The sequence below is a fragment of the Saccopteryx leptura genome, chromosome 1, assembly GCF_036850995.1.
Source record: "Saccopteryx leptura isolate mSacLep1 chromosome 1, mSacLep1_pri_phased_curated, whole genome shotgun sequence".
Taxonomy (NCBI): Eukaryota; Metazoa; Chordata; class Mammalia; order Chiroptera; family Emballonuridae; genus Saccopteryx; species Saccopteryx leptura.
The window spans coordinates 176,590,960-176,653,590 of record NC_089503.1 but is presented as its reverse complement, the minus strand read 5'-3'; the positions used below and the strand labels follow the sequence as shown (position 1 = coordinate 176,653,590).

Below are 62,631 nucleotides of genomic sequence, written 5' to 3'. Positions count from 1 at the left end.
CACCCTGCAAGGAGACCCAGGAGCCTGCGAGGACATTCCCTCTGGAGGGCACCTAGCAGACAGGGCTTCTTGCATTAGGAGACCAGGGCTGTGCACTATTTGAGGAATGGATAAGGGACAAGGAGAGGGACCAATTAGGACCTGGGGGTTTTCTGTGAAAAAAGGAGAAAAAAGAAAAGACAGCAAGTGTGGTGTGTGGCCAATTAAAGCGATGAGACCATCTTATTGGAAAAGCAACATGGCCCCAGGTCTCTGGGAAACCGTGAATGGCCAGCAGGAGGCGCAGGTCCCCCTCACAGGACAAGCCTGCTTAGGCTTCAGTGCTTCTCCCAGCAGTGCAGGAGGTGTTCAGCAATAATCTGTGATTTTTTTTTTAATACAGTGGCTCAGGCCCGTCTGTCCCAGAGACCTTGATCTGGGCAAAGAACGGCCCGAGATGTGTGAGGTTTTTCTTTTTTGGGGGGGCAGGAGGACCTGAGGTGGGGAAATGAAGGAAATTAATATTAATTAATATATGTAAAGTACTTAGAAGGGTTCACATAAACACTCAATAAATGTTAACTACTTTATTTATTATTATTCAAAAAATGTATATTGAGTATCTACTCTGTGCAGCCTTGGAAATATCAACACTGATAAGCCAGTACCACTGCCCTCTTGGAATTTACAACTTGTAAATGGGAGAGGTTGCAACTAGTGAATGTAAAGGGTGCTGTATCCCATCTATCATCAAGGTCTGTCTTTCCTGCCCCCGAATCCACCCACTTCTCTCCATTCTCATAGCCTGCAGCCCTGGTCCAGGTCAGCATCCCCTCTCTTCACAATGACTCCCTGGTTTTCTCTGCCTTCTTCAGTCTTGCCACAGCGTTACAGAGGGATTGTCTAAAGGCACATCTTCCTCCTCCTCTTCTGCCAGTTCCCAGATCTTTCCCAGAGCATGATGCCAGCAAAACAAGACAACCAAATAGGATGCCTTAGAGCCAGTAGTAGCTTTCTTTCATCAACATCATGCCTACTTATACATTTCCAGTGCTGCGTGAGTAGCATATGTCTGTGTATTGGACACCATCTAGTGGACAGTGGGGCAACAACTTATTTCCAGGCTTTGGAATAAACTTCCCAAGCTGTAGGCAAGCTTTCTAATAGCGAAGATTTTAGTGCAGAGCCAGATTTTAAAAGCAAAAATCATTCTTGACCCCACTATTAGGTCAATGTAGCAAAGGAGATTTACAGCCTACAGGCACCCTGCCTATCACTATACCAGGTATAGAGTTTCAAAAATGAACCAAAGTGGCTTTGTCCTCAGGATTCCCAGGTTAGATGGATAAGCCAGTCCTGTGAGCGGATGGTTATAAAACAGGATTTGGCATACGGCTAAGGAGATTCCATGAGTTTCAACCAGGCTCTGGGCAGCTTTGAGGGAAGGCTACTTTGGTCGTGATTCCAGGGCACATTCCCCGGTTCCAGGAAGGGGCCTTGCCCTCCATATCCCAGCTATGGTATAATCCAGGGGGCCAAGCCTGACTTGGGTAGACCTGGCTTCCTCAGTCTGAATTATCACAGACCTGATCACATCTTCATCTCCCAATTACAACACACTGCTTTCCAGAACACTAGCCCTGGATTCACAAAAATTAATCATGCTCACATTGGGGCCATGCAGGGAAGGACCAGATCAGCTGTGCTCTCTCCCACCCTGCAATTCAGCAGCTGGGTGATTTTGGAAAACCTCTTACTTTTGGCCTTAGCTATACATCCAGGAGACCAGACACAGCTCCAACATCCCTCCCTGGCCAAATGTCTGAATGTTTTGCAGTGTGTTATTATATTCCAAGGAATTCAATCTGACACCATTATTTCTCAATAAGTCAAATAACAAATCACACCACGATGGGATTCTACTGTCATTCACATAATCAAATATGAAAACAACTAATTGTGTGTATTTTGTTCTAATGAAATTTCCTGCCCTCTAAAATTATAAAGACGGGAGAACCACAGAATGTTGCTATTCCCCCCCCCCAAAAAAAAAAGAATTATTAAAAAAAAAATCATAACAGTTGAAAAGGGGCTCTATGGGAATATGGTTGAAAATCTGCCCTCTGATTAGAATTATGTAACAAATTCCAAAGTGGCTCTGTATCATTAACACAAAGACGCCCAGCTGGGTCATAATGTCACTGTGGTTTGGTGAAGCTATGAAGCTATTTCCCTCTCGAACTGGTGAGCTATCTATAGCTTTATTTTCTTCCTTTTCCTACTTTATGTTTTTGTTTTTTTAAAAAAAAAAGGACTAAAATAAGATCGGCCAGTCACTAAGAGAATGAAGCAAAGATCTTCAAATTAGAAGTGAGGAAATAAAAACTCTACATTTCTATGGCTTTGCTCTCACTCAAGAAATGAACCCACTACAAGCACTTAAGTTCCCACATCGGCCACAGACCTACAGGCCAAGCTGTGATTTCCTAGCAGTTCTTTCTAGAATGTCTCATTCCATCACAACAGAGCCCCATTCTTGACAGGAAAGCGGCACCCAGGACAATTGCATGGCTTGGAAGGGAACATCATTTTCTGAGGCAATTGTGAGTTTCTTTATGTCAGCCTTGTATTTTAAAGTAACTGGGCTTATTTGCTCTGTGAGAGATACACTCAAGAGAAACTGGCATATGTGGGCAGAATGGTGGTGGCAACAGTGCCTACTCAGCGCTGTGCACATGGTGGGGTCTCAACCCACTCTACCGAACTCAACTACGGGTGGTGAACCTAATGGGCTCTGCTCTTCACCATGCCCTATTGGACTTGCCCTGACTTTTTAAAAGGTAGGTAAAAAAAATTTTTTTACATATGTTTATATATATTTAATCATATACTCATTCATCCATTTAACAAATGTTTAAGAAGTGCCTGCAGTGTGCAAGGTACTAGCCTAAGGGTTAAGAATACAAAGGAATTCATGCGTTAAAACTTTCCTGTATTGTCAAGTAAGAGGACTGTTATTCACACATCCATTCATTCCTTTATTCACAGGCACTGGGGAATAAAATTAGTAAGACTCTCCAGGAGCAAGTACCAGTCCTCAAAGAATAAACAGTACAGTAGAAAATGCAATCGTTATGCTAAGGGTCATGGGAAGTGGCAGCCTTCTATTAATTAATTTATTTATTATCTATGTGGTCAAAATATAAGGGGTTCTATGGAAAGTAACCTCATAGGGTGATATGATCATAAATTCCTAACTGGACAGGTCATGTGGGTAGTCACACCCCAGGCCTATAACTACTTCTTTAACTTCTATAGTTAGAGAAGTTTTGGTTTTGTTTTCAATTTTTTCTTTGAGAGAGAGAAGTATCAACTCATTGTTCCACTAAGTTCCATTTAGTTATGTACTCATTAATTGCTTCTCATATGTGCCCTTGACCGAGGATTGAACCCATGACTTTGGTGCACAGGAACAATGCTTTATCCACTGAACCACCTGGCCAAGACTTTAGTGAAAGGTTTTAAGCCAGCTTTGTCCATTGTTCTTGTCCATCTAGGTTAACAGGCCATAGAAATACCAGAAGTAATACCCCTGGAAGGAGGTATTAACCCCCAAGAGAGTACATAATCTTGTTAATTATCCTATAACCCAATCCCTGCCTTGCTTTCTCCAATATTTTTCCAAAGTTAGAAGTGGGGAGGCAGTCAGACAGACTCCTGCATGCACCCGACTGGGATCCACCCAGCATGCCCACCAGGGGGCGATGCTCTGCCCATCTGGGGTGTTGCTCCATTGTAGCTGGAGCCATTCTAGTGCCTGAGGCAGAGGTCATGGAGCCATTCTCAGTGCCCTGGCCAATTTTGCTCCAGTGGAGCCTTGGCTGCGGGAGGGGAAGAGAGATATAGAGAGGAAGGAGAGGGGGAAGGGTGGAGAAGCAGATGGGCACTTCTCTTGTGTGCCCTCACTGGGAATCAAACCTAGGACTTCTACACGCTGGCTGACACTCTACTGCTGAGCCAACCAACCAACCAGGGCCTTAATTTCTTTTTTTTTTTTTCTTTTTCTTCTTCTAAGTGAGAGGAGGGGAGATAGAGAGACAAACTCTTGCATGCAGGATTTACCCAGCGACCCCTGTCAGGGCTGATGTTCTGCCTATCTGGGGCCATAATCTGCAACTGAGCTATTTTTAGTGCCTGAGGCAGAGGCTTCACAAAGCCATCCTCAGCACCCAGGGCCAATGTGCTTGAACCAATAGATCCATGGCTGCAGAGAGGAATAGAGAGAGGGAAAAGGAGAAGGAGGAGGGAAGGAGAAGCAGATGGTCACTTCTCCTGTGTGCCCTGACCAGGAATCCAATCCAGGACAGCCACATGTTGGACTGATGCTCTACCACTGAGCTAACTGGCCAGGGCCCCTCCTTAATTTCAAATGCATAAATGAAGCTGCAAAACTGTTATGCTCTGGAGTGTTTGAGATCATGGTCCCCAGACTATGTCATCAATTTCAAATAAACTCTTGCAAAAATTGTACAAGTTTGAATGTTTCTTACATCAACATCTAGAGAAGCTTTTTTCTTTCTTTAACTGCCTATCCCATGTGTCCCTTTGGAATAATATATGTTCTGAAATATAGAAAAGAAAGTGTTTTTTAGCAAATAGGTAATTTAAAGGCTCCTAGCAAAAGTAACTTCATTTAGCTTCTCTCTTTATCTTAAACTCTAAATGACCCTGAGGTCATTTAAACTTACTTAGGTTAAAAACTCCCTACCCTCTGCCTTGCTAAATTATTGTGGTGTCAGGGATAGGTTGTAAATCCTAGAATGTTTAGGGATGTTTTTGCTAGATATGCGAAACATTTACCACTACTGTGTTATCATTTTATGGTCTTAGTGTGCAGAAATGTTTTTTCCTTTTAATGGATCCTACAGATAAACGTTGTAACAAGACAATAAAATTTAATGAGCTTGTCAGCAAGATTAATGATTTTTGTACCAAGCTTTGCTAAGATCCCCCTCCTTCCTATACCCCAACCAGTATGTAATTTTGTCTTTAAAAGCTGGCCCCAAACTGTGTTCGGGGCCACATGATTTGGATGACTTAGGTCTCCATGCAGTCGCCGGCTTTAAAATAAAGACTCTTTAATTTGGCTACTTAATTGTGTGGCAAAATGTCTGTTTCTCGCTGTTCCCATATAATAGTTTAAATGTTGTCAATCACTCAAAAAGTATGGAGACCCCTACTACCTCTTTTGGGGGCAACCTACAAAGGCATCCTGCCCAGCACTCCTGAGCATGTAGAGCTGGTACCGGGACATGTGTGTATACGGGGTAGAGGGGTTGTCAGGGGAGGTACAAAGCTGCCAAAGTGCCAAAGAGACTCTTGGGAGAAAAAGGCAGGATCCAACCTCTTCATCCACCTACCAGAATTTCTCTGACTGATTAAAATGGCTCCATCTGAGGTCCATGGGCAACAATGGCCATGAGGCCCCTGAAGATGCCAGGGCTCAGACTGCTGGGGGAGGGGAGGGATACTAGTTCCAGCACAACTCTGGTTTGCGTTTTGAACTAAACAACTAGAAGCTCCTGGTCATTCCCTGTCTCCCACCCTAGGCCCCATGAGGGCTTCATGCTCAAGGTGCTCCTTCAGCTCAAACCACACATCTTCTTTCATGAGGCCTGGGAGGTAGTCCTCCAAGTGAGGGGGGAAGCCTGGAGCTGTACATGCAGCCAAATTTATGCCAGACACTGCTCCAGGCATCAGGGACATAGCCCTGCCCGCAGGCCACCTGCTTTCTGGGGTTGTCACCAAAATGTTAACAAAACAACATTGCAGGCATCTCACATTCTTCCCCATACTTGAAAGCAATGTGGTTTTGTTTTGTTTTTACAAGCTGCAGGTATTACTTATATAATCAGAAGAAAACCAAAGCTGATGTTTATATTGTTTTTTAAAAAGAAAAACGAAAAGGAGGGCAAGGCGACGTGTGGTGGAGACAGCCTTGGAAACTGAGACTTCTCTGCCTCTCACATTTGCACAGACCCCGGCTTCGACCACCCACCGCAGTCTGCCTAAATCAGCTCTTCCTGCATAATCCAACAGTGCTTTTTCCTCCAGCCTCACTCTGTTAATAAACCAAGCGACATAATGTATGGTAAAGAGCATTTGGAAGTTAGGAGCAAACAGGGAAATAAAGTAAGACATGTTACATCATTAAAAAAAAACAACACCCAAAAAGCTTAAGATTTTTAAATGGGCGAAAAGGTAGTACAGGAAATTCACAGAAGAAACTGAAATAGTAATGAAATATGAAAATAGATAAACCAAAAAGTACAACATTCATTCAAAAAATTTGAAGACTATGGCCAAAGCTTAACATTGGGGGAAAAAAATTAAAATAAAGGACAACTTGGGGTGAGGGGAGTGGAGGTAGATGAGGAAACAGAACGTTCATCTTTTGCTCTGTACACTATTGTCTTATCTAAATCAGCTGCTCCCAAAAGGCTTCCTTTGGTCTTTTTCTCATGTTCTGAGTATCACCCCAAAATCAAAGAAGATCCTGGCCTGTTCACTGGCACTGATAAAAAAGAAAGAAAAGAAAAACCAGGAGAACTGTGAGTGACAGCAGTACAGATGGAAAGCAGCCCAAAACAAAGGCTGCTCAGTGGAAGGAAAAGTATCAAAAGGACCTTGCTCAATCCCAAACTAATGGGAAGCTGATGTGGTAACAAAGGATGCCATCAAGGCTGATCAAAACAAGAAAAAAAAGGCCCTGATAGTTTTGCTCAGTGGGAGAGTGTCAGCCTGGTGTGTGGATGTCCTGGGTTCAATTCCTGGTCAGGGCACACAGGAGAAGTGACCATTTGCTTCTCCTCCTCTCTCTCTTTCTCCCCCACCCCAGGTGCTGCGGATGTTTTGGTGGAGCCTCTGCCTCAAGCACTAAAATAGCTGGGTTGTCTGAGCAACAGAGCAACGTCCCAGATGGGCAGAGCATGGCCCTAGGGGGCTTGCCAGGTGGATTCCGGATCTTGGTCAGTTTGCATGCGATAGTCCGTCTCTCTGCCTCCCCTGCTCTCACTTAATTAAAAAAAAAAAAAAAAGAAAGAAAAGAAAAGAAAAAATGGTAGAGGGAAATGACAAAGGAGAGAAAGAAGTCAATGAACACAACAGAGTTGAAGGTGATAATGATGAATGAGGTGGTTCTATGGCAGCTTTTTTTCTTTCTTTCCTGTCAAACATTTAACCTCTCTGGACACAATTCCTTCATTTTAAAGAAAAAAATTTGTGAAATGTAAAGTTGTATAAGATTTGTTTTAAACTTTTTTTCCTTTAGTATCGTTAACAAGAATTACCAAGTAATTCTTTAGACAGCCCTGTCTTGGTGGTAATTTCAATGGTCACCAACCTCACCTGATATAGTATATGGGTTGTTAAATTTGCATGGGAATTTAAAGTTCTTATTGGTGCACAGTACAAATTAGTTGTATATGGGTGTGGCGGTGTTTCACCTTCAGTTGTCTCTTATGCACCTTATATGAAATAATTGTTCTGTTACTGAATACCACTCTGTAATTGAGGGTGGGGGGGAGTTGCAGCTGTTTTGTGGACAGTCTGAATGCTTCTAAGTAGTTATAATCATTTATTGTTTTTTTAAAAAAACCCATTTTAGTTCTGGCTGGGTAGCTCAGTTGATTAGAGCATCATTCTAGTATACCAGGGTTGTGGGTTCAATTCTTAATCAGGGTACATATAAGATCAACCAATGAATGCATAAATATGTAAGTGGGAAAACAAATTAATGCTTTTTTTCTCTCTCTGTCTGCCTATCTCTCAAATCAATAAGTAAATAAATAAATTTTTAAAACCTATATTATAAGGCCCTGGCCGGTTGGTTCAGTGGTAGAGCGTCGGCCTGGTGTGCAGAAGTCCTGGGTACGATTCTCAGCCAGGGCACACAGGAGAAGCGCCCATCTGCTTCTCCATCCCTCCCCCTCTCCTTCCTCTCTGTCTCTCTTTTCCCCTCCAGCAGCCAAGGCTCCACTGGAGCAAAGTTTGCCTGGGTGCTGGGGATGGCTCTGTGGCCTCTGCCTCAGGTGCTAGAATGGCTCTGGTTGTGGCAAAGCGATGCCCCAAGATGGGCAGAGCATTGTCCCCTGGTGGGCATGCCGGGTGGATCCCGGTCGGGCGCATGCGGGAGTCTGTCTGACTGCCTCCCCATTTCCAGCTTCGGAAAAATACAAAAAACAAACAAACAAACCAAAAAACCAAAAAACTATATTATAGTTTTATGAGAAGCAAAAAATATTTATGAAAGCCCTTTGTAAAATATGAAAATTTATATAAGTATGAAATAACATTATTATTAAACAGTTGGCCTATGTAAAGGAAGTGTCACATGTGGGGGGATTCATTTGTTTATTCATTTATTCATTTGTTCAAAATGTGTTTCTGGCACTTGGCACTCACTATTCCAGGCCCTGAGGATATTACAATGAGCAAAATAGACAAAACCCCCAGCCTTAGTGGAGCTTACACTCTGGTGAGGAAGTCTGACAATAAATATATACATATGTATAAAATGTGCTCTTAGGAGTAATGAGTGCAAAGAGGAATATAAAGCAAGCAAGAAGATAAAGCTGGGGGCCAAGTATCTTAGTTGGCTCATGGTGATATGTGAGCAGAAGCTGGATAAAGAGAGTGAGTGAGCTGAGTGCTCACTAGGTGAAGACTTTTCCAGAAAAAAAGTGAATAGAAGGCTCTAATATGGGACTGGGCTTGGGGTGTTTGAGTGACAGGCAGGCAGCTGGCATGACTGCAGCAAGGGTAGAGGTGAAGTCAGAGGAGGGACAGGGCGAACTTCGCTGTTATTCCAAGTGTGATGAGAAGCCCTTGGAGGTTTTGAACATGCAAGTAATGCAGGCCAAGATCTAAATGCTTTCCTGGGGAGAGAAGACTTTAGGAGGACGGGTTTAGAAGAAGACCCTAGTTGATTGTCTCAGAACCACACAAAAGATGATGGTGGACCCAATAACAGTGCTGATGGGAAGGTGGTGAGAAACTATTGGAGCCAGTATGTCAGGATTCGGTGGTGGATTGAATATTGGACAAAAGAGAAAAGGAGTTGAGTTGACTCTAAGACATTTGACCTAAGCAATGCAGAGAACCTTGAACCATTTCCTGAGATGAGAAACACTGGGGGAGGCTTTGGACATTATTGGAGAAGCTTATGACATCCAAACAGAATTTTTTTTCCCCAAACAGAAATATTGAGTAGGCAGTAAGATATCGCTGGCTCTCCTTAAGGTTCTAGGGGGGAAATTCTTAACCTCTGTGTGTGGCCAGAACCCCCTTGTTGATCCAGTGAAGTCTCTGGTCCTCTAATGCAAGAGTAGTTTCCAGATACACTATCAGGAGAACTATCCTAGAAGTCACAAAACAAAGCCTCTTAGACCAAATCAAGATGCTTGGATTACAGGGTTATTGACTTGGTTAGAAACATCTGATTTAAACCTTGCGGAGCAAGGTGAACAACATGGAGTAGAAAACACATACAGGACAGGACAGAGGCAAAGATGAAAGGACCACACCATCTAAAACTCTGATTATGCAGTGGTCATATGTTCTGCCTCTCCCTCTCTCCACTATGTCAGCCAGTCTCACTGAGAGTAGGTTTAGCAAGAACAGCGCTGAAAATGCTCAAGGCTACTCAACAGAGTAGTACCTGGACCCAACTCACAGTAACCTGTCAGAGGGACATAGGAGCAAGTATGCAAGGCCACAGATGCAGCTCACCAATCAGCCTGTGGAACAGTCATGGATTTCATCTTCAATTTGGGGGCAAAGTATATGGGAGCCAGAATGCAACCGTGTTATCCTCAATGAGTGGTCATTTAGGGATGACATAGTTGTCAACCCAGAGGTCAAATTAGGCCATGAATAATCATGCCTATTTGGTTACTTTCTAAGTAAATTCTCTCATTTGTTCCATGATATAATCCACTCATGTTATTTATCTTCAACATATCTAACAGGTCACACTAATTTAGGATTCTTGTCTCTGTCTTATAAAATCTGCTTGCCTACTCAACATCCACGTCTCTTAAGGTATTAGCCTTCTTCCTCTCTATACTTTAACAAGTTTTATGCGTTTCATTCAGCCTATTTATTTTTCTTGTCTTCTAAAGCAGAGCCAAATATTCTCAAACACAGCACACTCCATTATAATAATGTTTTAAACAAATAGAATAAAATGCATAGGATTGAAAAAAACCATATGTAAAAATATAGTTCTACATTAAATAACAAGACCTAATAGCAGCAGGTCTTTTAACTACCAAAACTTCTAGAGTTGCGATAAGCTTAGCAACACTGGAGTTTTCTCCAACACCTGTAAAATCACATGAAAACATCTGTGACGACTTGCTGCTGAAGTTACAGACACTGTTCATATTCCTGGGGCTGGTTTTCCTGCATTTAATATTCATAATGAGTGCGATGCTAGATTTCAGTTCGTAGGTCCCCACAATCTGCAGACTGCAGTTAACACTCCGCCGGAGGTCAGCCCCGGTTGACCACCCTTTGGCAATTCAACCACATTTCCCTAGCCTTCCAGACCTGGCTGCCCTCAAGGAAAGAGAGGACACACTTGTTAAAAAGGAACGAGGGCAGAATTCATTGGAAGAGCATGTAAAACTTCCAGGGGACAAAATGGTTAAAAGGGTGGTGCTGGATTCTGCCAAGATCCCCTAGCGCTAAGCAAGCCCAAACTGCTTGCAGTAGCAGCTGCCCGCCACGCTCACGCAGCCGCAGGCGCTGGGGAAGCACCGCCCCCCCGCGGCCGGAAGAGGGAGCGCGCGCCGGCGGCTCCGCCCCTTGGACGAGTGCGCCGCAGGCGTTTCCGCTGCCAGGCATCAGCAATCTACTTGGGAGCGGCGGGTGGTCGACGCGACGTGCTCGGCTGCGGCTCTGGGCGCTCGGGCTCCTGAGTGGAGCGGACTCACTGACGGACGGACGCACGCACGCACACGCAGGGCGGTGAGGCGGCCGCAGCGTGTCTTCAGCTGGTGGCGTCGGGTTCCCGGAGCTGCAGCGGCACGAAGGGGAGGGATGGCGGAGTCTTCGGACAAGCTCTACCGGGTCGAGTACGCCAAGAGCGGGCGCGCCTCCTGCAAGAAATGCAGCGAGAGCATCCCCAAGGACTCGCTCCGGATGGCCATCATGGTGCAGGTGTGGGCGTGAGGCCGCTTTGTGCTCGGCGGGGCCTCCGTGCCGGGGAGGGTGGAGAGAGAGCTTGCGGGGGGGAGCGTGCGGGGCCGGCCCCCCGGAGCCTGTGGCCGCCACCGCTCCACGTCCGGCGTGGAGCCCATTGGGTGGCCCTCCAGAAGGCTTTGCTGATATTTCAGGAAAAACCCGCGAAATACAGCCCGGGGCTGGGGTGGCCTTTCGCGTTGTAAAGATGAGGAACCGTTTCTATTAGGTTCGCCCGGGCCGGGGGGAGCGGGGAATGTGTTCGCGGTCTTTTGAAGCTCATCTGACTTTTTTTTCTTTTTTTTTTTAATTAATTTTTAGAGAGGAGAGAGAGTGAGAGAGAGAGAGAAAGAAGGGGGAGGGAGGAGCAGGAAGCATCAACTCCCATCTGTGCCTTGACCAGGCGAGCCCAGGGTTTTGAACCAGCGACCTCAGCATTTCCAGGTTGACGCTTTATCCACTGCGCCACCACAGGCTAGGCTCATCTGATTTTGACCTACCTAGTTCTGGAAGATTTTTTTGTCCTACATTTATGGTGATGACTGGCACAAAGGAATTTTTTTTAAAACCTATTTTTGGTTGTCATTTCAACACCTGCCGACTCTCATTTTTTAAGGTTTTGCAAAATTATGCAAGTCGGTGTCATTTCTGTACAGTGCGTTCACCTTAGGCCTGATTCGTGGTTTAAAATACATTTCTCCAAACTTTCCAGGTTCATAGTCGCGATTCTTTTTTTTTTTTTTTTTTCTTTTTTTTTCTGAAGCTGGAAACAGGGAGAGACAGTCAGACAGACTCCCGCATGCGCCGGACCGGGATCCACCCGGCACGCCCACCAGGGGCAACGCTCTGCCCACCAGGGGGCGATGCTCTCTGTCCATCCTGGGCGTCGCCATGTTGCGACCAGAGCCACTCTAGCGCCTGAGGCAGAGGCCACAGAGCCATCCCCAGCGCCGGGGCCATCTTTGCTCCAATGGAGCCTTGGCTGCGGGAGGGGAAGAGAGAGACAGAGAGGAAAGCGCGGCGGAGGGGTGGAGAAGCAAATGGGCGCTTCTCCTGTGTGCCCTGGCCGGGAATCGAACTCCGGTCCTCCACACGCTAAGCCGACGCTCTACCGCTGAGCCAACCGGCCAGGGCAGTCGCAATTCTTTTTAAAAAATATTTTTATATTGATTTTGAGAGAGAGAGGATGGAGGCAGGGGAGAAAGAGAAAGAAATCGATTAGTTTTTACATTTACTTATGCATTCATTGGTTGTTTCTTGTGTGTGCCTTGACTGGGGATAGAACCTGCAACCTTGGCCAATGCTCTAAATAACTGAGCTACCCAGCCATGGTGGAGTTTTCATAATGTGATTTACAACTATGGTTCGGGGAAGAGTGGTTTGGGGTGGTTCCTCTTGGGTACTTCTTAACAGATTGGGGATCCCCCTCCTAGATTCCCTTAGGCTTTGGAGGTGCCCATGGGTGTTGGGAGTGTGTGAAGGGCCCTGCGGAGGGGGTTTCTACCTCCAGCTTCATGTATGCTTGTGTAATCTTGGTTCTCACCTTTCCTATCTCCCCACTTCCAACCTAAAGCTATTATCCAAGCCTAGTACCCACTGTCAACGTAACTTGAATTTCCCAATCTGTGACCAAGGCACTGATGTGCTTTAGGAGTGAGCCCTCTCTGGGGTGGAGGAGAGTGGGTATAAGGACTTAGGTTATCTCATTTCATGACTTGGGGCTGTTGTCTTGGTATTCTCAAGTCTTACCTTGCTTAGTACCTGATACACAGTACTTAATCATTCAGTAAACACTTCCTGAGCACCTGGTAGGTTCCAGGCATTGTGTTTGGTTCTAGGGGCACAAAGAGAGACTAAGCCCTTGGAAGGTTCAGTTTGGTTGAAAGTAACATTGCTGTGCAGAGGTGGATGCCACCTGATGGAGCTGTACCTTAGGGCACAAACACACACTAATTACTAAGGTCAGTCCCCCTGACTAAATACAACCATTTTCATCTCATGGCACAAATAAATTAGTTACTAAAGAAGAAGAGGTCAGGGCCCCCTTTTTTTTTAGTAATTAGTTTATGAGTGTGTGAGAAACAAAGGTTGAAAATCACTGCCTTAGGCATTATGTACCCAGGGTGGAAGCTTTGTTCAGGAGTCCTTGTTCACAGAAGTGGCAGGAAGTTGATGGATTAGCAGACCTGGCATCTGAAGAGCCACATCTCCCACTAAGCGCCTTTGAGCTTTACTCTGAATGTATGGGCAACTGATTTTAATGAAGTTCTTTCCTGGTGCAAGGGCTCTTAACCTGGGGTCTGAGATGGGGGTAGGAGGTCTGTGGGTTTAGATGAGAACAAATTTACATTTCCATCTCCACTAATCTCTAGATAAAAGTCAGTTTCATTAGTTATGAGCATAAGCCACAGAGACATATATGCAGTACTTGTGATTTTTGTCACCATTGTCACTTTGCATTTGTTGGGGATTTCTGTAAACATCATTTACGCTCATCACTGCTTCAGGATTACATTAGTAATTCCAGTGGGTGCTCCATCTTGTCATTTAATGCTTTAAAGCTTACAGGTTACTGTCTTTGATCCAGTAAACTTTTTAAATATTTCAGTAACTATTTCAATATCATCAGTTCTCTTTGTGAGCCTGTGTCTTTTGTCCTGCATTTTTACATGTTATTCTGAGAAAGAGACGTCATCCATAGGCTTCACTGGACAGCTAAAAGAGGACCCTGTTTTATTGAGGACAGGAAACCTAAGTACAGGCGGTGTGATGAGCAAGGACACTGAGGAGCGAAGAGGAGGGGTAGCTCTCTCTATCTGGGGGTGTCTGGGATGGCTCCTTTGAGTAATCAACTCCTGAACCAAATAAACTCTAACATTTTGATTCTTCTTTTGGCATACTTGATAGTGAAGATTATTATTAAAAGTAAGTGTGGTTGTCCGTAATTGTAATTAGGGAATGGAATTTTAATACAGAATGTAAAGTTGGCCTAGGCTGAGCTGGTTGGGGGTCAGAAAGAAAGAAGCCATTCTTCTCCACTTGGATTTAAAAACCTTATTGTACATTTGTATGGGAGGATTGTTCTGGGAGTATCAAATACCTGATACTTTAGCTGGCCTGCCCTGAGGCAGCCTTGAAGGGATGAACTGGGAGGAGATGTGGTGTGCCCTGTTCTTCTGTCTTAGAGGGTTCGGGCACACATAGGGTATGGTAATGGTCCTTCCATCCATCTTTCCTCTGGGGTGGGCAGGCAGTGCAGTGGCCGAGTGAGGACGCTTATATGGGGTAAGTGTTCTGCACATAAAGATCCTACCACTTGCAGGAGCCATGCAGCTGCCAAGTAATAGCCATAGTTTTGGTCTAGTTCCCTTCCTGTCATATTCTCAGTCCTAAGGCCTAGTTAAAGCCTTGACTCAGTCAAAGTTTCTTTCCCTTGAGGGAAATGGGGGCCCCATGCATGGGGCATAGCACTCTGACCAAGGTTTAAGGGGCAGGTATGAGACCCTGGCAGAGCCAAGAAAATATGGCAGTTACAAGTTCCAGTATAAGGGCAAAGCCACTGAGCTATGTGCCCTCCTTTGCATGAATGTAACTGGAGCATTGCAGAGGAGAGGTAGACAAGTGGTAATAAGGCAGGAAGAGCCCAATGGAGGTCATTGCAGATATTGCACAAGGTGGCCTATGGCATAAGTAAATTCTACTGCCTTGGTGAATTTTGATTTTAGCAATAGAGACAGAGACAGATAGGAAGGGAGAGAGATGAAAAGCATCAATTTGTAGTTGCAGCACTTTAGTTATTCATTGATTGCTTCTTATACCTGCCTTGACTGGGGGGCTCCAGCCAAGCCAGTGACCCTTTGCTCAAGCCAGTTACCATGGGGTCATGTCTATGATCCCACATTGAAACTGACAACCTTGGGATTTCAAACTTAGGTCCTCAGCATCCCAGGTTGATGCTCTGTCCACTGCACCACCATCCAGTCAGGAGCCTTCGTGAAAGTTTGGAGCCAGTGCATGAGTCTACTTTGGAATAATATTTGTTGTCTGGTTTAGAGAACCTCTTTTCCACAGCAGGAATCACCCCTCCTTCCTTTCTGCTTTCTTTCCTCCAGACTTGGGGCATTGTATACACCCTGAGTGCCCACTATGAGCAGGTTTTCCCAGATGCCAAGAAGACGGACGTTGTGCCTTTCAGGGAGCTTCTAACCCAGTGCAGGACAGGCATTGATCAAACAATCACCCAAATGGATCATTGGGAACTCTGGGAACGGTGGGAGGGGCTTTACGGGGACCCTAGGAAGTGCTGTTTGATCTGAATAGAACTGGGAGAGTTCTGTTTTGAGGGGACAGTTGGTGCTGCTGTCATCCAGGCTTTCTGATGCTGAGGGGTCTTCGAAATACCTGGCCTTGACTTTCCATTTTAATTTATTAAATATAAAAAGAGTTCCCTCAGGTATTGGGCAAGGAGAAGTTGGGAGACCTTTTCACTGCATTTTCACAGTATTTCCTCTGTCCTCTCAACTCTGTCCTAAAAATTTTATATGTTGTTTACATATAGTGCTGTTGTTTTCTTAAATTTATTGTTTTTTTAATTATTAATGCTATTTTAATATTTTTATTTCATCTGCATGATACTTGGTTTTATGTTATATAAAAGCAGATATTTGAGGCCTCCCTTGCTTCTTTCAGAACTGTATATGTTGTTTTTTATTTTATTTATTTTTTTGAGAGAGGAGAAGCAGCAGCTTGTAATTGTGGCACTTTAGTTGTGCATTGATTGCTTCTCACCATTTGTGTATTTTTAAGTAGCTCTTCCTACCTAGCACTGTCCAAGTTGCTTTTGTGGACACCACCTCCCCCAGGCGTCTATTAGGGATACTGGTTCCCACCCAGAAGCAATTGGGGGTGCCAGGAACCAAGTAAATGCCAGTGTTTATCCCACCCTGCCAGTCATTGCATTCTCTAAAGCCTGGGAGTGCCTGGCACTGTGACAGTGAAAGGCCGGATACTGTCACGTCAGTACCAACCTGAGTGTGAAGCTTCAAAGGAAAAACAAACCCACCATGAGAGGTGAACCCCCTTTCCCACGTGGCTGACTTCCCAGTTCCTGTAGTGGGAAATGGTGCTTCCTGAAGGCTCGGGAGCAAGTTGATCGTCTAGCTACTGGCCCAGAAGTTCTGCCGCCTGTCCTTGCTGTCCTGCCTCCCTGGTGCATTCTTCCTCCATAGAAGTTAATTCATTCCACTCACATCTGTGTGGCTGCTGCGAGCCTGCCACTTTTCTGACACATTTTCTCTACCTTGCTCAATATCTGGGGCTAGCTCCTCATTTTTCTAACCGCAGAGGTACTTCTAGAGCCCTGTGTGGGCCACATAGGCCCTCTGAATCCAGGCCTGGCACAGTGGATTTGGAGCATAGGACGGGCATCCTGTGTGTATTTTACTATGCTCAGAGGTAATGCATGTCACTAAAATATAGTGGCATGTGGTTAAAAAGATACACAGACAGAAATCTGTTCAAAAATGCCACCGTTCCCATGGGTGTCCCATGTCCTGGGAGTGTGGGATCTCAGCAGACAGCAGCTTTCTTAGTTGCTGTTTCTCATCCATTTGCAACTTTTTCCAGGCCATGTAGGAAAGTGGGCAAGGCTGCCTTCAGATAAGAAAACAAGGGCTTGATATGTTTCACTGCTGAGGGCTGGGCTTGAGGCTGTGTTGAAAGTTAATTAACTGTTCACTTGCCTCCCTCTGATTCTCGTCCTTCTAGTCACCCATGTTCGATGGCAAAGTCCCACACTGGTACCACTTCTCCTGCTTCTGGAAGGTTGGCCACTCCATCTGGCAGCCTGACATGGAGGTGGATGGGTTCTCTGAGCTCCGATGGGACGACCAGCAGAAAGTTAAGAAGACTGCGGAGGCTGGAGGAGTGACAGGTGCTTACACACCAGGGAGGCAAAGCGGGTGTGACCTCCAACCCCAGAGCTTCCAGGGATCCTTTTCCAAGAGAGCAAGGAAAAAGTTTTTCATAGCTCTCTCTGTTTCATACATGTGCATACAGAGAACAAAGTGTCCCTGTAACTTCAGCCCCACCCACCTCACTGACCTGGCTTTGTCCTATCATGGGATGTTTTATTTTTCCAGATGCTTGAAATGTGGCCTTTAACATTATTATTTTAATAAATTTTAATTTTTTAGAGCAGTTTTAGGTTCACCGCAAAATTAGGAAGTGTAAACAATTCCCATACAGCCTGACCAGGCGGTGGCACAGTGGATAGAGCGTCGGACTGGGATGCAGAGGACCCAGGTTCGAGAACCCAAGATTGCCAGCTTGAGCGTGGGCTCGTCTGGTTTGAGCGAAGCTCACCAGCTTGGACCCAAGGTTGCTGGTTTGAGCAAGGGTTACTCGGTCTGCTGTAGCACCACGGTCAAGGCACATATGAGAAAGCCATCAGTGAACAACTAAGGTGTCGCAAAGAAAAACTAATGATTGATGCTTGTCATCTCTCTCTGTTCCTGTCTATCTTTCCCTATCTATCCCTCTCTCTGACTCTCTGTCTCTGTAAAAAAAAAAATTAAAAAATTAAAAAATAATTCCCATACACCTACTGCTCCCAGGGAAGCATGGGCTTCCCCACTGTGGCATCCTCCACCAGAGTGGTACATTTGTTCCAGTCGATGAACCTGCACTAGCACATCACCCAAAGTCCATTGTTTACATTAGCATTCACTGTGGGGGTGTACATCCTGTGGCTTTGGACAAATGTGTAATGACATGTATCCATCATTATGATATCATAGGGTATTTTTCACTGCCCTAAAATTTCTGTGCTCCATCTATTCATCTTTCCTTCTCTCTTCACCTCTGGGCAACACTGATCTTTGTACAGTCTCCATAGTTTGCCTTTCCCAGAATGTCATGCAGTTGGAATCACATATTAGATAGCCTTTCCAGATTGGCCTATTTCATATTAACATGCATTTAAAGTTCCTGCATGTCTTTTTGTGGTTTGATACCTGATTTCTTTTTAGTGTTGAATAATCCATTGTCTGTATGTACCTACTGAAGGACACCTTGGTTGCTCCCAAGTCTGAGAAATTACTAATAAAGTTAGTATAAACTTCATGTGTAGGTTTTTTGTTTGTTTGATTTTCATTTTTATGAGTTTATTTGAGCCCCCTTGCATAGGTTTTTATGTGGACCTAACTTTTTAACTCATTTGGGTAAATACCAAGGAGCATGATTGCTAGATTGTATATTTATTTTTGTAAGAAGCTGCCAAACTGTCTTCCAAAATGGCTGTAGCATTTTGTGTTCCCACCAGCAATGAATGAGAGTTCCTGTTGCTAAATATCCCTGCCAGCATTTGTTGTTATCAGTGTTTGGATTTTGGCCACTCTATGTAGTGGTATCTTATTTTAGTTTGTAGTAAGGAGGCTGTTCAGATATTTTCCCCATATTTAATTGGGTTGTTTGTTTTATTGTTGAGTTTTAAGTGTTCTTTGTATATTTCAGATAACAGTCCTTGATCGTGTATCTTTTTTTTTTTTTTTTTTAAACAATTTCTCCTTTTTTTTTTTTTTAATTTTATTTATTCATTTTGGAGAGAAAGAGACAGAGAGAGAAGGGAGGGAGGAGCAGAAAGCATCAACTCCCATATGTGCCTTGACCAGGGAAGCCTAGGGCTTTGAACCGGCAACCTCAGTGTTCCAGGTCGATGCTTTTACCCACTGCGCCACCACAGGTCAGGCCATCGTGTATCTTTTTAAAAATACATTTTCCCAATCTGTAGCTTGTCTTTCTTATTCTCTTGACAGTGTCTTTCACAGAGCAGATGTTTTCAATGTTAATGAAGTTTAACTCATCAATTATTTCTTTCATGGATTGTGTCTGTTATCGTATCTAAGAAGTTATCACCATACCCAACAAGCTCATCTAGATTTTCTCATGTGTTATCATCTAGGAGTTTTACAGTTTTGTGTTTTATGTTTTAAGGCTGTAATCCATTTTGAGTTAATTTTGTGATGGATATCAAGTCTGTGTCTAGATTCTTTTTTTTTTTTTTTTTTTGCATGTGGATGTCCAAATATTCCAGTACCATTGATTGAAAAAGGGCCTGACCAGGCAGTGGCGCAGTGGATAGAGCGTCGGACTGGGATGCAGAGGACCCAGGTTCAAGACCCCGAGGTCGCCAGCTTGAGCGCAGGCTCATCTGGTTTGAGCAAAAAGCCCACCAGCTTGAATCCAAGCTGGCTCCAGCAAGGGGTTACTCAGTCTGCTGAAGGCCCACGGACAAGGCACATATGAGAGAGCAATCAGTGAACAACTAAGGTGTTGCACCCACAATGAAAAACTAATAATTGATGCTTCTCATCTCTCTCCATTCCTGTCTGTCTGTCCCTGTCTATCCCTCTCTCTGACTCACTCTCTGTCTCTGTAAAATGAAAAAAATAATTAAAAAAAAATTTTTTTTTTAAAAAGAAAGAAAAAAGAAAAGGTGTCGCTTCTCCACTGTGTTGCCTTTGCTCCTCGTGAAACATCAGTTAACTGTGTAGTGTGAGTGTATTTCTGGGCTCTTACTAGTCTCAATTTGTGTATTTTGCCAATACCACTGTCTTGATTACTGTAGCTTTTATACTAAGTCTTAAAGTCAAGTAGTGTCAGTCCTTTGACTATTCTTCCATATTTTGGCTAGCCTGTGTCTTTTTTTTGGACAGATTCAGAGGGACAGCTAGGGACAAACAGACAGGAAGGGAGAGAGATGAGAAGCATCAGTTCTTCATTGGGACGCCATAGTTGTTCAATGATTGCTTTCTCATATGTGCCTTGACCGGGGGGCTACAGCAGACCGAGTGACCCCTTGTTCAAGCCAGCAACCTTGGGCTTCAAACCAGTGACCTTTGCCAGTGACCATGGGATCTGTCTATGATCCCACGCTCAAGCCAGCAACCTCGGGGTTTCGAGCCTGTGTCCTCCGCATCCCAGTCTGACTGACGCTGTATCCACTGCACCACCACCTGGCCAGGCAGCTAGCCTGTGTCTTTTAACTCTCCATGTAAACTTAAAGGCTGAGGTGCCTTTAAATTTTGAAAAATCAATTTTTTTTACCACATTTTGAAGGAATTCTTCCAGGACCACACTCTCCTTTCCCTACTTTCCTAAACTGACCCGTTTAACCTGTTCTTATGACTCTAGGCTGTTGATGGTAACAAAGCTATGTGTGCCTGTGCTAAATTCTTTTTTCTGTCTTCCTGCCTTTTTACAACTGTCAGTGTGTTTGACCCCAGATACTTCTGATCTGCTGGATACTAAGATCAGAAACACAGCTCAGAATTGTGGGTAAAAGTAACGCTAAATTTGCCAACAGCGGATCTGGGTCTGGAGAGTGACTATCGGTTATAGCGGAAGATAGGTATAATAAAATATTTTCTTGTCCTATGGTAATTTTCCCTTTTGTGTTCAGGATACTGATGGTTATCTATCTAGAGACCTAGATATGTTATACTACATATAATTTATATATGTCAAATTATAATAATTTTATAATAAGAGTAGTTTTGCTATAACTATGTCTTTTGTAAAACTATCCTAATCATAAAGTTAAAATACTACCTACTAATTGTCCAGGAATTTTTTTATCCAAGAGCCTAACTTAATATATTTAGACATACAAAAAGTTTAAATCATCCCAGATCCTGTAATTCAAAGATAACTATCATGAAAATTTTCAGGTATCTCCTCAGAAAAAATTATTTATTCAAATACTGATTTGTGTGAGTTTTCTTTTCTGTAGAAATAGGATTCTGCCCTGTCATTTATTTATTTTTTTTATAATACCCATATAAATGGTTTCAAGTGGTATTTCATTATGGTTTCCCCCACGATTAGTGATGTTGACCTACATTTTATGTTTTACAACATTTTACAGATGAGGAACTGGGATACTGAGAGGTCAGGTAGCTGGGCCAAGATTATACTAGTAGGCACTGCCTGGACCAGGATTCAAACCCAGACTATCTTGCTTTTGAGATTAGACTTTTAACCATTTAGCTTATTACAAATGGAACTGTTGCTAATTTCCTCTACATCCTGGGCACCTATCCAGTTATTCCTTTAATTTGAAGAAGTGAATTTACTGTTTAAACTAATGAACTGTTTTAAGGCCTTGGGTGTGTGTTCCTAGTCATCCTTCAGAAAGGTTATTATGTCAGTTATATTTGTGCCAACAACATGCAACATTAGCTCATTCCTTCACTTCCACACCATCCCTAAGTATTTCATTTTGTTCCTAGTGAGATGGAATATTTTTGGTCATGTGTTTATTTGTATTACTTGTTTGTATCCTTGCCTAATTTTTCTTTTGGGTATTTGTCTTTTTCTTAATGAAATATAAAATATCTAAAATACGAATTCTTTGTCGTATGTTTTGCAAATATTTTTCCTAGTTTGACATTTTTCTTTTAGATTCATTTATTTAATGTTTTGTCACATTGAAGCTTCATCTTTGGCTAAATGTTCTTTTATGTTTTGGTATTTTAAGATCTGGAATTTAAAAAATAATATACATACAGTTATATGCACAAACTTTATACAGTTTAGTGAGTTTTGACAAATGCATACACACATCTGACATACACCCTGTCAAATTATAGAACTTTTCTGTGTGTCCCTTGTCCCCCACCACTGGGGTAACCACTTTCCTGATCTCTGGTTCATAGGTTAATATGGTATGATTTAGAATTTCAGGAAAAAAAGACAATAGTTTATAGTTCTTTCATGAGTTGCTTTCAGTCATCCTATCTGAGACTTATCCAAGTCATCTCAGATGTCACTAGTTTTTTGTTTTTAGTTTATTTATTGATTTTAAAGAGAGAGGCGACAAAAAGAAAGAAGAGGGGGGAGAAGTAGGAATCATGAACTCATACTAGTTGCTTGTTGTATATGCCTTGACCAGGGAAGGCCAGGGTTTCAAACCAGTGACTTCAGCATTCCACGTCGACATTCTATCCACTACATCACCACAGGTCAGGCAGTTAAGTTCTTTTTATATGGAGTAGTCGTCCTTTGAGTATATCACAATTTGTTTATCCATTCTCCTATTGCTGACCTTAAGTTGTTGCCAATTTGTGGCTATTACAGATACAACTACTATTAACAGTTGTGTGCAAGTCACTACATGTGCTTTCGTTTCTCTGGAGCAAAAGCTAGGAATGGAGTGGTAAATCATATGGTTGATGTATGTTGATCTTTTTTTTTTTTAATTCACTTTAGAGACGGGAGAGTGAGAGAGAGAAAGGAGGGAGGAGCAGGAAGCATCAACTCCCATAGGTGCCTTGACCAGACAAGTGCAGGGTTTTGAACTGGCAACCTCAGTGTTCCCAGGTTGACTCTTTATCCACTGCGCCACCACAGGTCAGGCTATGTTGATCATTTTTTAAAGAAACTGTCAGGCTGTTTTCAAAACAGGTCACACAATTTTACTTTCCCATCAGGAGTATATGAGACTTTTGGTTCCTTCACATCTTTTCCCTCACTTGCTCTGATCTTTTTAATTTTAGTCATACTAATAGTTGTATAGTAATAACTTGCTGTGGTTTTAAATTGCATTTGTCTTTTCATTATTGAGTTGTATGAGTTCTTAGAATATTCTAAATGCAAGTTCTAATTAGATATAAATGTGACCATCTTCTCCAAGTCAGAGGCCTGCTTTTTAGTTTATTTGCTGACATTTTCCGAAGAGCAGTAGTTTTTTATTTAATGAAATCAAACTTGTTGCCCTTTTTTTTCCCGTTTTTGGTTAGTGCTTTCCGTCTCCTAAAATCATCCCTACTCTTAGATCATGAAAATATACTCCTTTGTTTCCTCTAGAAGTTTTATAATGTTAGCTTTTATATTAGGTTTGTGATTTATCTTTTTTTCCCCATTGATTTGTGAGGAGGGAAGAGAACTCTGCATCAACTTGTTGTTCCATTTAGTTGCGCACTCATTGGTTGCTTCTCATATGTGCCCTGACTGGGGATTGAACCTGTGACCTCAGAGCACAAGGACAATGCTCTATCCATTGAGCCACCCAGCCAGGGCCTGTGATTTATCTTAAATTTGTGTTAAGTGTGAGGAAAGAGTTATCATGATTTGTTTTTGGGTTTTTTTCCTCCAATATGAATATCCTTTCATTCCTGTACCATTTGTTGAAAAGACTGGCTTCCATGTCAGAGCCAGTTGATTGCATTACTGTAGGTCTATGTCTAGTCTCTGTTTGGTTCCATTGATTTGTCTACCAATATCCCACTGTCAATTCCTATAACTCTATAGTAAATTATGAAATCATGTAGTGTAATTCCTCCAACTTTCTTCTTTTTCAACATTATTTTGGCCTTTCTAGGTCCTTTGTAATTTCTATAAATTTTGTAGTAAATTTGTCAATTTCTCCCCCAAAAACACTTGCTAGTGTTTTAATTGGCATTGTATTGCATCTATAGATCAAGTTGGGAATTGCCATTTAATAAATTGAATATTCCGGCCCATAAATGTGATCTCTTTCCATTTATTTAGTTCTTTAACTTCAGCAGTCTTATAGATTCTTGCATGTTTTATTCAATTTATCTCAAATTCTTCTGTGTATTTTAATGGTATTTAATAATAATGTGCTTTAATTTCTTTTTCTACTATGTTTATTGCTGGTATATAGAAATGTCTTTTATATTGACCTTGTACCCTGCAGACTTGCAAAATTCACTTAATCAAACTAGTAGCTTTTTTGGCCATCCTGTATATACAATCATGTCATTTACAAACAGAGATGGCTTTACTTGTTCTTTTTTAAACTTATACCTTTTATTTTTTGCCATAATGCACTTACTTGAACCTCAAATACAATGTCAGATATAAGTGGTAAGAGAAGACAGCTTTATCTTAAATCCTGATTATAGGAGAAGCACTCAGCCTTGGAACTTATCTTTCTATCAGAAAAAAGTTCAGTTTTTGTCCCAAAACCTTGGCTGTTTATCCTTTTGCTTGAACAAGTTTGATTCAGCCTTTCCCACTAGTTGAAAATGCCACCCATACCGTATACTATCTTAAATATAGATGTGTCCATATCAGGATACTTCCTTTAATTCACTGTTTAACTTTGATAAAAAATAAGTACTTTCCATAGTGAGGGAGGGGGCTCCAGAGGAAGTAGAGAGGGGTGTAAGGTGAGACAACCAGCTAACATTGTGCTATTTCCAAGAGCCTGTCTGAGAAAGATTTTTATTTCATTGCCATAACAGAACTCTGTTAACCAACCACAATGATTATGAATGCTGTAGATGAAATGGACCAACTGTAATCATCCAGAACACAAACTGTCCCAGCAGAAGAACTCCAGGGAGGGGCGAGGGAGGACAGGAACACTAGAGCTACACTGAGCTGTTGAGATGAACATTGCTGTGTTTGATTCTTTAGGCAAAGGCCAAGACGGAGCTGGTAGCAAGATGGAGAAGACACTGGGTGACTTTGCGGCAGAGTATGCCAAATCCAACAGAAGCACGTGCAAGGGCTGCATGGAGAAGATACTTAAGGTTAGAGCTTAGGAGTTCACATGCCTGACTCTGGGTTTCTTACTTTGGATGCTGTTGACGATCTCAAAAGAAGAAAAATTGGGGCTTTAAGTGCTAGCTCAATACTAGTAGTTAAAAATGAAGTGAAGAGCCTGACCTGTTGTGGCGCAATGGATAAAGTGTCAACCTTAAATGCTGAGGTTGCCAGTTCAAAACCCTAGGCTTGCCTGGTCAAGGCACTTATGGGAGTTGATGCTTTCTGCTCCTCCCCCCTTCTCTCTCTCTCTCTCTCTCTCTCTCTCTCTCTCGTCTCTAAAATGAATAAAAATTAATAATAAAATTGAGTGAAGATTCTAATAGAGATAGGTAACAATGACTTTTCTTCCAGTCAGGTCTAGCCCTATTTATTCACAGTCCAATCCTCAAGTCTGTAACTGCATCCACTCTTAGGAGTCTGGGGGTGGAGGGAGGGAGTTTGTTTGGAAATCATTTATATGAGGGGTCTCTTCTGGGCTCAGCAGTGGGTGGAAGAAGGCTATTGGTCTGTGTGTTTTGTGGGATTAAGTTTAAGGAGTGGGTTTGTTCCCTGGTGTAAGCCTCCGGTTTCTTCTACTTCGTTGAAGGAACTTCATTAGCCATCCTTTCCTACCAGTTGTCGTCCCTGAAGACAGACAGCCAGTTGGGTGGAATGGACACTAAGTAGTAGGAGGACAAGTGGAAGGACAGGCCTGTGCCCTCCAGCCTCATCTCCACTTCTCTGATGTAACGTAAATATTCTATTTGATTACTTTAAAGTTCCTGCCTCCTCTGAGTATAGTATCAGAAATTGGAGGTGGGCCTGGGGAATTAGGAAAATCATGACATTGCTAGATCTTCAGCGACCTTCAACCACTACAAATTTGAGAAAAAGTTTAGGTTCCTGGGGGAATAGCAGAAGCTGTGTGCTGTAGAGTGTTGCTTGGTCTGAAATAGAGCTTTAAGTAGTATCTGCACCCCTTGTGCTGAGTTGTCCAGGTCTGGGGCTCACAGGTATGGGTCGCTCCTGGGAATGTCCGGCCTGGAACTGTGAACCTGGGCAGGATGGCAGGACTAGGTTTGACATAAAAGAGGGGGCAGGGCACAGAAACTCCCTCTGGGACTGAGGCCCTGCCCCGGCCTACTGTATTAGGTGTTCCTATCCCTGTTCTGTTCTGTTCTGCAGAACATCCCCAGGAAAATGTATGTCAGCTGGGATCATTGGAGATTTTACTCCCAGCCATGTGTCTTCAGTTTAATTCTAGTAAATTCATAAAAATTAAAAATAAATAAATTAAAATTTGTGTCAACCCTTGGTCACTGATGCCAATTCCATGCCAACAGGAATTCCCAATTTGGGGTGTGGTGAAGAAGGAAACTTTGTTCAGTGCAAACAGCTCAGTGGGATACAGCACAGCTGGGAACACAGCAGTAAAGCCAGGGAAGTGCAGTCCATCTTCAGTGGTCTCTGGGCTGGAGGGGAGCCTGGCTCACATGGCCAGAAATCCCTGCCTCTGGTTTAAGGACTCCTCAATTTTCAGTTTGATTAGTCCAAAAGTCACTGTCTTAATAGAGCTGCTCTGATTGGTCAGAGCTGTGCAGCTCTGATTGGATGGGGAGAGCCTTAGTCCTATTGATTAAAACAGGATCCCAGGAACACCTTTGTAAGGGCTGACTCAGGTGGCGGACACTGTAGACTGGCAGTTAGTTTGGTGCAGGCTTCTCACTGAAGTGCAGTTTGCATGAGAGGCCTCTCTGTAGCAAAAACTGGTAGGCTGTTCGTAGGGGGGTCGGTTTGGTTTGGTGGAGTTTTTTTTTTAGTTGAACAAAAGTTTAAATGATTAATAGATACCTAATTGTATGTTTTTAAATGAAATCCTGTATATAGTTATATTCATAAAAACAAGTACACTAATCAAAAGCTGTACAATATTAACAGTGAATCCAAATACAAATATATTCCTCTGTAGTTCATGTTTCATTGAGCATCAAAAACCACCAAACTTTTATTAGTCATTTGTCTATACATTATTTTATATCCACATTCTCTGCATCTGATTGGATCCCTGGATTTTATTTCATTTTCTCCACAGATATGTATAACTGGTTACTTCTTTGGGGGTTGAACATCCTTCTAGGTGTCCATTGTGTATTCCCTTGTAGCACCAAGAAACTCTTTGCTCGTACTTCCTTCCAAACCTGGGTTTTTTTTGTTTTGTTTTGTTTTTGAGCCCCGTTAGCTATAGTAAGTATCTTTATTTTTAGAAATTAAATTTAATAGGGTGATATTGATCAATAAGAGTACATAGGTTTCAGATAAACATTTCTTATAGCATTTGAACTGTTGGTTGTGTTGTGTACCCATCACCCAAAGTGGGTGTCTGCTTTGTCAGGGTTCACAGTTGTCACTTCCTTGACTTGCCCAGGCAGGTAGGTAGGTAGCTAGTTGAAGTTGAGCCCATTTAAAATGGGGATGCTGGGGCTTGAGGGTAATAACACAATCCCTGATGGCATAAAAGAGCCCAGACCTTCCAGCAGTCCTTGTGTCACCCTTGGGGTGGACCTGAGGCCCCTTGCTGGCTGGAGCACAGGCTGGTTCGGATGCCCTGGGCCCTAATGTGTCACTGTCACCATCCTTTCTTATCTGTCAGTATCACGTATGGTATCTCCTCTAGGGTGAGGTGCGCCTGTCCAAGAAGATGCTGGACCCGGAGAAGCCCCAGCTGGGCATGATTGACCGCTGGTACCACCCACACTGCTTCGTTCAGAACAGGGAGGAGCTGGGCTTCCGCCCTGAGTACAGTGCAAGCCAGCTCAAGGGTTTCAGCCTGCTTACTCCCGAGGACAAGGAAGACCTGAAGAGACAGCTCCCGGGCGTCAAAAGCAAAGGGTGGGTGGAGGCCCAGAGACCCCACAGATACCGTGCCACTCCTGTGCTTCCCCTTTGCTGACTTGAGAAAGCCAGGGAGGCAGACAGAGGGACAGGGACAGCTGAGCTCTGCCCTTTCCCCCAGCTGTGATAGTGGAGGACTGCAGGGTGCTTCTGGTAGTCTGACCTTGTGGCCCTGCATGACCCACTCACTTTCCATCTGCATGGCCTTCTCCTGGGTAGACATGTACCTTTGTGTCTGGTGTCTCTGAGAAATAGTGCTAGGAGAATTCTGACGTTTTTTAAATGGGGTGGAAGGAGGCAGTTGGTAAGATATTCCCTGGCTTAGAGTTTAGAATGGTATGGATTTTATATGGTGCTAACATTTAGAATGAGAAGACCTACCAGTGACTTATGTTAAGTCCATGGGAACTTCTTATTCTTTCTGTGTTTTTTTCTGCTATTCCTTCACCCCATGTCTAGGGTTGCTTGGTAACAAACACACCAGGGCCATGGTGTGCATAGTGCTCCTGGAACAGTGACTGTGCACCATATTAGGATCAGGGTGACTCTTAACATCATCAAGCAGATGTTTTAGTCCATAGCGCACAAGTTTATCGCACAGCATGTATGGCTCAGGAATCAGTGAAAACCAGGAAATCAGGCCCATGGATTAAATCCTCAGGGCACTGCAGCATGCAATGTAGGTGTGGTATGCCTAAGCTCACGTGTATGCCACAACCACCACCAGAATGGTAGAACACTTTCGGCATGCCAGGTACTATGGGATATTTCATTTAATCATCACCACAGTCCTATAGGCTAGATGATATTTTTTTCCCTCTAGACAAGGATGACACTGCTGAACCTGGTCAGCAATATTTGCAGACCCCCTGAGGCAGGCTGATGAGCACTTGCTTGGGCTTGTAATAGCAGTGCAGCCTCACCTCAAGACAGCCTCTGGGCCTTTGGAGCAGCCCTGTGTTCTAGATTGCAAGCTCAGCCACGGGTTTACTTTTAGCACTGTCCCTACCCAGGAACCGTCTAGGCTGTCTTGTTAGTGTCAAGAGGTACATGGTGTTTTTGATATCAGTTGTAACTGAACCCTGGATCCTGTCCTGGGTGGTTCTGAGGCTCTGGAACAACCCTGAGCGCCCTCGTGGCAGCAGAGTGTTCTGATGTGAATGGAGCCAGTGCAGACACTGCCTGAGCCAACAGTGGGCATGGCCTGCAGGGAAGACCTGAGATAAGGGGACACTGCAGCACCCATGTCACTGGGTTCCTAAGATTTTGTGGCTCTGGTTCTTTTTCTCATATCCTGCATCTCTTTCAGAAAGAGAAAAGGCGATGAGGTAGATGGAATGGACCAAGTGCCCAAGAAGAAATCTAAAAAAGATAAAGACAAGGATAGTAAACTCGAAAAGGCCCTCAAGGTGAGTTCTGAGCTGTGTGTATCCCTTCACCCTTCTGTCTCAGTTCTGTTTCCTCATTCTGAGAAGAAAGTTCAGGGAGGTGTGTCCCACTTACCAAACCTTTAGGAATTCCCAGATTGATGGCTGTTATTAAAAAGCATGGCTCTTGCCTGACTAGGCAGTGGCGCAGTGGATAGAGCGTAGGACTGGGATGCGTAGGACCCAGGTTCGAGACCCCAAGGTCGCCAGCTTAAGTGCGGGTTCATCTGGTTTGAGCAAAGCTCACCAGCTTGGACCCAAGGTCGCTGGCTCCAGCAAGGGGTTACTCGGTCTGCTGTAGCCCCATGGTCAAGGCACATATGAGAAAGCAATCAGTGAACAAGTAAGGTGTTGCAATGAAAAACTGATGATTGATGCTTGTCATCTCTCTCTGTTCCTGTCTGTCTGTCCCTATCTATCCCTCTCTCTGACTCTCTCTCTCTCTGTCTCTGTATGTATAAATAAATAAATAAATAAATAAATAAATAAATAAAAGCATGACTCTTTCCCGAGGTCATTTTTTCTTTCCTCCCAAAGAAATTGTTATTTGAAGGATAACCCACACTAGGCTCCAGGTGCCAGACCAGCAGCCAGGCTCCAATAGGAGCTGAGAGGCCAGTCCCCAGTCACGGGCCTCACACTGATGTGCTAACTCCCTGCTTCAGCCACACAGTTCATCCCTGTGCTCCCTGGACCTGTAGGGCCGCTTGCAAATATTGGAAACCAAATACTGAATTTAAGGGTACCAAAGGTTCTTAGCATGGATGAATGCCTTGAAGGGACAAAATTGGTTTTTTGGGGGGTTTTTTAATGAAGATCTCTTGTATAAAACAACAAAAAAGGGACTATAATATAATGAAAGAAAACTACCTGTTAGACCGTTATTGACCAGAGATTTATCACTGTGTTGGTTACACGTGCATTGAAGCAAAGTACAAATGACTAATCAGGAAATACTAAGTGTTTGGGGGAACTATGGGAGAACATTTCGTCTCTTTTGGGAACTTGATTTCCATGAGCCAACTGCTTGGCTCTCTTAGGTACGTGTTCAGTTTTTGTCAGTGGTATAAAAATTAGAAGCAGTTTTTGTTTTTGTTCCAGTTGTTTGATAGGGATGACAAAGTTGGTGATGGCCCTTTGTAAAAATGTGTCTGTTTCAGTCTAATCTGAAACAGTAGAGCTGTAGAGCTGTGGTGCTGTTTTGTTCTGAGGCAGTAGGTGTTTTCACATCCCCCTACACACTCAGATTCATGGAGAACAGCCACGCCCACCTCTCTTAGGAACCAGCTATTGGGCCCATAAACCTGGGGGCTTCTGGGCTCTTTCTGGTCTCACTTGGGTTTGTTTCTGAGGGGGTGATTCAGGGGCTCCTGGTTCCTGACCTGCAGCACTCCCCATGTCGCTCAGTGGTCTCCCGACCTACCACAGTGTTCTCTGTGAGACGCCCTCTGGGGTGACTGGCATCCACAGGAGCAGGGTTGGGAGCACACTGCCCTGTTGACAAGACCCGATTTTGAAGGGCAGTTCAGCTAAGCATGTGGTTGGAGACAAGCAAGACTGGTGGGATCTCCTCCAGTTGTTGGGTTTTTTCTTTGCCAAGAGCTGGTCTCTTAGCGGCTGGGTCTTGTTTATAGGCCCAGAACGAGCTGATCTGGAACATCAAGGACGAGCTCAAGAAAGTGTGTTCGATGAATGACCTGAAAGAGCTGCTCATCTTCAACAAGCAGCAAGTGCCCTCCGGGGAGTCCGCGGTGAGCTGCCTTTGTGTTAAGTGAGACGTGTGTGAGGCAGCCAGGTCACTGTGGAGTGACTGTCCTCTTGGACTATGAGAGGCCTTCCGATTGAACACCTGCTGGTATTAATTGGGAGGAGTGACAGTTCCATAGTTGTGTTGCATGGTCATTACCATCGTGGTCACCATTTCCCAGGGGCAGGAAGGGGCGGCTCCCCCAGGTCATTCCTGACATCTTTTACAAGGTAGCCCTTAGTTTAGAATTTTGGTTAGGACTGAGGTGGGCCTTACATGTGCCTTGTGTATTCATGCCACACTGCCTGAGGAGCTCTCTCTACTGCCTTCTGCGGCTCTGCCCACAGGCTGTGAGGTCTACAGAGGGGTAGAGACTGCCTCGTGAGACCAGTGTCCCCCACAGGCCCTGCCCAGCCCTCTCTCTGGAGGAAGAGTTGGCCCTATTCCTTGTGCAGAAGCTGTAGGTGTTCTGCCTCTCCCTTTATTTCTAAATCACTAAGGGAAGCAGGAATATGCCTCAAATTGAAATACCATAATCTAAGCTACACCTGTAAACCAGCTGGCCAGAGGGGTGTTTAGCAAACCTCAGGGCGAGCCCTCTCTTTTGTGTCAGTGAAATCTGCAGATTCTTCATCTCACATTGGTAACGTTATTTTTGGTCGCCATTCCTTTTCTCTCATATGTTTCTTTACTGGCTCCAGATCTTGGACCGTGTAGCTGATGGCTTAGTGTTTGGTTCCCTCCTTCCCTGCGAGGATTGTTCAGGCCAGCTGGTCTTCAAGAGTGATGCATATTACTGTACTGGGGACATCACTGCCTGGACCAAGTGTATGGTTAAGACACAGACACCCAAGCGGAAGGAGTGGGTGACCCCAAAGGTAAGAGGCATGGATGCTGGGATCTGTTGCCAGAAAACCATGATCCCCTCACTCTAGGTCACCATGACTGCAGGGCAGTGTTCCTTCGACGTCTTCACAGCTGGGCTGTCCTCTTAATCGGAATATGGAATTAAATTATTGGTTCCATCATTTAATAACTACACAAATGTGGACCAAAGCTTTTCTAACTGGAGCACATGTTTGTTCAGTTGGTTGCAAAGACTTTGCTTCTGTTCATCAAGTGCTTACTCTGCCAGGCACTGTTCTAAGCACAAGGATCATAATGGTGAGCAAATGGATAATTCCTGCCTTTACAATAGAAGAGTTTTTCTTTTTTTTTTGTCTTCTTTTTTTTTTTTTGTCTTCTTTTTTAAGCCGGAAATGGGGAGAGACAGTCAGACAGACTCCCGCATGCGCCTGACCGGGATCCACCCGGCATGCCCACCAGGGGGCGATGCTCTGCCCCTCCGGGGCGTCACTCTGTTGCGACCAGAGCCACTCCAGCGCCTGGGGCAGAGGCCAAGGAGCCATCCCCAGCGCCCAGGCCATCCTTGCTCCAGTGGAGCCTCGGCTGCGGGAGGGGAAGAGAGAGACAGAGAGGAAGGAGAGGGGGAAGGGTGGAGAAGCAGATGGGCGCCTCTCCTGTGTGCCCTGGCCGGGAACCGAACCCGGGACTCCCGCACGCCAGGCCGACACTCTACCACTGAGCCAACAGGCCAGGGCCTAGAAGAGTTTTTCTTAAGGATACTTCCTTGCCTTAGTATTAGAGGGGGAGCTGGGTCCATGCTCAGATATCTCCTGTTGTTTATCTCTTTTATAATGGAACTATATATTGAATTTTTAGGTGCAAAGCCTCAATTTAGGAACCTCATTTGGAACTGTTTTGGTAGGGGGCTGACACTGTCTCTGGGGACGAGTCTGTTGGAAGGACTGCACCTGTGTCCTGAAACTCAGCCTGATGTGGCACCCAGCTGCCTGGGCAGAGTTGCAGCTGCCACTAGCTAGGATTTGGGGTTTGATCTCCATCAAGTTATCTCCCCCTGTACTTACTTCTGGGGACGAGCATTTCAAACAGTGGCATATAGTAACATTCAGTAATTGTTACTTGAATGCCCCATTGGCACCACTCGGCTCAGCACCTAGAACAGAACTTCATTGATCCACTGGTCCTCCTGCCCTGGCTCATTCATTTTCTAACTCCTCTGTTCACTGCCATAAATACACTCTAGTCTTTTCTCTATACTTTTTTTTTTTTCAAATTTTAAGAGAAAGTTTCAAAGGTACTAGAAGTGAGCCAGCTGGGTGTAGGCTCAGGAAACAAGTCACAGAAGCAGAATGGCCGTTGGAGCTCAGGAGAAGGGAAAGGCAGAGGTAACACATCCGGGTGGAAGAAGAGAGGGAAGGGAAAGGTAAAGGCGTACTTGCAAGAGGGAGAGTATGCTGTAGTTTTTATTGAGTCATCACTCTAAACAAATTTGGCCTTACCACTTCCTCCCTTTTAATATCTTACAGTGATTTTCTAGTTCCTGTAGAAATATTTCCCCAGTTTTTCTGCATATGCCAATGTTACAAACCCTTTTGTGGAATTTTTGTCCCTTCTATCTTTGAGAAAATAATAAGATAGTAAATAATATGAGCTACTTTTTACTTTGGAACTTAGCTCCTGTATTAAAAGCATATATGTGAAGGCATATATCTGGTTTTTATTCAAGGTTGAACTTCTTTCTCAAGGGCAGAAACTATCTTTCTAACTTCACTGTGGTATGGGGCACATGTTAGGAGTTCAGCCTGTGTTGGAAATGAGTCGGTTACCTTTTCATACAGCAGGCATTTAACGAACATGGATACAGCAAGGGGGCTTGTTTCTTGATTGGATGAAGACTTAGGTGCATAGGAGTGGTGGCATTTCCTGAACTGCATGGACAGTAGCCCCCTTTGTTCATGGGGTATAGCCCCGGCGAATGCCTTAAACCGCAGACAGTACCAAACCCTATAATGTTAAGTAAAGTAGGACTTAAACTCGGCAGTATTGTGACATTCGATTGATAATTGAAATGGCTGTTAAGTGACCAGTGGGCAGGTAGCATATAGAGTGTAGAGACACTGGACAAAGGGATGATTCACGTCCCTGGGAGGATGGCATGAGATTTCACCACACTGCTCAGTGGCATGCACCGTAAAACTTAGCAATTGTTTATTTCTGGAATTTTTTATTTCATCTTTCTGGTCCCAGTTTGACTACAAGTAAATGAAACCTCAGAAATATGTGCCATATCTGTAATAATACTGCACTAATACTAGAAACCTTGTGTTTTCTTATGTTACTCTTTATTACAAAAAGAAAGATTCCTTAGTGTGAACAAGAGAAATTGTCTTTGCTCTATCAGGTAGTTATTTCAAGGAAGAACTGGTTTCTTAACTGGAACTTAAATTCTTTAGGAATTCCGAGAAATCTCTTACTTCAAGAAATTGAAGATCAAAAAGCAGGATCGTATATTCCCTCCTGAGACCAGTGCCCCAGTGGCAGCAGCAGCACCGCCCACCACAGCCTCAGAGCCCGCCACTGTGAACTCCTGTGCCCCGTCAGGTAGAGCCCCGGTGCTGGCCAGGGCAGGGTGGGGCACAAGGTGGGCTGGGGCTGTCCTTTGGGGAACAAGATACCTTCTGAGTTTGCTGTTGCTGATCCTGTGAGGACATCCTGTCTCACTTCCTGCAGCAGAGAGAGGGTGGGGAGGGACACTCCTGGAAGGCCAGGTAGATGGCCTTGCCTGGCATGGCATTCACTGTACTACCTAACTGTGCCACAGACCATCTCCCCTGCCTCTGGCCAGCCTGCACCCATCAGGCACCCTGAACCTGATGCCATACTGGGGCTCTGGCATACAGAGACCTTCTGTATGTAATAGCATCGGCAGAGGAAGTGACTGGTCAATATTAGTGGGAAATAGTCCACACCAGCAAAGACAGTGAGATCAGTTTGTGTTTTTGTCAGGACATGTGGAAGACCTGCAGGACTTTTCCCTGTGGACCTCTTGTTCTAGGAGTATGTCGCCTGAACTGCATTCCCACCAGCCAGAGATTAGTACACCTCTATCCGCGTTTTCTGGCCTGGATCGAGTTTTAATGCTGGATGCTTCAAAGGCTAGGGTCTTCTTTTTGCCTGGAATCAGCGGTCTCAGCTCATAGTGATCAGAGCTTTGAGTGACTATCATGAACAAGTTAATTTTTTTAATAGGGTTAATTACTAAGTATTGCATAAAATATTGCAGTCTATTATTTTATGTGAAATGAGAGAATAATAAGGAAAGTAATAGGCAGTTCACGTGACCTACCTCTCTGCTTTCCATCCACTGCCAGCCTCCTGATCCCTGGTCATCAGTCCCCAAATACAGCTTTTCTGTGCCCAGGGATGGATGCAGGTCCTCAGATGGCACTCTGCTGCCCTGTCCTCTGCTTTCTTTTCCACTAGCCTTTACTTTTGTTTTCATAGACTTCCCTTGGGAGGAGCTGATGAAAGAGGGTGCAGAGGCTGTCAGGGGTCCTGCTCCTCCCCCTTTCTTGGGGCACAGCCCTGCCTCACAATTCTGTCTCCCATCCCAGATAAGCCATTGTCCAACATGAAGATCCTGACTCTTGGGAAACTCTCTCGGAACAAGGATGAAGTGAAGGCCATGGTTGAGAGACTCGGGGGGAAGTTGACAGGGACAGTCAACAAGGCCTCCTTGTGCATCAGCACCAAAAGTGAGTCAAAGCATATTTGCAGATCTGAGGTCATGCTCTGTGTCTCTTGCGATTGTGATGAGGGCTAAATGCGACGAAGTGTTTACCATGATGTCTCAGACAGCACCAGTGCTTTGGTCCTAGAGGAAGGGTGGCCAGCATGTGTGCCAGCACTGCTGCTGCTGCTGCTGCTCTGCACTGGAGCGTGGTCACATGACTTCTGTTCCCCACTAAAGACCGTAGGCTACTATTCTCATCACCCAGCGATCTGCCACAGGGTGTTGATGGGTTTGCTGCCAAAACAAAAGTTCACAACTTAAACACATTTGGGAAGTGCAGTTAAACAAAGGTAAATAGGTTTCTTTTAAATTTTTCTAATGATTTGAAAGGGGAGGAAAGCAGAGAGAAGCTTCAACTAGTTCCACTTAGTTCCATTTAGTGTGTGCTCTTTGGTTGCTTCTCGTATCTGCCCCAACGGGAATCTAACCCACAGCCTTGGCATGCTGGGACAATGCTCTATCTATTGAGCCACCCAGCCAGGGCCATAGGTGTCTTTGCAGCTGTATTACACTGATGACTATTGCAATAAGTCTCCAAGACCAGAGAGGTAGAATACAGCATTTTACAAACTTACTTGACTTCAGCTCCTTTCTCTATGGAATGTCTGTTAACAGCTCATTCTGTAAAATGGTCTTGAGAAGGTGGCATTAGCTCATCCTGCCTTAGCAAAAGGGGAGTGTTGCTGGTAAGAGACAGTTGTGGAAGTATCCTAAGAACACGAGATTTAAAAGGAAGGAGAGCAGCAGGTTTGGAAGTAATCAGTAAATATGACTAGTAATTTGAAATTTAAGATTAGTTTTAAACTTATTATTTAGCTTTTCTTTTTCCCCCCTCCTGATTTGAACAGAGGAGGTGGAAAAGATGAATAAAAAGATGGAAGAGGTGAAAGAGGGCAACGTTCGAGTTGTGTCTGAGGATTTCCTGCAGGACATCACTGCCTCAACCAAGAGCCTTCAGGAGGTGGTTTCAGCCCACATCCTGTCCCCCTGGGGTGCTGAGGTGAAGGCAGAGCCTGTTGAAGTTGTGGCCCCTAAAGGAAAGTCGGGGTCTGCAGTCTCTAAAAAGAGCAAGGGCCCTGTCAAGGAGGAAGGTGAGGCCTTGAGCTACCATCCCTGGGGACCAGAGCTAGCAGTGCCAGCGGCTCCATTCTGCCGTGGGTCCCAGCCTGTGCCATGTCTGCCTGTGCAGAGCCTCTCCCTTTGTGCCCCTGAAATGGCCGCGGCGGGGGAGGGCACACAGGCGCCATGTTGGCATCTGATGCAAGTGAAAAGGACTCCTTTCCCTTGCCTTCCAGCTTCCCCTTTTTAATTTAACATTCATATTGCTCTGTCCCCCTTCAAGGAGTCAACAAATCTGAAAAGAGAATGAAATTAACTCTTAAAGGAGGAGCTGCTGTTGATCCTGACTCTGGTAAGCAGATGGGAATGATGTGAGCAGCATGGGCCCACCTGTGCCCTTGTGCCTCCTCACAGGCCCCACCCCCCTATTTTGTCCTGAGAACACATGCATCTTGTGGGGGACCTTCCAGAGTGGTGTTGGGGTGCCCAAGCAGGCGCAGACCCTGCGCCAGCAGACCCCCTCCATGAGTGTGCCTCCCCTCTGTGGATGAGGAAACTGTAGGAGCCTTGCCTCCATGACAGGTCTGGAACATTCTGCGCACGTCCTGGAGACAGGCGGGAAGGTCTTCAGCGCCACCCTCGGCCTGGTGGACATTGTTAAAGGGACCAATTCCTATTACAAGCTACAGCTCCTGGAGGATGACAAAGGAAGCAGGTGTGTTCTGGGAACGGAGAGTGTTCAGGGGAGCTGTGCTCCATGAGAGGCCCGGGCCCATGTGCTGTGCTGCCAGCCTCCTGAAACCCAGGCTTCCTCAGTACCTGGGGAGTTCGGTCTCCTCATGAAGAACATGGCATAGTATGAGCCTTCTGTGGGAAAGGGAAGGTGGCGTTCCCACCAGACAGCCTTGCTCTCCTCTGTCTAGTTGGGCCGTCCTCACAGAGGGTGCTTTCATAATCTTCCAGCTTTTTTCTTGTAGCCAACTGAAGATTCTGGATTTTCTGATACTCTGCACATGTTTTTAAATTTCTGAAGCAAGTAAGGTTTGGCAAAAACTGAACTTACTCTTTATTTTTCTGTTCTTTTTTTCTTTTTTTTAATTATTATTATTTTTTTACAGAGACAGAGAGAGTTAGAGAGAGAAGAATACATAGGAACAGACAGACAGAAACAGGGAGAGATGAGAAGCATCAATCATCAGTTTTTCACTGTGACACCTTAGTTGTTCATTGATTGCTTTCTCATATGTGCCTTGACCGTGGGCCTTCAGCAGACCGAGTAACCCCTTGCTCGAGCCAGCGACCTTGAGTCCAACCTGGTGAGCTTTTGCTCAAACCAGATGAGCCTGCGCTTAAGCTGGCGAACTCGGGGTCTCGAACCTGGATCCTCCGCATCCCAGTTCGACGCTCTATCCACTGTGCCACCGCCTGGTCAGGCCTGACCTTACTCTTTAGTATTACTTTAAACTCCAGTTACAAAAGATGCTCGAGTTCGCTTTATTTGTTAGTTTTTTTAACCTGATGGAGCGAGGCAAGGGCCAGTTCTGGGGTGCTGCGGGGCTGGACTGGCTTTTCCCATGCGCACCTGTACTGATTGATCGTCCCTGTTACAGCCAACGTGGAGTGGGAGCTCTATGTAGGTAGGAAGGTGTGTGGAAGGAACTCATTGAATTCAAATGGTGAAAAGACACTTTTAAAAAACTACTTGACCTTTTCTTTTTAGCACATGAAAACCATTTACCCAGTGGAACTCCAGGAAACAAAAAGGTTCACTAGTATAAGGCAAACCGCTGTGGTAGTGGAAGCCCTAGGGCATTAAAGCCCGCCCCTGGGAGCCCTTGCTAGCCTCAGTCTGGAAGCAGTCACGGCTTAAGTTGGCTTAAGTTCATCTCTTCATCTTTTCACCATACCTTTCGTATCAGAGGTGATCATAAAGAGTACGACGTGTTTGATTGGCTGCTAAAAGTTTCTGAAGAAATAAACCTTATCTGTCATTTAGTTTATTGCCGACTCTTATCAGAGATTTGAAAGTCAAAAATGGTTTCTTGTTTGTAAAATAATGCCTTCCAAAAGCTGGATGTACATTGTACTGCAGAAGGAATAGGGTTTTTGTCGAAGTACACAGTGTCATAGTCTAGTAAATGACAGGCAATGAAATTAAAATTTTCCACCAACACCAAGAAATTCTGATGGTGTTTGTGGGTGTGTGCATTTTCCTGGTGGCCTGGATTTGTTGGTTTTTATAGAGTGAAAGAGTACTGTGGACTCTTGGGTCAGAAAATGTTTTTCAGGATAAGGTAGTGTAGTGTCTTCCAAAACATTTCCAGAGAAAAAAAAGCCAACAGAGTAAATGTATATGTCTGGTAAGCAAGAGCCCAAGAAAATAGTAGGAGGTCCATTATTTTCTTTGAACTTTTAGTTTTACCTTAAAAATACATACAAGTCTTGTATTTGGATTTCTAATATATTTATACTTATGGTGATATAAAATTTAACTTACCCATTACTTCCACTAAGGAAAATTAACTGCCTATGGCTGTTTGGTTCAGTGTTAGAGCATAGGCCCGGTGTGTGGGTATCCCAGGTTTTGTTGTTTTTTTTTCTGAAGCTGGAAACGGAGAGAGACAGTCAGACAGACTCCCGCATGCGCCGGACCGGGATCCACCCAGCACGCCCACCAGGGGCGACGCTCTGCCGCGACCAGAGCCACTCTAGCGCCTGGGGCAGAGGCCAAGGAGCCATCCCCAGTGCACCGGCCATCTTTGCTCCAGTGGAGCCTTGGCTGCGGGAGGGGAAGAGACAGAGAGGAAGGAGGGGGGTGGGGAAGCGAATAGGCGCTTCTCCTATGTGCCCTGGCCGGGAATCGAACCCGGGTCCCCTGCACGCCAGGCCGACGCTCTACCGCTGAGCCAACCAGCCAGGGCCAGTATCCCAGGTTTGATTCCTGGTCAGGGTACACAGGAGAGGTGCCATCTGCTTATCCACTCCCACCCCCCCACACTCCACCCCCCCACAGCCATGACTTGATTGAAACAAGTTGGCCCCAGGTGCTGAGGACGGCTCCATGGCCTCCGCCTCAGGCGCTAGAATGGCTCTGGTTGCAACAGAGCAGCGCCCCAGATGGGCAGAGCATTGCCACTGGTGGGCTTGCTGGGTGGATCCCAGTTGGGGCACATGTGGGAGTCTGTCTCTGCCTCCCCTTTTCTTACTGAATAAAAAGAAAAATTAACTTAGCCAAAAGAAAAATTAACAAAACAGGAGCTAGAGGGTACCCATGATGCATACCCTAAATTGAGGTGGAAACAGTTATGGCTGGATCTGAGGTGGCTAACCTTCCCGTTTCATCACATCTCACTGAACCAGTTCTTTTTAACCTGTAGGGTATGTTATGATTACAGTTCTTTAAACACATGACTTCCAAATGATTATTTGCTGTATTTCTGGGGGGGGGGGATAGAATTGGGTGTTTTTATGTAAAGGTCTATAGGGTCCCAGGATTTGGTCCTCAAGCTTGGCTGCCAGGTCCAGGCTTAAGCTGTTCTTGGGCACTTTTTATATTCCATTTGAAAGGATATTCTTTTATTACTGTACTTACTTATAACCAACCCTCAATTCAATCAAAGTAAAATAAAGGCCCTTTATTGTAGTATCAATTTCTTTGTTCCTCTTTGTCAATCACGATCATTTTGAAGTGTTTGCAGTTTTTTCTCACCCAGGTGGAATGTCAGGGAAGGGAAGCTCCTCCAGAAATGTGACCGGCTAACTCACAAATTTGTATCTGATGCTCCTCCTCTCCTTTTGTCCCCCTCGTAGGTACTGGATATTCAGGTCCTGGGGCCGCGTGGGCACAGTGATTGGTAGTAACAAACTAGAGCAGATGCCATCCAAGGAAGAAGCTGTTGAGCACTTTGTAAAATTATATGAAGAGAAAACCGGAAATGCCTGGCACTCTGAAAGCTTCACAAAGCATCCAAAAAAGTTCTACCCACTGGAGATTGACTATGGCCAGGTAATCACATAATGCTCTTACATCGTCTAGTTATAGTAAAAGGAAGGTGTACCTTTTTTTTTTTTTTGGTGACAGAGAAAGAGAGGGATAGATAGGGGCAGACAGGAAGGGAGAGAGATGAGAACCTTCAATTCTTCGTTGTGGCACCTTAGTTGTTCATTGATTGCTTTCTCATATGTGCCTTGACTGGGGGCTTCAGCCGAGCCAATGACTTCTTGCTCAAGCCAGCGACGTTGGGCTCAAGCTGGCAATCTTGGGGTCTCAAACCTGGGTCCTCTGCGTCCCAGTTTGACGCTCTATCCACTGCGCCACCACCTGGTCAGGCTCATTTTTTTAAACATACCATGGCCTGACCAGGCGGTGGCGCAGTGGATAGAGTGTTGGACTGGGATGTGGAAGGACCCAGGTTCGAGACCCCAAGGTCGCCAGCTTGAGCGCGGGCTCATCTGGTTTGAGCAAAGCTCGCCAGCTTGGACCCAAGGTCACTGCCTCAAGCAAGGGGTTCCTCGGTCTGCTAAAGGCCCGCGGTCAAGGCACATATGAGAAAGCAATCCATGAACAACCAAGGTGTCGCATCGAAAAACTGATGATTGATGCTTCTCATCTCTCTTCATTCCTGTCTGTCTGCCCCTATCTATCCCTCTCTCTGACTCTCTCTCTGTCTCTGTAAAAAATAAAAATAAAAAAACATACCATGAATCAGATGGCATCACTGATAAATGCTACCAAGTGGTTCAACAATTAATACACGTCCTTCACAGACTCTTCCAAAAAATAGAGGAAGAAAACACTCACAACTCATTCTATGAGGCTAGTTGAGAAAGACAAAGGCACAAAAAAGCCCAGAATTAACCACAGTTAAAGTCATAGTATATGTCTCTCTCAGTCTTTTCCTCACAGGTCTTTTTCCATAGCATAAAATTGGAGCTTTTCCTTACATACTGTGCAGTGACCACCTACTTTTTGCCTTAATGTACTAGGAGTGTTTCTCTATGTCTTCTAGAACAATGCTATCCAATTAAAAAATGCAACCACTACGCAGTTAAAAATATTTTAGTAGCTACCCTTTGCCTGGCCTGTGGTGGCACAGTGGATAGAGTGTTGACCTGGAATGCTGAGGTCGCCAGTTCGAAACCCTGGGCTTGCCTGGTCAAGGCACATATGACAAGCAACAAGCAAGCAGTGAACAACTGAAGTGAAGCAACTATTGAGTCGATACTTTTCAACTCCCCCCCTTTGTCTCCTCTCTCTGTAAAGTCAATAAATCTTAAAAGTAAATTTTTTAGTAGCTATATTTAAAAAGCAAAAGAAACAGTGAAATTAATATAAGTAATTTATTTAAACCACTATATCCAAAATGTTATTTTAGCATGTGGTTGATATCAACAAAATTAAGATATTTTACTTTTTTTTTCTTTGAAGTCTGGTATATATATTATGTTGATTTGGGGTTGGGGGGGAGAAAGGAACATAGATCTGCTCCTACATGTGCCCTTGACTGGGAATTGAACCAACAACCTCTGTACTTCGGGATCATGCTCTAATCAACTGAGCTGTCAGGCCAGGGCTAAAATCTGGTGTATTTTTAACCATTATAGTACATCTCAATTTGGATTGGTCACATTTCAAAACCAGTGGCTACTGTATTAATCTAGAGATGATTAATCTAGAGATCATAGAAATGATCTAGAGAATCATTTCTTTTTTTTCTTTTTTCAAGTGAGAGGAGTGGAGATAGACTCCCATATGCACCCCAACCAGGATCCACCCGGCAACCCCCATCAAGGGCTGAAGTTCTGCCCACCTGGGGCCATGCTCGCAACCGAGCTATTATAGCGCCTGACGCGGAGGCTCCATGGAGCCATCCTTGGTGCCCATAGGCTCAAACCAATAAGCCCTTGGCTGCAGGAGGGTAAGGGAGGCGGGCTAAGAAGCAGATGGTCGCTTCTCCTGTGTGTCCTGACCGGAAATTGAACCCGGGACTTTCACACACCATGCCGACACTCGACCACTGAGCCAACCAGACAGGGCCGAGAATCATTTCTTAGGCTATATAGAATTCCATCCCGTGGGAGGCCAGAATTCATAATTTACCAACAACATAATGTAGCTGCCTCCAATTAGAGATTTAGATTAGTTTTGGGTATTTGATATGAGTGCTGCTATATTTATATGGCTCTGATGTGGTTCAAAAGTGAGAAGAGTTAAGGCATTTCCAATAAGGCATGGTCTTAGCCTGGATTGTCCAGACATTGGGGGGTTGAGTTTATTGCTATTTGTTATTAGGTAGTGCCGTTCCAGGGAGGAGGGGGGGGTGTGGGGAATGAGGCGGGGTGGAAGGGGTAATGCTAGGATGCACTATTTTAAGAATTTTAGAGAGGAGAAGAAAGAGAAAGGAAGAGGGGGAGGAGCAGAAAGCATTAACTCGTAGTTGTTTCTTATATGTGCCTTGACTGGGCTTGGTTTTGAGCCAGTGACCTCAGCGTTCCAGGTCAACACTCTATCCACTGCACCACCACAGGGCAGGCCAGGATGCACTTTTTAACACTGTCAAGCTGTCTGGCAGGACCTGAGACTGGCTACCTCATCCCTTAGGATTCTAGAGAAGGCTGTATGAATTTAGTTGTTCGTCTAGTTGGCCCTGGCATGAGGCAGTGCAAGAGAAGTGGGGGAGAATTTGTCCAGTGTCCCCTTGATCCAAGGTTTACCCTCATTGCTGCCCAGCATTTCTGGGTTGGGCACAAGTAGGCACTGGGCAAATTCGCATGCAGGACCCCAGGAACCCCTGGGTGGCAGGCAATGAGCAGGGAGTGGTGAGGGTGTGAGGGGAGGGTAAATGCCTGCAGAAGAGCCTGTTCAGGGCCAGGTGCAGTGATGTTCACTAGAATATAAATCTGGGGTAGCCAAAAGGGCTTGGAGGTGCACCGGAAGTGTCTGCTCCCTCTACAGACACACACACATTCCTGGCAACTGCTACCCAAACCCTGTTGATTGATGCCAGTCATTCTGTACCCTCTGTCTGCAGCCCAAACCCCAAATACCACTTTGGGTTGTTTAATCAGGTCTCTTACAGATTTTCTTTTTCTTTGTAATGTATCTTTTCTCCCAAAGGATGAAGAGGCAGTGAAGAAGCTGACGGTAAACCCTGGCACCAAGTCCAAGCTCCCCAAGCCGGTGCAGAACCTCATTAAGATGATCTTTGATGTGGAAAGTATGAAGAAAGCCATGGTGGAATATGAGGTTAGTGCGCTTTATTGCTTTATTGGTGAACATTTGCTGGGGTCAATGATTGGAATGCTGAGCTGCAGATGAACTTAGTGGCTGTTGTTGGGTTCGGCATCTCTACCTGTCCTTAAGCCTGAGACAGATGCAGGTGTGCTGAGGCCTGGAGTGCTTGCAAAAGGTTGTTGGACTTGCTGTGAAATGTAGGGCATGTTGTAGACAGCTGTCCCTGGGTTTGTGGTCCTCCAGGAACTCTTCTCCTTATTGTCTTGATAGGGTCTACAGCCATGCTTCTTTATGGCCCAACCAAACAGGCCATCGGAATTGTCCTGGCAAGTCTGGGAAGTAACCCACTTTCAGTAAAGAACTGCTGTGACCACCCTTTGCATAAGTGCAGGGACCTTCTGACATTTGCTGTTTTTTAGGAAGAGGTTGGGTGCCCAGCTAGATGGGGTGGGGTCCTGGTGGTAGGGTTAGTCCCACTCTCCTGGCTGGGGCAGAATGTCCCACATATCATTTCCGGCTCCCTATACTCTGGTCTTTCTATAATTTGTAGTTTTTGGCTATTAGACCCAAGTCTCTTCCTATGAAATGACGTCCTGATGCTGTTTTCCCTTGGACCAGTAGCTTGTTTTGCAGGAGGAAGAGGGTTGGGGCCCTGCCGCTGGAACAAGCTGCAGGCAGTCTGTGGGAGTGTGTGGAGAGGAGGATTCCCGCTCCTAGCCTGATGGGCTCCACATGGGCTTGGGGTAACCAGGTAGATGGTAATCAAGGTAACCTTGGGAGCTTTGTCCCCAGCAGGGGAGCCTGGCACTCCTATAAGGAGGTGAATCCTGAGCCCAGAGCAAACTGGTGCTAAGGGGGAAGGTGTGTGCTCCATCCAGAGCCCGGGCTACAGCCCTGGAAGCCTCCCTGTACTGCAGGTGTGGCACCTGGACCCCGGGGTGTCTCCCCACTTTTCACTTCACCCCTAAACTGAGCTGCAGTAGAGCCGCTGCCCCAGCTCCAATCGCAGGGCTGTACCGGGACTTGGTTCTTCAGGAGTGAGATGGCTTGTGTTAATTTAGCCCTTGTGTTCTTGTGGCCTGTGTATGCGTTTTGAGGGTGGTGCAGGTTCAAAAGACCAGGTCTTTTTTAAATAAACACCAGAATGACAGCGCTTAGTGAAGACTGCTGCCTTCCGATTGCGTGCTCTCATTGTGGTCATGCTGCCCTTGGTCAGAATATCTTTTGGAGTTCCTCCTTTAGAATTGCTTTCAGAGCCAATTTATAATTTATACTGAAAGTCTCTGCTCTTCCATTATATCTTCTTGGTTCAAAACAGGTCACCTACCTTCTTGCCCCAGGTAGCTCCATCTATTTAACTCTTTCCAGAAACCAGATCTCCCTCAGAATGGACAGTGTTGAGACTACAGAGATGCGTGTGTGCCGTGGGGTGTGGTAACTATTGGACACCGTCATCACGGGCCTCTAGTTGGTGCCTGGTGAACTGTGAGCGCTATCACTGCTTATTTAATTAAATCAGCACCGTGGTTCCTCTGCTCGGCTTCATCTCTGTTCCAGGCACTGCAGGTGCTCAGATGCAAAGACGAGCATGGTGCAGTGTGGGCCCTGGAGCTCAGAGGGCTCTACTGGGAATAGCCCCAGAGACGATGTCTCAGTATACAGAGCGTGGGGTCTAGTGCACAGCTGTGTAAGAGGTTGAGTGAGCAGTACAGGCTGGGTCACTCACAGTGGGCGTGGGTGTCTTTTGAGGAAAGTAGCCCTGTTTTACAGATGCAGCTTAGAAGTGAATGCACCACTAGTAATTGGTGACCAGGTCTTCTGGCTGCAAACCTCATGCTTTTTACCACTCCAGCTTGTTACTTCTAATGGTACAGCTAGTGCTCGACTTACGACTACGATTGGTTCCGACACACCGGTCGTAACACGATTTGGTTGTAAGTTGAGTAGGCTATATGTACAGTACTGTGAAATGATGTTATAAAAATCTTTAAGTCATATTTTATCATAATTTTCTTTCATTATTGTTACATATCATAATTTTCTTTGTTCATTTTATGTCATTTGTATCATCTCTACACTATTTTATTTCTTATTTTTACATTCGTCAGGTTTAAGTAAAACACTGCATTACCGGTACAACTAACTGGTTTTACATTTGCAAAGACAATTTCCTCTTAGTAGACATCTTGGGATGGATTTGATGAAAAATATCCAAGACACAAAACACAAATTGCTGTACTGAGTCTGGGATAACAGTTGAAGTGGTGCACGCGGAGATGGTAGTGCTGCCAGAAGCTGGTCTGCACTGTCGTACGCCCAGCTGGGCAATGCTTGCACTGCCAGATGTGGAGCAGTCGTGGCTAGCGATTGTGGTCATAAAGTTGAATGGTTGTAAGTTGTATAGGTCGTAAGTTGATCAATATTTGTAGTTCCCAGGATGGTGTAAGCACAAGTAGTATTGTCAAAATGAATGTTTTTACCTGTTGGGATGACTGATTTGAAAAAGACACTGTCAGCTTGATATAAATATGTACATTCAAGAGCGTGCTCTTTAAAAAAAATAATTTTCACCACTTCATGGTTGTTTTCCATCTGGGGACTGCCTTGGCTCTGAGACCCCATGGCCAGCCACCTGGGCTTGCCCTGATCCTCACTTCGGCATTAGTTGGGAATTATGCTGTACTTCTGAAAGTGCTGGGCTATTTCACGGTGAACTCGGGAAGGAGAGCCCTGGTTGGCTTATTCAGACCACACATGAAGTAGCAAGAATCTTCTCATGGTCTCTCGGCCCCTGCAGTGGGGTCAGGCTGCAGCCTGTGGAGTTGGATCACTGTGTCTCCTCAGGGAGACCAGGCAGCCTCCTGACTGCTTCCCTCAGGGTCCAAGAGGCCTGAGAAGGGGGATTGGTCCACCTCTCCCATCACCATGGTGCACGGTGCCTGCCTTTCAAAGGGGAACTCCCCTATCTCCTCAGATTGACCTCCAGAAGATGCCCTTGGGGAAGCTGAGCAAAAGGCAGATCCAGGCGGCATACTCAATCCTCAGTGAGGTCCAGCAGGTAAGTGAGGGGCCGACCCTTGCTCTGTCACAGCTGCCCAGTGGGTCTCCTGGGTCAGCCTCCCCTGCCTGACCCCTCATCTGGGGGTGTGGCGGCACATTTCTTCCGGGTTAATGGACAAACTGGACCACAATTCATGTTGATTTCGATTTTTTTCAATTCAGCAAGTGTGATGAGCACTGCCACTAGCAAAAGATGATTGATCACAACAATGAATTAACAGTGTTTTCCGTGATCAGATATGTAATAAACCTCCTGTAAACTTGAGCAATTTGGTTCTTCTACCTTATAAAAACCTGTTGTTTTTATTTTGTGTGTCCTTAAGAGTTAGGCTGAATTTATTTTATTGTTACTAGGAAGTCATCAAGTAGAAAGCTAAATAATGTCTTACTTTCCTTAATGCCTCCATCACAGAGCCTTCAGGCCAGGCACAGCCTGTAGGCTTCCCCTCGTTCTTGGGGGTGGCAGAGCAGGCTTGGCTTGTGAAGGAAGAAAAGCACATAGGAAGCTGAAGTTGGTCCAGGAAAGTGGGCTTTCTGGCTGGAGCTGGAGTAGAGGCCCTGAAATGTAGCAGTTAAATCCGCTTAGCTCTAGTGTCACACAGGGCCTCTTTTCCAAGTTCCACACCGGCTGAGATGTGAACGTCTCTCCTCAGCACAGGCTCTCCCTATCACAGAGTCCCAGGTAGAAGGACTAGGACAGCCTCCTCATCCATTGCACAGAGCAGACTGCAGCAGACAGAAGGCCAGTGTACCCTTGAGAAGCCGACTTGCAGCTTCAGGCCTTCAGGGTGTCAACTCACTGTCCCTCTACCATCCTTAGTCCACCTAGGATATCTGCCAAGTATGCAGTATCCTGTGGTGCGGCTCCTCCATTTCTGTATTTATTCAACACCTTTTGCATATGGAGCACTAATTGTCAATGTGGCAGGGACACACATAAGGGGAACTTAACCCTTATGTACCTAGCCAACTGAACCTCCTGAAATAAATTTTCTGCCTTAAAGATGAAGTTCAGTGGATGAAAGGGACCGGGCTGAATTTTATAGCATGTTTATTACCCCCTATTATTATGAAAAGCTTTAAACATACAAAAAGTTGAAAGAATTTTAGAACATTCCCATGAGCTCACCACCTAGATGCTACAGTTAACATTTTGCGTAGTGGATCTATAACTCCACAGGTTTGTACAAATGGAATGTTATGGGAAGCTGATTGTGTACTGAGCCCCACAGTTTGAGAATGGGGCTCCTGCCGCTGTAGGGTGGTGTGACACCAACAGGAAGGTGGTCGTCTTGGAAATTTCCCTGCATTTGCTGGCTCATGCACACACTGGTTTACGTCGGGGCTCCGCTGCAGCATCTTTCTTCTAGAGAAGAAAGCTCGGTCATGTGCTGGGGGCTCGGAGCCGCTGCCTCAGCCTCTGTCCCGTCTGTCCCCTCCCCTAAAGGCCTTGTCCCAGGGCAGCAGTGACGCCCAGATCCTGGACCTCTCGAATCGCTTCTACACATTGATCCCCCACGACTTTGGGATGAAGAAGCCTCCACTTCTGAGCAACGCAGACAGTGTGCAGGTAGCACAGGGGTCCAGGAGGGACCCTCGGGTCTGCTGGGCTGTGGTGCTGCTCAGGGATTGCCCCCTGTGACTCCCTCTCCACATCATAGTCCCTAAGGGCAGGGGGCAAGTTCTGGGAGGGACACTTCTTTGTTGTTACCATTTTTAAGTGGGGTTTCTACCCAAACCAGCTGAGACAGACTAAGGCAGAACAGATGGTTTTTTCTCACTTGCTCCTCCTCATCAGTCTGAGGAAAAGAGCACCGGGAGCAGAAGAGCCTCGTAATAGCATCTTCCTCCCTGGATTCCCTCCCTGCCTCACAAGGGAGCTAGTGATAAGTGCCCACCTGTCACCAGCATGCGCAAGAGGAGAATCTGGTCTCACCACAGGCTCACAGCTCTCGCCTCTCCCATGGGGAGCACTCCTTAATGTTCTAAGAAACCTTCAGTGTTACTGTGAACGGATGACAGTCTGTCCCTTATCCACTGGGAGTTCCCCTTGCACTGCCTATTTGGGCTGTTATCTGGATGCATGTTTTCTGTCCCCAAACTGGGCGAGTCTCTCCCTCACATTGATACCTAGCTTAGGGTTTTCATTTGTTCCTCTAGGCCAAAGTAGAAATGCTGGACAACCTGCTAGACATCGAGGTGGCCTACAGTCTGCTCAGGGTTGGGTCTGATGATAGCAGCAAGGACCCAATTGATGTCAACTATGAGAAGCTCAAAACTGACATTAAGGTAACAGGGCCCACCCTTTCTGAAGCATTCTAACAGCTTATCCCAAGAGTTGTCCCCAAACTTAAATGTGTGTCAGGGTCTCCTGGAGAGCTTCCCAAAACAGCTGGGGCTATGAATTTGCCTTTCTGGCACATTCCAGTTGCTGTTGGTGGTCCTTTGAGAACCTCAGAGTGTTTCACCTTCAAATAAGCACCTTGTCTGCAAAGGTAGGTAGGCTTCTAAGCCAGGTCCTCAGTTTGGTATAGAGACTGGACTGGTTTCTGGGGAACCTCACAGGAAGGTCTTTTTCCCTTAATCTGGAGAGGATCTCTGTGTTTGGAGACTATTACAACAGGAACCCTAAAATGTTTGTTACTGGCATCCCATTTCAGTAGTAGCTGAAATGATGGCAGCTGTAATAAAAATATAATGCCTGGGTTCATATCCTCCAGTTGAAATACCCTTCTTGACTCATAGGGTCCTTGAACTTCTGCATGGGAGGCTTAGGCAGAAATCACAAATCCCCCTGCCTGGGCTAACCAAAGGAGAAGTTTTGTTGTGTGTTGTGTGTTTTTTTTTTAAGTGAGAGGAGGGGAGGCAGACAGACTCCCACATGCGCCCTGACCGGGATCCACCCAGCAAGCCCACTAGGGGACAGTGCTCTACCCATCTGGGGTGGTGTTCTGTGGCTCAGCAACTAAGCTCTTCCTGGCACCTGAGGCAAGGCCATGAAGCCATCATCAGCACCCAGAGCCAACTTGCTCCAATCAAGCCATGTTTGCAGGAGTGGGGACAAAGAGAGAGGGGAGGAGGGGTGGAGAAGCAGATGGATGCTTCTGTGTGCCCTGGCCAAGAGGGACATCCACATGCCAGGCCGATGCTCTACCACTGAGCCAGTCAGCCAGGGCCAGAGGAGAAATTTTTGTCTCAATTCCTAGCTTGCCCTAACCTTGAGCCTGGTCTCATCTCCCGTGTGCCTCATTCCTCAGCCCATGTCTTTCCCTGCAGGATTACAGGATTCAGAGTCTGGTGAGCCTAGTTGGATGTGTTTATATCCCTAAAAAGAGCCTTTGCTCCTTGCTTAGGACAGAGCATGTGTGTGTTGGTCCGAGCAGGGTAAGACACCAAATGTCATCTGTTTTGCCACTAGGAGCACCTTCATGGTGGGAATACTATGGGATTGGTACTTTGTGAAAGTGTTGTTATTGTTTCCAATTATAATTCTGAAGCCTTTTAATTAAGAGACTGGAAGAGCAGAATTCCTAGATTTTCAGAACTTTAGATAAGAACATGAAAATAGGATATGGCCTTTCCCATAGCACACTCTTGTATGTTGGGCACAGATTACATTAACTAGTTGATGGGTAGTTAGTGGGTGTATGCTCTGAGCCACAGTGTGCATGGTTCTGAGAAGCCAAGAGATGGAGCCTCCACTCCATCATCAGAATTCATACAGTTGACCAGAACTCTGCCACTTTTGATTTCAAGTCTTGGCTGGGGAGCGTCTCGAGACTCAAATGTTTTAACCCCGTAAACTGCACTGTTACCTGGGAGCTGGCTCCTTGTTCTGAAAACTCTCTGTTCACAGGGAACTCCAGATGTCTTGCTTTCCTCAGAGCCCAGAAAAGATGATGCCCAAGGAACTGGGACCACTGTCTGGGATCTCCCCAGCTCTGGGACATGGGCTCTTGGTCCCTTTTGGGCTTCAATGAGAGCTGTGGTGTGATCTGTGCATCAGCTGAGCCTGTGACTGTTTTCCCACCTCTGTGTAGCTCTCCTGGGGTCTCCCTTGCTCTAATTCCAAGACGTCCTTCTCATAGGTAGTGGACAAAGATTCCGAGGAAGCCAAAATCATCAGGAAATATGTGAAGAACACTCATGCGACTACACACAATGCATATGACTTGAAAGTTGTCGAGGTAAGAGTCTCTTCTTCTCCCCCCCCCCCCCACCCTCTGCCAGCTCTTGCTCCCGCCTCCAACCTGGGCCTGGGTAGAAAAGAGCAGTTTACTTTGCTTGAAATAACTGGAGGAAGTGACTAGTTTATTTGTTGAACCAAAAAATGAGAATTCTTACAGTTTGGATGACTTTATTTTTTTATAAAGGACATTTCCTGTCCTAAAGCCTGGTTTTAGACTCAAAGTATTGTCAGAGATCCAAAATAAAGTGCCTCAGGTGTACTTCTGCTGCACCTAGTAATCATTTTCATAGCTAGTTTCTCCTTGACTAGTCAGGTGCTCCATTGCAGCCTTACGTACTCCAAGTTCTGTTAGGTTTTCTAGTTCTAGAGGCAACTAGTTAGTTCTCCTGTATCTGGTCAGGTCCTTGGGTTAACCAGACTAATAAATGGCTTCCTTTGTCTCTGTCATTCCAACCAGATCTTTAAGATTGAGCGTGAAGGGGAGAACCAGCGCTACAAGCCATTCAAGCAGCTGCATAACCGGAAGTTGTTGTGGCACGGGTCTAGAACCACCAACTTTGCTGGGATCCTGTCCCAGGGTCTCCGGATCGCCCCACCGGAAGCACCTGTGGTACGTGCCAGGCCTGGAGAGTGCAGGGTGGGCAGTGCCTGTCTCTGCAGTTGGCTCCATAGGTGCTTACAGATACTTAGGTGAGAAGCGCAGGTGCCCCAGTGAGTCAGAGGCCTTGTTTAAAGGTGTAGGTGGTGGCGCAGCTTGGCTGACAGGTGGCTGTTGCTGGGCATCCCTCTCCAGGCCCTCAGCACAGCACATGCTGTCGTTCCTTCTCCCTCATTCTCCCAACCCAGACTCTGTGATGGCACACATACTGAGCATAGCTTCTGCAACAGGAGAAGTGAAGTGTCCAGGTCCTGTTGTGAGTGCTGATTAGGGTGTTGGTGTGCAGAGAATAGACGTTGGCCATGGGCCAGGCTGAGCTCCTACCTGCCTGTGCCCTTCCCAGCTGATGTGCTCCGTGAGTCCCTGGTCTTTTTTAGAAGAATATGGAGTAAATGAAGAGGACCCTGTCCAGACATGAGGGGTTGTTACGTCACCTATTGGACTACAAGTGACCAGCTAGACAGGAACTTAGACGTGATCTTAAAAGCCTCTCATTTTAGAGTTATAAAAACTGGGAAGCGAAAAGGTTTAATGACTCGCTGGTGCTGTGCGAAGAGGTTTAATAACCTGGGCAAGTGACCTAACCTCTGAACCTCATGTTTCACTTACAAGAGGGAATAAAAATAAAAGCCAGCATTTATTGGGTGTTTATATGCACCAGGTTCTAGTTTAACCAGCGTTTATTAAAACCCATTTAATTTTCACGACAGCTCATGAAGTTCTTTTCCCCAGAGAAAAAAGATAGTGTCCAGCGAGATTAAGTCCTTCTTGTGGCCCCTCAGTACCTGGCAGACCTGGGAACCTGAACAGGTGACCAGGGGGTCAGGCCTCGATGCCTGCTGGGGGCACTGAAGAAACTGAAAGTGGCTGTTGCAACACAGGTTGGCACCTGGCTCATTGGCACTCTGTATGAGGTGGAGCTGCTAATTTCCCATAGAAAGTTTTCAACTGTCCCTTTTCCAACCTTCCAGACAGGATACATGTTTGGCAAAGGAATCTATTTTGCTGACATGGTCTCCAAGAGTGCCAACTACTGCCGCACATCTCAGGGAGATCAAATAGGCTTGATCCTCTTGGGAGAAGTTGCCCTTGGAAACATGTGAGTATGCCTGGCTTTGGGGCCGGTGGCACTTGGTGGGGATGGAAGGGGTGGGCTCTAGGAAGGAGTGCTCTCCTTGGCTGAGGTGACCCTGGCAATTCCCTCCATAATTCAGGACCCAGCAGTTAGGTGGTGGGTAGCAGAAACCAATTTAAGTGAAGTGAACAGGGCAATAGAGGAAGGCTTTACCAAACCCAAGGATGGGTACAGCCAGGCCTCAGGAACTGGCCGTGTTCATTCTTTCCAGGGACTGGGAAGCAGAGAGGTTGACTTGCGCAAAGTCCCTACCCCGCTGATGTTTGGAGACCAATTTGGATTGAACTGGAATCGATCCCAGTTTTACATGCCCCACAGAGAAAATCTAACTGGTCTGGCTTGGATTGGGTCCATGTTGATCCCGTCAACTATAACCCCTCCACACACACACACAAAAACCAGCTTTCTGCACTAGACCAGGGGTCTGAGGATCATAGACTGGACATAAACCTCCCGAGTGGCTGGCCACACCTTTAAAAAGGATCTTAACTTGAAAGTGGCTCCGAAGCAGTGATCATTGGCCCGAACTGTTCAATAACAGCTGCACCTTCAGCTTCTAAAGTGAGAGTAGGAGGGCGCTCCTAGCAGTGAAGTGGACTGGGTCCTCTGGAGTTCATCTCACCCTCTCACTTAACCTTGTTATGCAAATCAGAAGAGCTCTGTGCCCCTGGAAGATCTTCTGAGACTGTCTTCTCTTGAATAGGTATGAGCTGAAGCATGCTTTGCACATCAGCAAGTTACCGAAGGGCAAGCACAGTGTCAAAGGTAATGTGTTTCCAAAGCTGCTGCTATATTCCCAGTCATCCTGGATGGCGCCGGAGGGAGCTTTCATTCCCCAAAAGGCTGCAATCCTGTGGCTGTTAGACAGCTAGAGATTCATTTAATAAGTCTCTTTCTCTGTGGCTTCAGCTAGTGTCATAATACCATGGGGAGAGTCTTGGTTTGAGCACCAGTAACTAGGTACCTTGGTGTTACATTTTAACCTGATTCTTAGCTCCAGCGCTGGCAGACCTCCTGGGACCTAGTGGCACCTGAAGCATCTTGGATTGCGGAGCCTGTAGAACCTGATGAGTTAGGAGCCCCAACTGCCTGGTTCAAGGGACTGTTTTGGAATTGGGCTTAGCAGAAATATGATGGGTGGGGGGAGTGCAGTGTGCATTGTTCTTATTAAAGTCACTTAAGGCTGGTGTCCTGGGAGTTTGATTTATAACCTACAGTGTTATATGTGGAATAAAGATTATAGATTTTGTATGTCTGTACAATGGACACACAGACTCAACATAAATGGATGTCATCTCTGGATACTTTTCAACATCTGTTCTTGCAATTCATTTCACTGACCTTCTGTTTTTGCAGGTCTGGGCAAGACTACCCCTGACCCTTCAGCTAGTATTACCCTGGATGGTGTGGAGGTTCCTCTCGGGACGGGGATTCCATCTGGTGTAAACGACACCTGTCTGCTGTATAATGAGTATCCTTTCCCAGGCGGGTGGTGTGAGCCTGGAGGCATGTTCTGGGGCTCTGGAGTCACCTGTGCAGCCAGTTAACCCGGGGAAAGCTGGATAGAGACTCTCCTTTAATGGGTCTTGTGGCAGGTGGTTCCCTCACTGCTCCTCTCTTTACCTGGTGAGAGACCTGACGTGCCCTGTACGAGCCCCACACAGGGTGTGCCCAGCCCAAGCATTCTGCCATCGTGGGGGCGGCATGCCCAGTCCCCACAGTGAAACCATGTGCTCCTTGACACACACCCCCAGGTACATTGTCTACGACACTGCTCAGGTGAATCTCAAGTATCTGCTGAAGCTGAAATTCAACTTCAAGACGTCCCTGTGGTGAACTGACGTGTGGCCGAGTCATAGCCCAGTGGCTCTGGTATGAATTTGCTTGGTGTGCTTTGTGCTGAGCGACCAGGCAAAGGCCCCGGCTGGGTTGCTGAGGGCATACCTCCACTGAACCTTAGAAAGATTTGAACACTTTGGTCACATGTTAAGTGATTTTTTTCCCCCAACTTTTCAAATTCATTGTTCAAGTTTGTCGGGGGGTGTTATTTGGGGTTGTTGCTTTTTTTCCCTGCCAGCCATACCCTGGTAGGTACAACTGACAATAGAGGAGAAATTGGGGAGAGGCAGGAGTTTTGTCTGGACTAGTCCTAAGGAAAGAACCAAAGCCACGTTAGAGCTTCTTACATACTGGTTTCCCCAAGAAAGGAAAATAACATCTTCCACCCTTACTTCTAAGTGTTCATTTTTAGTTTTGGTTTTAGAAAAATGTTAAGCATTTATTTTGAGGTAAAAATAAAAACTAATTTCATACTATGTAGATTTTCTTTATTATTTTACATTTATTGTCACCATTTTAGCTTTTGGAGGTGTTTGTTTGTTTGTTTGGTGAGGGGCTTCAGGGAAACCAAAAGGAAGACCATTAACAGTTTCTTATACTTAGAAACAAAAGGTGCTTCCCTTTTCTAGAGACACTTGAATGTGGAAATACTCAGAATATGTAGTACAGTAAATTAAGTTGCATTTGAAATTCTCAACTTCCCTATGAGTAGTTTTGTCTTCCAAATTAAAACTATATTGCTGATATACCCAAGGGCTAATAATACCCAACTAATATGCAGGTAGCTTCTGTATTTGTGTATTGTGTGTTTGGTCTGACTAGGGATGTGGTTAGTCTTCTCAGTGCAAGGTCCACAAAGACTACGGTAAGTTGTATCCATATCTGTGAAACCCCAGAGTATGCCAGGTGGCAGCCAGGACATTGTCCCATCTGCGTATCATAAAACCAAACACCAAACCCCAGAAGGCACTTCGCTTCAGCTGTTCAGACACATTGTGGTGATAAGCTCGTGTCAGCATATTGTTCTGTTCTGTGAAGTAGTATTTTACATGTACCGTACATGCCGTGTTACCTCATAGTACTGCTGTCCGACAGTGACGCTTTAATGTTTAGTTACATTCCTGGAAAGCCAGGGTGGTATCTTCTGTCACTTTTGGCCTTTTTCAGAAAGGGAATAGGAAGTGTGGGCCTGAAGGTAGAGTCACAGGCAAGAGAAGGCAGCAGAGTGAGCTGTTGTCTCAAACCCAAAAGCTACACTGGATTTTTGGCACAGGAGACAAAGGATATATCATTCTAGACGGGAAAGAAGAAAAACGCGTTTTCTCTGAATTGAGTTGCGTATGAGTGGTTATAACCACAGGTGCCATTTTTGAGCTATGGCTGTGCTGTATAGCAGCCATGTTTGTGACTTCATGCAGTTAATGTGAGGGCTATACAAACCCAAATTAAAGTGTCAGATTTCAGATACAGAAACGCAGCAAATCAACTTAAAAACTGGAATTTTTGTCCTTTTCAGTGTCCTTAATTTTTATGAAAATGCTTAGCACACACACCCCCACCTGATTAGCCAGCCATTCAATAGGTTCTCAGTCTCCCTGGATCCTGAATACTCTATATTCTTTGCCCCCCCCCTTTCCCATCAGAGGCAATTAATTACTTACAGTACCTGATGAAACAAAATAATTTCAGGCTGGGGTGATTAAAGAGAAATCCACATTTCTGATTCCATGTGGTTTTTTTTCTAAGAGGGAACCTACCATACTATGTGTCTGTATTCCTGTTTTCTTTTTTTTTTTTAATGCAGAGACAGGCAGACAGACAGGAAGGGAGAGAGATGAGAAGCATCAATTCTTCATTGCGGCTCCTTAGTTGCTCATTGATTGATTTCTCATATGTGCCTTGACCAGGGGGCTACAGCAGACCGAGTGACCCCTTGCTCGAGACAGCGACCTTGGACTCAAGCTGGGGATCCTTGCTCAAACCCGATGAGCCCACGCTCAAGCTGGCGACCTTAGGGTCTCAAACCCAGGTCCTCTACATCCCAGTTTGATGCTCTATCCACTGCATCACCTCCTGGTCAGGCATGGTTTTCTTTTTTAAAAATTTCAAGTCCTATCTGAGAATACAGCTGAAATGTATGCAGTCAATTTTAAAATTAAAAAAATAAGACTGCACAGAAATAGTGTGCTGGATGAGAGACAGGTGTGGCCCTCTGCCTCCTGGTGAATCGCCGTCCTCCCGCCTGTGCCTGCAAGTGCCCTTGGCCAGCAGCAGCGGCTCATGTTTCAGGGCGCAGTGTTCCGCACAGCAGCCATTCACATGGTTTAAACATCCTGAGCAGATGCACCACACGTTGCTTCAGTGTGTTAACCAATGCTTTTGCATTGGCCGTTATTTTGCTGCATGTCCAATGTGGCCCTGTTGGGGGTGGAAAGCAGCTCCTGAGGCATCCCAGGGCATGTTTGAAGCTACCGTAAAGAAGTTTGTCTGGAACTCCACGTTGGGGTAAACCTCAGCACTGCTTTCAGACAGTTCCCTGGGTGAAACTCAGTGGTATGCATGGTGCACACCCTGTTAAGTAGTCACACTGAAAGCCTGCGAGGTGCCTTGGCTTTTGACCTCCAGAAACCTTGTGTCTTCTCACTATGGAGATCTGAATAGTAGCAGTGGTTTATCTTCAACCTGTTGGGCTGGTTTTATTATATATGCCAATGTCACCTAGGTACCTTCAGGATTTTGTATTTCTCAAAGTGGTGTCGCTTCTTTTGCCTTAAATTCTGTGTTTTAACTCTTAAAAGATTGGGATTTATTTATACATTTATTTTAAGGAATGGTATTTTCACCACTTGTTCGGGGAGAACCTTTCTCATTGTGATTTAGTTGGGGCTGACAGCTGGTCTGGTGAGGTTCGGTGCAGTGAGAGCATCCCACGGCCTCCTCGCTTCTGCCATTTCTTCCCTGCCTGGAAGGTCAGACAGCGGCCTCTGTTTGCCCTTTTTTCTGGTTTAAGAGAGCAGTGCCAGTTTTCTCATTGTTTACTAGTCTCTAAAGTAGGTGATCTAGGTTATAAGAAGAGTTACTCTGTGAGAGATACTGCTGCATGTCCCCCAACACCCCTCTCAGCTTGGGGCAGCAGAGGTCAGGCACCAAAAGAGAGAACGCCTGTATTCCCAGGGTCCTTGGAGCCAGGCTCCCAGTCATGTCCTTTCAGCCAGGCCTCTCTGACTGCAGAAAGATGAATCAGACCATCCTGAATCCCTGAAATCTCTTGGCTGAGTTGTTCTGAGGAGTGCTAATCTCTATAAAGTACTTAGCATAGTTCCTGACCTTGATATACCCTCAGTAATTCTCAGCCAGACCAGGACAAATGGAAAGAGCAGAACAAAGAACCAAAATCCTGTGCTTAGTAGGGAGCTGTTGGGCAGTCTTGGGAGGAAATGCTTAGGGCTGGCTATACCTAACATCTTACACCCACCTTGTTAATGTCCTGTGAAACCTCACAGTGACACTGGTCTTCGCCCTCATGTGGCCTCATCCTCCCAGCCTTCCCCATCATCCACTTTGACCAAAGGGACCAAACTTGCCAACACTGTCCCCAGACCCAGACCCACTTCCCAGGCCAGCCTGCTGGGGCTCAGAATAGCCCAGCTGCTGTCTCAGCAGATGGGTGAGCTAATTTTAGCCATGTAGTACTACTCACCCAGAGACCAGGCAGGGCTTTTTAGATTTGAATAGGCCGGTGTACAACCTTTGGTTTGGAGCCAATAACAAAGCTGAGTTGTTGTGATCTATATGTCTGCCTAGGACTTAACAGGCATTCCAAAAATAAAATTTTTGAAGAATTTTGTTACTCTGAACCAACAAGAGCTCAAACTATAGAGCCAGCTGGCGATGAAGCCTGCCAGGTGCAGAGGACAATCCAGGAGACCTTGCTGATGAAGGGCTGTGAGAAGCGGATGGTGACACCGGCTCCTGCTTTGGTCTCGCTGATAATAGGCAGGTGGCAGGTCCTCAGTATCCTGGGCACACTGACCTCTCATTGCTTTGTCAACACGAAAGAAGAAAGCCAGCCCCTTAGCTTCTGAAGATCTAGCCTCTGTACCACTTTCAGAGGATGGGCTGTCTTGATGCTGTGGAAGAACTGTGATCAGGAAGAAATTAACCACAGATTCCAGTAAGAACCTCATGACAACCTTATGTGGTGTAAGCAGATGTGGAAACAGGCTCAGAGGAGGAGACGTCTGAAGTCCCAGCACAGGTTGCAGTTGAACAGATTAAGAACCTGTATTTCCCAGAGTGATGTTCCTTCTTCATCACATCACATATGTGAAATTCTCCCAGAAAGTTGAAGAACCCACTGGGGCATGGAGATCTGTATTCCAGCTGCTTTTGCCTTTCTCTGAGCTGATGACTAGTCACTGAGGGAAGTTGAAGACCAAAGAAGACATCAGTAGAATAAGGAGACCAGATTCAGGTTCCCAGCTTCCTAAGCTGAGTCTGTGAACTCATAGAAGATACTTGATGGTCATCAGGGAATCAGCTGCAAGAAAAGTAAAGTCTAACTAACAATAGCTCCAGTAATAAGGACACACATGATCTCTTGTCAAAAAGTAGACAGCAGGATTGGCTAATTCAGCTCAGTATTTCTCTCGGTCTTTCCTTCATGGTTTCAAGATGGCAGCTGGACTCCTGGAAGGAACATCCAAAGGCAGGAAAAAAGGAGTTACCCCTCAAACTTCTTTTTGTACCAGAAGAAAAACTGTCCACGTCACCCAGTGGATGAGTCTCATTGGTGAAGGCTGGGACACATGCCTGTGACAGCTGTAAGGGAGCTTGGACATTGAAAACTTGGTATTTTCAGCCTGTTCTTCGGGGGAGTTGGGCTCAACCATTAAGGACCAAGAGGGTCAAGAATGGCTTGACCAGGTGGTGGCACAGTGGATAGAGCATCAGACTGGGATGCGGAAGACCCAGGTTCAAGACCCTGAGGTCGCCAGCTTAAGTGCGGGCTCGTCTGGTTTGAGCAAAGCTCACCAGGTTGGACCCAAGGTCGCTGGCTCGAGCAAGGGGTTACTCAGTCTGCTGAAGGCCCACGGTCAAGGCACATATGAGAGAGCAATCAATGAACAACTAAGGTGTCACAATGAAAAACTGATGATTGATGCTTCTCATCTCTCTCCTTTCCTGTCTGTCCCTGTCTATCCCTCTCTCTGACTCTGTCTCTGTAAAAAAAAAAAAAAAAAAAAGAATGGCTGAGTGTATGTTACTCCCTGGGAAGTTTGTGCAGAATTTTAGGCACAGGCACTTTTCTGGGCGGTGGGTCCACAGAAGTCATCAGAGTTTCCGTGGCCAATGAGTTAAAGGACTTGCAGAAACGCAGCTGTGTAGAATCACTAAGACTCCCTCAACCGCTTTTACATTCTGTGATTTTTGTGAAGAAAGATGTAAATCATCCCAGAAATAGAAACAGTTGTCCAAAATTGTTTAGTTTCAATGGCAGTGCTTAGTGCTAATTCTCAAAGACAAACCTCAGTGACACTGCTGAAGCCATTGTCAGGCACCCCAGGGACAACCAAGCTCAACTTTTTCTCCTTAACTTGGTGTTTTTGCTGTGAACCTCAGGGTACTTAACCAGAGGATGATCCTGACCTGCTTGTCTGGAGTCAAAATCCTTCGCCTGATTCCATTTGTACTGGTGGTAATTCCATTCCTTCTTGGGGTGGTGCCCAGAACACTGGGATACAGCTCCAAATGGCTGTGACAATCTCTGAGCTCTCTCAAGGGCCAAAGCCTGGTCTCAGGTACCTCCCACATTCTGCCCAGTGCTGGGACTATCTCCAGGCTGGCCCAACAACTGAGGAAGCACATCTAACACCCCTGCCAAGCTAACTGATGCTTGACAAAACATGTCTTATCCACAGTATGTTAAACAAGCACAATTTGGCATTAAAACCATTGATTTTTCTCCTGCTGCCCTTTTCAGATTGTTCAGTGAGGTAATCTTACCAGTCACTGGAAGAAAAGTTTGCAGTCAGGTCCTGTGACTCTTCCCTTTTGTAAAAGTCAGATGGGCTTTTACACCCACAATGACTTTTTTTTTTTTTTTTTTTTACTTTTTTTTTTTTTCTTTTCCATGTATAATTTTTTTTTTTTTTTTTTTTTTACAGAGAGAGAGAGAGTCAGAGAGAGGGATAGACAGAGACGGACGGACAGGAACGGAGAGATGAGAAGCATCAATCATTAGTTTTTTGTTGCGTGTTGCAACACCTTAGTTGTTCATTGATTGCTTTCTCATATGTGCCTTGACCACGGGCCTTCAGCAGACTGAGTAACCCCTTGCTGGAGTCAGCGACCTTGGGTCCAAGCTGGTGAGCTTTTGCTCAAACCAGATGAGCCTGCGCTCAAGCTGGCGACCTTGGGGTCTCGAACCTGGGTCCTCGGCATCCCAATCCGACGCTCTATCCACTGCGCCACCACCTGGTCAGGCACACCCACAATGACTCTTAAGATTCCAAAGTTTCAACTCTGCAGTTGGAATGCCCAGTTTAAGATTCCAGTCAAATCTCTGAAGTTGATGTAGCATTACCATAACTCCCCGCCTCCCTTTTCTGGGTTGGACCTGCTTCAGGCTGAAGGCCTATGGTGGGAAAGGAAGGCGGTTGCCCTCCTCTGTTTCTCAGCCTCAACTTCCTGTCCAAGTTTCATGCCAGTTTCAGGGCTCCAGGGGGGGAAGGGGACAAAGGCCGGGCAATAGGAAAAGTCTTCCCTGCACGGGTGCCTGGCTAACCTGGCTCTGGCAGGAATGTGACACTGGCTCTTTTGTAGTGTGCTTTCATCAGCTTTTCAGGAGGTTCTTCCTGGGCTTTTTGAACCTGGTAGTTCCATTGTGGTCTTAACACCCAAACATTCGCTTTCAGCTTCGTGTTGCTGGGCTTCCCCGGGTCACTCACATGTCCCTTGCCCTGACTATCTCTAGGAGCGTAGCCAGTCCCCAGTGCACTGATGCTCTCGGTCTCTTCTGCCACACAGTCAGTCCTGAGTCTTTCCCAGGAGGGAGACAGACCCAAGGAGACAAGCTGCCCACTGCCCCTTCATGGGGAAGGGAATGGGCTTGTGGCACACCTTCTAAGATAGCCATCTTATACAATACTGTCTGTCCGCACAGAGTTCTCAGTCTTAGGACTCTTCCCAGACTGTTTCCTTTTCACACCTAATGTATTTTGAGGTCTTGCACGTGACCACAGGCAGGCTGATCATCCCCAAGCAGCCACTGGTCTCCCTTTCTAAGAAGACTGCCCAGTCTTCATCTGCCCTTGGGGTATCAGTTGTCCACTGGAGAGACACAAACTGACTCATTTTTCTGCCTGAACCACTTACAAAGGACTGGCTGCCTTTTCTGACTGGGCAATTGGGTTTTATAGAGAAAAAGTTCCACTTAGTCAAAAGTAGATTCCATGGGGAGGGAGTTGGTCAGATCTGCTGGCTGATTAAGGATAAGAGGAAAATTGTGAAACGGGGTTCCCAACACTTAAGACCCTGGTGAGGTTCTGGAACATCAGGAACTTCTCCACATTGTCACTATTAAAAGTTTCCTGCTCCTGTAATGATTAGCAGGAATACGTTTGAAATGGAAAAGGGGCCTGTTTGGCTTTTAATAGCAGCAAGAAAGAGGGAAGCAAGGGAATCTGTGGGCCCCACACCTCAGCCCTCCAGGGGGTGGAGGAGTAGAGGCCACGCGCAGGCCTTGCAGAGGGGAGAAGGCTGCTGGTGCGCCTGAGCAGTGGGAAGCCCATGATAGAGTTCCCACAAAACTCCCTTTCATATTATAAACCCCATATCCTAAGTGACCCCTGAGAAGGCTGTTTAACACCAAGGATCTACCCCTTTAGGCTGCATTGTGTCTAGTGAACCCCCAGGCCCTGCTGTGCTATGTCTTTTTCCTTTGTTCTTGGTAACA

The 62,631-nt window shown here is 45.6% G+C and overlaps 1 protein-coding gene across 1 annotated transcript; it reads left to right on the top strand.

The window, feature by feature from the left end:
• The first annotated feature begins 10,872 nt into the window (after positions 1–10,872).
• PARP1 (poly(ADP-ribose) polymerase 1) lies at positions 10,873–55,150 on the top strand. The gene is made up of 23 exons (XM_066381405.1): positions 10,873–11,202; positions 16,990–17,155; positions 24,667–24,782; positions 27,452–27,666; positions 28,979–29,078; positions 30,731–30,847; positions 31,545–31,721; positions 34,161–34,308; positions 35,322–35,462; positions 36,349–36,591; positions 36,843–36,911; positions 37,142–37,274; positions 40,370–40,565; positions 43,677–43,805; positions 46,768–46,851; positions 48,301–48,423; positions 49,014–49,142; positions 50,942–51,040; positions 51,500–51,652; positions 52,672–52,799; positions 53,539–53,600; positions 54,192–54,306; positions 54,590–55,150. Exons 1-23 carry the CDS (start codon positions 11,083–11,085, stop codon positions 54,669–54,671), a joined length of 3,045 nt encoding a protein of 1,014 aa, XP_066237502.1. The 5' UTR covers positions 10,873–11,082; the 3' UTR covers positions 54,672–55,150.
• Positions 55,151–62,631: the final 7,481 nt, after the last annotated feature.

Coding starts and splice junctions, on each gene's coding strand:
- PARP1 (XM_066381405.1), top strand. CDS start 11,083: ATGGCGGAGTCTTCGGACAAGCTCTACCGGGTCGAGTACGCCAAGAGC. Junction 36,592..36,842: donor GGGCCCTGTCAAGGAGGAAG/GTGAGGCCTTGA, acceptor TCCCCCTTCAAG/GAGTCAACAAATCTGAAAAG. Junction 54,307..54,589: donor ACCTGTCTGCTGTATAATGA/GTATCCTTTCCC, acceptor ACACACCCCCAG/GTACATTGTCTACGACACTG.